This window comes from Salminus brasiliensis, chromosome 7 (genome assembly GCF_030463535.1).
Source record: "Salminus brasiliensis chromosome 7, fSalBra1.hap2, whole genome shotgun sequence".
NCBI classification, from domain to species: Eukaryota; Metazoa; Chordata; class Actinopteri; order Characiformes; family Bryconidae; genus Salminus; species Salminus brasiliensis.
The window spans coordinates 40,133,492-40,205,580 of record NC_132884.1 but is presented as its reverse complement, the minus strand read 5'-3'; the positions used below and the strand labels follow the sequence as shown (position 1 = coordinate 40,205,580).

Sequence of the window (72,089 nt, the reverse complement as noted above, 5' to 3'; positions counted from 1 at the left end):
CCTGCCAGTAGAATAGGACTCTATGGAACAGATAAACCTGATGAACCTACCTACATGCTGCCTAATGCCAGGCCAGGCGTGGGCTAGAGCGGAATAAAACCCCCCAGCATTGAGCTGTGGAGCAGTGGAAGAACTGTGTTCTCTGGAATGATGGATGGTGTCCTTTCCAGTACTTTTGGGATGTGTTGGGGAGTTGGGGATGATGAGGTGAGGTGGAGATCATCCAACATCCTGACCATTCCAACGCTCTTGTGGCTGAATGCAGTCTCCTTCAGAATCTAGTAGAAAGCTTTCAAAAGCAGGATCAGCTCTTTTATCAGCCTTGATTTCAGGAGAAACACTGAATGAGCGGGTGTCCCAATACTTTTGTCCATATAGAATACAAATCTGAGTGTTATACGTTTATATGGGCTGTTTATTTACCCTGGAATTTCACCTGGATGCCGAACGATTGTAGCTGCTGAAGAACCAAGAGTCAGTTCTTCTGTTTGGATCCCCAAGCTTATTCTCTTATTATTATTATTGTCTTTACAAGCTTTGTCATTTCTTTTAATTGAGGTGATTCATTTCTTCTTCGTTGCTGGTTTGACACGCACAATTTGTACTAATACATATTTTAATCTGGAATAAATGAATATTGTAATCTGATTAGTGTGCCGAGTAGCCGGCCCGCTCCTGTGCCGTAGCCCAAATAAAAATGTTTCATCTCCAGATGAATCTGCCTTTGAAATGATCTCTCCAGAAGAATGAGTAGCATGTGGGATGACTGTAGAATGTTAATGAGGGCTCCTTCGGACGTGCATAAATTAAGCCACGAGGTGCCGGCAATCATGTGAGGTTGTGAGGAGCCACTATTAATAGATAGAATTTCAAACAAGGCTTTATTTATGACACATGTCTAGGGCTGCTCTTGTGAAGCACTCTAGGGTTTCCTGCTGTGGATGTGCTGCTTTGGAGGTCTTTGGAGAAAAAGTAGGCCTTTCTGAGAAGAAGATGCTTTTCCTATACAGTATATCATTTTCTATATAGTGGTCATTTTATTCTGGCAAATCTTTCTTAAAATATAGTTGCAATAATATATTTTGAGCAATAAAAGCCTAAACTGCCACATAATCAATTTCTTTATCTGGAATGTGATGATTTTGAGATGTGAGACTACGCAAGCGGTACGTTGGCTACCCACCCATTAAGCGCATTGTTTTGACTATGAACTGCTTCTTTTAGAAGGCTACCTCATTGTGTAGCGCCCTTGTGTACTCCCTAGACCCCTTAGGGATCCCTAACAGCTACCTTGCTCTCTGTTTTGAAGAGACGAAACACTCGTACGCCACGCAAGTCGACTTTTTTAATTCATCATATCGGCACAGCACACATCCCGCTCCCAACAGGATACTCCCCCAAGGAACAAACGTGTCAGAGTTAAAAACAAGTATACCAACAGAGCGTTAGGTAATCAGACTACCTCATTAATCAACATGAGTTATGACTTGTGTAATATCCAAAACTTTTCGGTACAACAAACTAATGCATTTGTGATGAGCGCTGGTTAGAACAGCACTCAGAACACGCAGGGAAATTTTGGCAAGGCTTGCATCGTAATGGACGTCAGCAATTATTAGTAATTCATTAAAACGGCCAGTTTATACAGTTTATTAAAGGATTTATTAAATGGAAAACTGTGTATATCTTGTCTTGGTTGAATAATGAGAGTTTGTTACATGGACGTGACAAACCGTGAACCTCAAACACTGCAGTTCCTCCTTCAAAAGATTCTAAATTCAGTATTACTAAACTGGAAAACGGGCCAATTCTAAAACCCCTCACTGTTACGTAACAGTCATACATGAATCCCACCCAGACTTTGGGAGAATTTGGTGTTGTTGATACTGGAGATCAGATTCGAATCCCGAGCCATGTTGCTTTGCCATCAGCAGCCAGTGACAGAGAGAGCACAATTGGCTGTTTTCTCTCCGGGTGGGTAGATGGCGCTGTCTCCCCTCATTCTTCTTAAAGCAGCAGTGGCTAGCACTGGCGTCTCTTGGCTGGTGTGGTGGAGCTGGGGACCCGGCGCTGTCCTCCAGGCGACGGCTGGCTTTGCAGGTTTTGGAGGAGACGTGTGTTAAGTGCTTAGCCTCCTAGCGGCGGGAGCATTGCTAGTACTAGGGGGCGTAACGAATGGATGGGTTAATTGACAGAACCAAATTAGAAGAAAAAAATATATAAATAAAAATTTTAGACTGGAGAGCAGCTCATTACCTCCAGAATCTGCTAATTATGGGAATATAGGTTGCTATGGGATCCAGGTCTTGTGACGTGGCTTTTCCTGTGTCAGTGTCCGCAGAAGGGAAGCTCAAACTCGGCACAAGGGAAGCAAATGGGGATCTGCACTAGGCTAAAAGCTAACTTTTAGCTTTTACCATCTCTTCTGTCCATCGTCCACTTCCTCGAAATACAAACTGGACTCCTTCGGCTGACCCAAACTGGGGATAAACACACAGCAGAAGGGAAAGAACTGGCTTATTTTAGTAGTGGTAAGACTCAAAAATGGGCCAAACCTGGGGAAACCATGCGAGTGGGAGCCAGGCTAAAAGCTAACCAGCTACAATGTCTTCAGTTTGCTAACAGCGCCGTCACATTGCACATTGAGAAAATTCAACAAGGACAAGGACAGCAGCACTATCCTGTAAATTTTACCATCGTAGGCTCAGATCTTATCATTTTTATCATAATTTTATCAAAAATGTATCAGAAATTTAATCATAATTTAAATAAAAAATAGTGTGTTTTATTCTGCGATACAATAACAGGGTTGTAAAAGGCTAGTTAAACACCATCTGAGCACTTCTCAGTCCAACCAAAGCACATACTTACTATTTATACATCCAAAACAACTCAAATGACTCAATAAATGCATTATTTGGTGCCTTTAATGAAACAAAGCTATTATGAACCCCACCAGTAAGAAACATATAAATATGTATGGCTTTAAATCACTGACCAAAGCATCTGTGACATGATGGTCAGCAGAAAAGAACATTAGGCCCCTGACATATCAGTGATTCACCACTTATAATGAAGTCAAATATCAGTAATTCATGAGGTGTAATGCCAAACTGGCCAAAATAATCATGGAGAAAATGCCTTATAGGTGCGCTACTGAGGAATCCGCATCAATAATGCACACCTAAGCGCCCAGTTTACTGCTGCTTGCTATTTGAATATAATACTGCAACCCAGCGCAAGTTGACAAAATCTCACCCTTTTCATTATTTATGGTAAACGTGCCGCTTCTACATGTGGCGGTGCGGTTTGAAGTGCTGTCTGTCAGCAGGTGAGCCTGATCTGAGCAAACCGCAGGAGACTGCAGTCATCAATAAGCCATGAAACATCACAAACAGGGCATAAACAAAGCGTATGCACCAGAATCGCTCTTGTCTCCGTCCCCGGCACCTGCTGGAAAAAATAATAATAATAATACAATAAAAAATAATAATAATGAAGCCAAAGAGAAAGTTAAGTAAATGGTGGATGGGTGTCGTGAGGCATTCTAGGAAACCTCCCAGAGGCCCTAGGAAATACGCTCTGTGCTGGCGCTCCGTCACTGAATTAAATGCACTTGACTAGGATTTAATAAATGAATTGGAACAGGCTAGACGGTCACTGAGTCCTCCCTCGGGCATAAGCAACTTGGGTTTATCAATAATTGCTCATTTAAACATGCATATAATTAGACCCCGCCGCTACTCCAAGTTCGAATCAAGGTCCCTCAAATGTCAATTGCTTGGTACTTTGTAAAGGTTGCTGTTTGGAGGCCCTTGTGTGCGGGTGAGACATTTGTCCCTCTTCCCTAAAGGCGGCCATGGGAGTGGGCGGCTGCTGGTGTACGACTGTGAGGAGTGTACTGTGTGTTTACTGTCTTTTATGAAGTTCCACAGTCTTCTACACTAAGCCCACACCAGGATAAGGCCTGTGAACATCTAATCTACACAGTCGACAGTAGCGCTGCTGCTGGCTGCAGACGTCTACCTCAACTGTTGATTGTCTGATGTTATAAAGAAATAACAGGTTCAGGAAAACTCAACATAATATACAACATATGTCCAAATGTTTGTGGACACCCCATCTAGTAATTAATGCATTCGACTACTTTAACTTGCACACATTGCTGACACAGATGTGCAAATGCACACACTCAGCTTGTCTACCCTCTGTAGAGAAGTACTGTCAATAGAATAGGACTCTCTAGCGCTGATAAACCAGATGAACCTAATGGCACCATGCTGCCTAATGCCAGGCATTGGCTAGAGGGGTATAAAGCCCTCCAGCATTGAGTTGTGTCCTCTGGAAAGATGGATGGTGCTCCAGTCAATACTTTTGGAGTTGGGTGGTTGGGGATGAGGTGGAGTGGCGATCATCCAACACCCTGAACTTATGCTGAATACAATCAAATCCTCATAGCAATGCTCCTCCAAAATCTATTATAAAGCTGTCTTCATCCCTGGACAGTAGAGACAGTTACTCCAACAAAAGCAGGATCAGCTCTTTTTAACACCCTTGATTTCAGAAGAAACGAGGAATGAGCAGGTGTCCAAATACTTTTGTCCATATAATGTGAATAAAATCTATGTTGAAATTATTGTATGTTAATGATTTTTTAAAGATCAGCATATTTTAACGATACTGGAAACCAATGAATATAAGATTATACAATATAACCAATCAACTTCTACTAGATATTTTAAATGAACATTGCTGTGAGGTTTTGATTGCAATCGGCGATAAGAGTGTTAGTGAGGCCACACCTCACTCCAAAAAAGTACTGGATGGAGCACCACCACCATCATTCAGAGAACACAGTTCTTCCACTGCTTCACAGCTCAATGCTGGGGGGCTTAATACCCCTCCTCTAGCCCACGCCTGGCATTGGGCAGCATGGTGCCGATAGGGTCAACAGGTTTATCTCCTCCAGAGAGTCCTATTCTATTGGCAATACTTCTCTACAGGGACTAGGCAAGCTGTATGTGTGTGTGCTTTTGCATATCTGTGTCAGCAACGGCTGCAACTGAGCAATGGCTAAGTTGCAAAGATGTGCAAATGAGCGCATAGAAGGGATGTCCACAAACATTTGGACATTTAACAGCACCTCATTCGCATCCTACACTCTTCCCAAGCTGTTCCGTCTAACATAGCTGTTCTTTCTATGCACTTCCCCTGGAGCTGTCTAACAGGACGAGGCTCCACATTAATCAAAGTTCATTTGAAGTGTGTGTGTGTGTGTGTGTGTGAGTGAGAGAGTGAGAGAGTGAGGGGAGAGAGAGAGAACACAAGTGCCATTTCCGCTGAAGACCTGTTTAGCACAACATGGCAGCGAGTGCGGCCCACGCTTCTGGCGGTAATTGCAGCACAAGGAGGTCATCAATAATGTATTCAAGATCACTTATAGCTCATGAAGCAAGCCATAGGTTTGAAGAGTGGCGCTTTTCTCCTCGCAGAATTCCCGATTCGGCTCGGCGGGGCTGCACTTTTGAGGGAAAACAAGGCCTTCCAAGAGGGCTCGGAATCAGTTTAGTGCAATAGAGAAAACATAATAACATGAAAACAGCGGAGTTATTCAGTTTGCTGAGTTGCTGGCGTTCGATGCCGGGCTTGCGCTCTGTTAAATGTCACGGTGGTGTTTGTTCACCTTCTTGAACGCCGGGTTTAGCTGGAGATTGTCTAGTCAGAGAGGCAGCGCACTGTTTGTGTTTACTGTGATGGTTTTAGGTTAAACAGTTGCAGGAGTTGTTTGGGCTAAAATTAGGCCCACGAAAGAGCCGGTGAGGCTAATGACTAGACAATGCTATGAACAGTGGTCCATGAACTGGGGGGAAATGGCATTATAAGGAGTGTATGAGACTAGCTTTAGGTTAGTGGAATCACCAGGGTGGAGGATTACGTAGATGTCACCTCGTTATGATTGCTTAAAGCAACCGTATGTAGTTTTTTTTATCTTTAGAAGCATTGTAAGGCTCCACTGACTGTAACTGGGAGAATAGCGGCTCTATTGTTGCTGCTCCAGGCTCGGCACGCTGCTAACTGCAGTATGTAGTTAGTTAGTGGTTAGTGGTTAGTGGTTGGTGTGGCGCAACAGATAACACCACTAGTTGCCACTGAGCTACCACACCATGTGGGAGACTGGGGTTCGATTCCCAGTCTGGGTGACTATGCTGTGCTACACCAATAAGAGTCCTTGGGCAAGACTCCTAACACTACATTGGCCCAACTCTGTAATACGAGTAACCTTGTAAGTTGCTCTGGATAAGAGCGTCAGCTAAATGCCGTAAATGTAAATGTAGCTTGCTTGGAAAAGCAGGAAGGATAACGCTCAGAAGAACTGCGTAGCCCTGCATAGCGCTACATAACACTACATAACTATATAAGTCATATTCAACTCAGTCCACATGCTTCCTTACCTTGCAGTGACTTGTCTGTATCTCTCAGCTCGTCCAGAAAAACGTGTGCTTTAGTGGTGGCTTATAGCGCGAATTACAGTTCCTGACTGTAGGGAGAGCTCAGGAGTAAGATATGCCAAAATGCCAAAATTTTCCATAGTGTTGCTTTAAAGGGGAATTTCACTGCATTTCAGATTTTCTCTGTAATTGAATGGTTGAGATGTAAGCAAGTGTAATTAGGAGTGGGTTCTAGAGGAACTTGGTGGTGTTAAAATGACAGAGTTTCCATGAATTTTGGCCTAAAACTAATTTTAAATGCATGTGTGGCAGAAAGCCTTTTCTCATGGTTCTGAGAGAAGACTTTTGCCATAAGCATTTTTAAAAAAATCTTTAATTAATTAATAATTATTTTTTAAAATAATAAACAGGTACAAGCAGGCCATCGTACATCGTACATACCGAACAGTCCCAAAAAACGCATTTTTCAGATTTGCCTTATTCTGTTTTACCATCATGAACATTACATATAAACTCAAAAGGCATGAGCAGGTTCACTGGTGGGTTTGGATAGTAAATAAAATGGCTATATTTGTGTTGTAGTCATGGAGACGCCTGTGTATAGAAATCCCACAAAGTGTAAAGAAATCTAGGTCAATAAGTTTCTCTGCTATTAACCATTTCACCCCCCCTCCTCCCCTCTCAACCAGTTATAGCTCAGTCACAGAAACCAGTGAAATTCTAAAAAATAAAACAGTGGAAGCAATCAAACTTTACAGTGGTGAAGTGAACCAGACGTCAGTTGCCATGACCACAACACAAATATAGCCATCCTACTCACTATCCAAACCCACCACTGAACCTAGACGTGTCTACCTCACCCTCCCACATGCATCTCGCGAGTAGGTTTTAGGCCAAAGCCTCCTAAACTGGTCTAGACTTTAATACTACGTTCCATTTGCACTGGGATTTTCTCAGATTTTCCGAGTTTTAAGTAGGAAATTTGCCCTGGAACGCCTCCACAAGTCTGATTTCCTTCTTGGAAAGTCGAGAAAGCCTCGCCAACCCCAAGTTCCAAATCCAAGATGGCCACACTGCACATTAACAGCAGTAAAGGCAGTCGTGTTATACAGTTTATTAGCACTGATATCTGTCTGAGGCTAATTTCATCAGTCCTGTACACACAGTGCTGTCCAACCTCTATCTGTGGACGTGTCTCCATGATTCTTGGACGTGCAAAACACGGCATAATGCGCTGTAATCAGCTGGTACTGCTAATACTATGCTAACCTAACCTAGAACAATGCAGGAAAAGTGGAAAATATTTTGGTTAGATTTGCAGTAAAATGTGGGGACTGATTGTAAAATCAGCTGGGGTACTTTCTGAAGTTTTTGGAAATGGTTTGCTGCATTCCCAGCTCCGACACTTCTGAGGAAAATAAAATGCCGGTTTCTCAAGAATGAAACATTTCATAGCAAACCATTTTGAATTACTTATTTTTACATAGAAATGATTTAATTATTCAGAATTAAACATATATACCCTTATAAAGTAGTATTTTACAAAGCATATATATATATATATATATATATATATATATATACACACATACATACTCATAAAGTTAGAATATCATGAAAAAGTTGATTTATTTCAGTAATTCCATTTAAAAAAGTGAAACTTGTATATTATATTCATTCCTTACGCACAGACTGATATTTCAAGTGTTTATTTCTTTTAATGTTGATGGCTATAACTGACAACTAATGAAAACCTCAAATTCAGTATCTCAGAAAATTAGAATATTGTAAAAAGGTTCAATATTGAATTTGAAATATATCAGTCTGTGTGTAATGAGTGAATATAATATACAAGTTTCACTTTCCATAACTGAAATAAATCAACTTTTTCATAATATTCAAATTTTATGACCAGCACCATATGTATATATATGTACAATGGATATCTACAACATCAGCTTAACCCTCCTATTATATTTAGGGTCAATTTGACCGTATTCAATGTTTAACAATGAAATAAATATATTATTATTTAACAACTTTTCCTACTTGAATGGGGATAAACTGGATAAACATAAAATCAACATGTTGCTCAGGTTTCAATATGCTGGACACATTTTCTACACATCAGTGTTGACCCACACAGTTTTAGCCGTAGAAAACAAGAATTTTACATTTTACACTGAGTTGTTTTGGTTGTTATGGATGATTTTGAGGTCCTATTTTGAGTCATATTTCATGGGGTTGAGAAAAGATGGTTCCTGTGAGGAAATTGATGCACAACAAGGGGAAGATCAAACATATGAAGGCTTCTAGGAAAGCAGCCTTCTAAACTATTTATTGCAGCCAAATGTAATATATAGAACATAATGCATGTAGCTATCTTAATTAAAATATATATATTTATTTACAAATGTTATTAATATTTATTTTTTTAAATATTAAATATGTTCAATTGTAGGCCAATCAGTAACAGTTTTTGGTGATTTGTGTATTTTTCCATAGTCCACAGGTTTTTTGAATGTATAAGGTGGTTTGATCTTTTAGATATTCAGTAAGGAAACTACCTAATATATAAACTTGGGTAAAGCATGTAATTATGATCATTTCCTGGAGGTTAAATTGGCCCCAGGATAAAAGATTAATTTGAGGATAAAGTAAATTTGAGGATAACAGGAGGGTTAATAGTAGTTAACCCTCTACAAAAGTAATGTAATCTACATCTGGGCTTAGTGGTCAGTTGTGTAATTTAAATGTTTATTTTTATGCAAACTGTCCCTTTAACATTAGACACTTTAACCTCTATCTTTCTTTGTCCCTCAGACCGAGACACAGCTTATTGTTCCCACAGCAGATCAGGAAAATGATATGATTGATATAACCACACTGATCCAAGCCAAAAACATGGAGAAGTCCAGCACCCTAGCTCCAGACTGCCCCTCGGTGGACACATGCAGCAGCACATGCAAGCTTTTTCAAACCTGACTGCTGCTTTGATCCAGCATTCCTCACAACTTTAACACTTTTAGTCTTCACTGATAAGATCTTCCTCAAGATAACAGGGCCTGGTCATCACTACGATTAAAATCAGATGATTCCGCCTTGGCTTGAAGAACCCTTTTTTTCACATGCATGAGATTTGATGGACAGCTGGCTGCTCATAACTCTGGTTTAGACAGAATGGCATAGAATTGCTAATCGATCTAACATAATAATGGACCTCTTCAGCGCCAGCCTCCTAATTTCCCGTCCTCATTATGTAAATACGCCGCCCTAGTATTGTAGCTGATGGCGTGAAATTGTAGATGCTCGCACACATCAGCGCCATCCTATTGCATTACTAATGGCACTAATTGGCCACTCCTTTGGAATAATTGCAGTGACCGGGGTCAAGTTCTCCACTGGCCTTTCCTTTCAAGTATTGTTTTTGCCGCATATAAACAGAGCAGAGAGCGATGAAGGAGAGCGCGGAGAGAGGCTCTCACAGAGCCGTTCAGGAGAGGTGACGGTGAAAGAGAGATGAGTAGAGGTGTACGGGAGGACACGGAGAGGACATATGAGCGAGAGAGAGAGAGAGAGAGAAAGAGAGAGGAGGAGGGAGGGTTGTGTTTTACTGGATGTTAATTGCAGGCTTTAATATCATAGACGGTTGCATGGACGTAGATAGCAGATCATCACTGTCAGCAAAAACCTTGTATCTCAAAAAGGCCAACTTTACCTTGGAATGGAAGTCAATGTAAAGTCATTTTGGAGCATTTCTATTGGTCCATACATCAGGACATTCCGATATAATGCAAAAATTTCCAGATTCCGATCATATCAAAAAGTGAAAAATGGCAAAAATTGAGATACAAGGTTTTTGTGTGAGTTGTGGTATAACTTCACCCTCAGTTGCACTCCATCACCGCCCTCCACCTCTACATCTTCTCCTCCCTTATTTTACCCTTTCTCGTCTCTAGTGGAGAGGCTTCAAGCTTCTCGCATTCATGTTAGAGCAGCACTGAACTACGGCCCAAAGGCCGCACATATTAGGGGTTCGCCTCCCCATTCCAGTCGTTAGTGGCGTTAACGTCTCCCCAATTTCCTGGACTGGCGGGCATCCAGGAGAACCCTGGAGGAACCGAGCTCTGTTCTTCAGACTAGCTCACCGACAAGATCTCACTACTTTCTTTCTTCAGAATGAGAAGCTCTTGTTTCTCCTTTTTACTGGATTTATTTATGTTCACCTGCTTTATCTGTTCTGATGAGATCTGGAGCTCCTACTGTAAAAGCTCTCTCACTGCTGCTGAGAGAGAGATGGTTTAAATAATGTGATTAAGTGCTTAAAAGCTCTGTACTGTAGTCATGAAATAAGAACACTGCAACATTTCAGGTTCAGGTTAGAGAGGAACATTTATTCTGAAAATGCTTCAATAAAATGTAAAACAGAGGCAAAGTGTTTCAAATAAAGGACAGTACTTATCCAGCAACCAACACACAGTGCTTCGTTGGCCCCTTTACTTATTAAAGCCCTAATCAGGAATTGCTGAAACTGCATCATTGCCACCTCATCAGCTTTCTAACAGAGCGAATGATAAATGTACATAATTCATGTTTTACTGGCTACAGTGTTGTCTGGATTCCTCCATTTTTTCCAACACCAAAAACCTGCCAGCTTCAGCAAGTCCTTATTAGCTCTTTAAAGACAGAATGCCTCGGTGTGCAGGTTCCCCAGTGCAGTATCATCAGTGAGGGGCAGATTATCAATGAGTCATTTAGTTTATTTAAAAAGCTGGATCTCTCATGTAAACGTGTTTCTATTCGTTCAGTTGTCAATTGATTGCCGCTCTATCTTGTCTGTGAAATTGGAACTATATCCATCTGAATCAGCATTACATATAGCATAGGAATACTATGTCCAAATGTTTGCGGACACCCCTTCTAATGAATGCATTCAGCACCTTTAAGTTGCACCCATTGCTTAACACATGTGCACACAGCTTATCTAGTCCCTGTAGAGAAGTACCTGCAATAGAATAGGCCCATGTGGAGCAGATAAACATGAACCTATTGGCACCATGCTGCCTAATAATGCCAGGTGGTGGCCTAGAGGAGGGGTATAAAGCCCCCCAGCTGCATTGAGCTGTGGAGCAGTGTTCTATGGACTGATGGACGGTGGAGTTCCATCCAGTACTTTTGAGTGGGATGAATTGAGGAATGTGGGATGAGGTGGGGTGGTGATCATCCAACGTCCTGACCTCACTAACACTCTTGTCGCTGAATGCAATCAAATCCTCACAGCAATGTTCCTCCAACATCCAGTAGAAAGCCTTTTTTCCTTTTTAATACTCTTATTTCAGAAAAAAACAATGAATGAGCAGGTGTCCCATTACTTTTGTCCATGGGTGAAACCAATGGAGAACTACAGTGTGGAATTATAGACGTACACAGTGGGATATATGGGACGTGAAGAAGCAAGACGCTGGTTTTAATGAAGAAGCCGGTCAGTGTATGTATTAAGAGTGTAGTCCAGCACTGCCCAGCACTGAATGTCATCAAGCTATAAATACAAAGGAAACCTCTCTGAGTTGCTCTGTGGAGAAAGACAAAGCCCTGTTTTTCCTTTCCTGATCTCAGGCAGCGCAAGCCAAAGTTTCTCTACCAAAGACTTTGCCCACCCTCTATGACTAAGTTATGCCCTGTCATGTAGTCGGAGGCTTCAGATGCCAAGTAGACCACCGCCGCTTGCAGGTCTGTCACTTGAGCCAGCCGTCCGGCTGGGATGTCTGACAGCCAGCGCTGAAGCAGGGGCTCCAGACTCTCTGAATGGATGAGAGGGGTGTCAACTATCCCCCTGAAAGAGAGAGAGCAAGAGAGAGAGAGGCAGAGAGAGAGAGAGAGAGAAGAGAGAGAAGAAAAACAACCACACGCATCAGACATCACAGGCAAGGAGTGACAGCGCTGTCTCTGAGTCACTGGCCTCAGTCACCGAGACACAAAACAAGACCAATTACCCTTCAGACGATGCAGTGCTGTGAGGAACAGGGCAGCGGTCATGTTTTAAGTGGGACGTTTTGTCATTTAACGACCAGATACTGTGGTTAAGGCTGCACACGGGAGGCACCGTCGGCCCCCGAGTGCGATTCCACTTCAGGTGTCCTAGTTTTGATTGTAGTCGTCTTTAGTTCCCTAGTTCCCCAAGGGGCTCCGGGTCCTGCACCATTTACAGAATTGAATCAAGCCGAATGGTGGCGTTCAGCAGCAGTGCTGGACAAAAAGGATCTAAGTGATGATAGTAAATGTCGTTTAGGCACGGTGGTCTCTGCGGTTGCTCGGTTTGCTGGAAGAAAATTTCTGTTTGATGGCAATCAAGGTACAAGCCACAAGTGCTCTAATGCCATCTCCTTGCCTGCCACTCTGGGGCCCGCAGGGATTTCCAGTGGGGAATTGCCATTGACAGGCCAGTGTAGTGCAATAATAGGTTCAGTATGTGAACAGGGACTTTCCTACCCAAGTGGTGTGAGAAGTTTTACTGTCAAGTCATAGAGACCAAGGCTGGATTCACCAACCTTTCTTAAGAAGAAATTCCTCAGTAATTCTACTTAAGCAGTTCTCACAAAGATTCTGACATCCACCAGTGTTTTCTCATTTGGGATGTTTTCAGGGGGACAGTGGGATCCATTATTATAAGAGCAGATCTCTTTAAAAACACCTCATGAATCTGACCTAGACTTTCTGTTAGGACTTTCCTCAAGAACACATTTAAGACCATTCTTAGGATGATATTGGTGAATGAGGCCCAGTCAACCTTAATTCAAAACAAACAAAAAACTTTAAATATTCTTTTAAGAAAATCTTTAAAATGAAGAAAAGAGAATTTCCACTTTTAATTAAATTAAATTAGATAATAAATTAACAATCAAATTAGACAAGTAGTGGTTTAATTATTTAAACTCAATCATTTTAGCAAACCCAGTGGACCAAACTTGTCAGACCTAAGCTTTTACAGGCTAAAACCAGGGCGAGGGTGTCCTAAGGTTATATATAAGAATATATATATATATATGTATATAATTTATTTCAAATTGTATAATTTTCTACCCAATTTGTAAGGCCAATTAACCAATCCCCGTTCTTGCAAACCCCAAACACTACGAGGGTCAAGACTAGTACATGTGGTTGGTGTGGTGCAACAGATAACACCACTACCTGAACTCCCACACCATGTGGGAGGCTGGGGTTCGATTCCCAGTCTGGGTGACTATGCTGCGCTACACCAATAGGAGTCCTTGGGCAAGATTCCTAACACTACACTGACCCACCTGTGTAATATGAGTAACCTTGTAAGTCGCTCTGGATAAGAGCGTCAGCTAAATACCGTAAATGTAATGTAAATGTAGTACATGTCTCCTCCGTCACATGTGAAGCCAGCCACCGCCTCTCTTTTCCAACTGTCACTGTAGGGGCAGTTAGAGCTCCGAGCTATTGATGACAGGGTTGTGGGTTCGATACTCGGGCTCGGCAAGCTGCCACTGTTGGGCCCTAGAGCAAGGCCCTCCATGGGGAGGAAGGACCAGCAGCCCACCCCTAAGAGAGCAAGGCCAGTTGTGCTCTTTCTGACTCTGGCTGCTGATGACAAGCAGCATGACCCGGGGTTCAAACCAGGGATCATTGGATCATAGTGGCAGTACCTTAGTCGACTGAACCACCAAAATTTTAATATTTAAATAATTAATTAATTAATTAATTAATTAATATTTAAATAATTAATAATATTTAGAATTCTTTTTCTTAAGGTTCATTCTTGAGAAGATTTTTGCAGAATAGCTATACAGTTATGGTGAACACATACATGCAGGTGTTACGAGGCAAAATAGTCCCCTAAGAAAGACATTTTTCAGGCTTCCCACTATTGTACCATCCTTAACAATACATAGAAAACTCAGAAGAGACCTGAGGTTCACTGGTGGTTTTGGGTAATACATAAAAGGGCTATTTCTGCACTGTAAATATCATACGTTTTGGTTCTACTCACCAACATTGTAAGGCAATTTGAGTCAGTAAGACTCTGGATAATGTACCATTTCTCAACTTCACTCCTTAAAATCAAGGTGCTTCATATGGTTTCTTGGCGATGCCATAGAAGAGCCACGTTTGCTGCCATAAAGAAGCATATTTTTAATAGAGATTGAGTGTGAGGAACCTTTAGATTGTTAAGGAACCTTTTTCATCAAGTGAAAAGTTTTTGGATCCTGGATCCGGATGAAAGACGGCCATAAAAGAACCACATTTGGTTGCATAGTGGAGATGATAATTTCTAAAGGGTCTGAAGGGTCTGAACCTTCATTCAAAGGAAAGTTTTTTTTGTTCGATCGATAGTGGTTCTTTTATGGCATTGCTCAAATAACCCTGTGAAGCATCTTCTGAGTGTGAATTACATTAAAACACTTCAAACTAGGTCTTAAAGAAATGACTTTAATTTTAAGCAGTTTCCGGGATGTTCTACTCTGATATCCGGTATGAACTAAACTGTTAAATTCATGTTTCTTTTTCACATAAATAAAAGCAATTCACTCTAAACTGGGACAAATGGATTTCTACATGATGCCTCTAATGGAAACGATGTTTGTATGATCAACACGGCGGCATATAGAGGCCATCAGTCATCGCTTCCATTTAGAACCAGCCGGAAAATCCGCTCCTTCTTCCCTTGATACCGAACCATAGAGGTAAATGACTGCTTCCGAAGCGGTGTGTGACACTTTGGTTAACACATTTCAACCTCAATTATATTTCTCTTCGGCAGCGCTTTATCTGGGAACCCTTCCTGGCAATCAGAGGGCTTGCTGTTTTCCCTCAGCCAATTTTCTAGATAATGCAGCTTATCACCGTGGCAGCTAAAGTTGCCAATGAAATCAGGCGGCAGTCAACCTCACTCGTGCTAATTGTGTCCCCCCCTCCCAGTCCCTTTTATGCATATTTACCCACTGTCACTTCACAGGAATCAGAGGCCTATTGAGAGACAACCCCCCCCCCCCCTTCCTTTACCACCCCGTGCATGATGGTGGGGGATGGGGGTGGCGGGGGGGATTGCTTCCTTGCAAATTAAAATTAGCAAACAAGCTTGCGATAAATAAAAACCAGGAGATAGTCTGCATGCTTGTGTGTGAGTGTGTGTGTAGCGGATTTGCTGTGGGAGTCACGGGGGCTCAGGGATGCTCTGCTTCAAGCGGCAGGCGCACATTTCCTCTCAGCCTTTTCTTCTCTTTCCTCAGAAGAGCAGCGCTGACAAATAGATACAAACAACACCGCCATTGTTGTGCTGACATTTGTGCTGAGGAGGCTAATTTGAATCCCTAATTGAATATGACAATTAAAGAAACTGTTTGGTTGATTCATCCCTCTAGACGTCATCCAATTAGGCAGGCCTGCGCCGTTTCACGCGTAAATTAGTCTTCCATTCTCAGTCGTACGTCTCTGCGGAAAATAATACATTTATTTTCTTTGGCCTTGTCACAACAAATTAAGTTTTGGCGCCGATTCCGAATCTGCTTGATTTTTTTAGCTTCATTTTAACAATACATAAATACAAAGAGGGCCTTTTTCTTGTTATGTGTGAGAGACAATGGCACAGATCCATGAATTCCTATGCATTTACATATAGTGGAGGACACCGCCAGGAAATATGAGGCTGCTTGAATGTAGGGAAAGTTGAACTAATTATACGGGGGGAGACGTTGACGACATACTCTGGTGGTCCCCGGCGCTTCAGATGATAGCATATTCAGTGTGACATGCATCTTGATTATATGTGGTTCTTTCCGTCACTTACGGCGAGATGCAGTTGACTCGAACCCCGCGGTCAATCCACTCCGTGCCCAACGTCTGGGTGAGCTTCACCACTCCGGCTTTGGAGGTGTTGTAGGCCAGCTGCTTTTGGGGGTGAGGTACTGTTGGGAAGAAAGAAGGTACTGTATGTTGAGATGTGTGATATTACACTACATGTCCAAATGTTTGTGGACACCCCTTCTAATGAAGGCATTCAGATAGTTTAAGTTGCACCAACTGCTGATGCAGACACACACACACACACACAGCCAGTCTAGTCCCTGTAGAGAAGAAGTACTGCCAATAGAATAGGACTCTCTGGGGCAGATAAACATGAACCTATAGGCACCATGCTGCCTAATGCCAGGGGTACACATGCGGTGGGGCGGTGATCACCATTCAACATCCTGACCTTACAAATGGTTTTGTTTGCTGAATGCAATCAAATCCTTACAGAAATGCTCCTCCACAATCTAGTAGAAAGCCTCTTTCTTCATTGGACAGTAGAGACAATTACTCCAACAAAAGCAGGAGACACGTTTTTGAATAGCCTTGACTTGAATGAGCAAGTGTCCCAATACTTTTGTCCAGATAATGTTTGCATGAGGAATCTTTTAAAGGCTCAAATATGTGTTTTTTTTTTAGATGTAAATGTCCAATATTTATTTCCATACAATACTTTTGATTTGGGGAATTGGGTGGTGATGAGATGGAGTGGTGATCATCATCATCCAACATCCTGACCTTACTAATGCTTTTTCTTGCTGAATGCAATCAGATCCTCACAGCAATGCTCCTCCTCCAAAATCTAGTGGAAAGTCTTCTTCTCTGGACAGTAGAGACAGTTACTCCAACAAAAGCAGGATCAGCTCTTTTTAACACCCTTGATTTGAGAACAAAGAATGAATGAGCAGGCGTCCCAATACTTTTGTCCATGCCTAAAAAGTATCTTTTTTTTATTTCCGCTCATGTAAAACCGCACGGTTTCTCCGCTGAACTACTGTCTTTATGAAAGCTATTATTTTCTTAATCGTGAAACACATTAAAATCGATTCAGGGCTTGAACATATGATCCATTTTGGGCCCAATTACTTCATTCCCCCTCATAACTCAGCGCGTGGGCCTGAACTCCGGTGCTACTCGAAAACACTTTCATTAGCTTTCGGGACCCCGCGGATGAGGCGATGTAAAATTAATTACTCTGGACGTTTCGTTGTGCACCGTCTTCAGGAACAAAGGCAACATGCCATTTGTTTGCCTTGACCGTCGCAGATGCTCAACGCCGCATGCAACGGCGAGAAGAGGGGGCTCGCTCTCCGCCGCCCGATTAATCATCATGAGGGAGGCTCCAAGTTACATACAACTTTAGTAGTTAACCCCGTCACCCGGTGATCTCACTGCCAAATTGCTGGGGTTGGGAGCGGGATGATAAATATGGCACAGCTGTGCGCAGGCAGCGGCTAGGCCATGTGGAGACGGACTCAAGCTCTCTGGACCTCGTTTGTTTTATGCTGCCTTCACGTGCTGTCCGAACGATCGCAAATACAAGTTCCAGGCCTAAAAGTTTCACACGAGTCCCTCATGTGCCGTAATTACAAGTGGAAACTTTGTAAACTGAATGTCCCATTTGTACTGAGACCTTTAGCCCTTCATTATAACTGAGGAAAGGAGGACGGGTTAAGTGCTAAATGGGCGGTAATTCTTTATTTCACGTACTAGAAGTCACTGATTAGGCCTTGGCTGATTAGGCCACTGATTAGGACTTGAGTGACCATACGTTCTCTTATTCTGGGACCTACAAAAATGCGTCCAGCTGGGATTTCTAAACTGTGTAAACTGTCTGGTCAATTCTGCATTGATTTCTGCATCTTTAAACAGTCTATTTAAGTCCCGCCCTCTCACTGCCACATCTGGACTGAATCCCGAAACCCTAAAAGTCACTGCTTTTTCCTACCGATCCTCCTCTGATCCTCCTCCTATCCTCAGTGACCTGGACACTGATATTGCCACCTGTCCAAATACCAGAGGAGCCTAAGAAGGAGCTTACAGTACCCACCGAAGAGGCTTCCAGCGGAGGATACATGAAAACATGCAACCCAGCAAGTTGTTTAAAGATAGTCCAGAGACTACCTGCCATCAGAACATCTGCAAGAAGTACAGTCCGATTCCCCGGTTCACTGTGTCTCTGCAATGAGCAGGTGTTTAAACATTCACAATTAACACAGTTCAGACATACGCGACTGTTGTATATGTGCTGGCTCTGTGCGGTAACTCTGATTGGCTCGGGAGTATTAGGGGTGTGCTGAGCGAGAACGTTGTGATAGGCTCAGTTCATCAGTAGTCAACAGGGAAAAGGGGGTTGAAAGGGATCAGCTGTCCCATTTCCTCAGTTACTGCTCACTCTCTCTCCCCATTCCTCCTGCTTCCTTCTTCCTTGGGTAGGAAAGGTGGGGGACGACAGGAGCAGTAGCAGTATTAAATGTTTCTGGTCGCACCCCTGGTCTTTATCTATCTGCATCTACAGCAAAACTGCTTTCCAGAGAACGAGAGGAGACTGTTGAGACAAGAGCAGCACATGGAGAAAACGCCTAAACACCACTGTAAACAAACAAATCAGTTCTAGATAAATAAAAAAAATGAATAAATCTCAATCTCTTTATGGTTTTGTCTAAGTGGAACCAAGTGGACCAAATATTCTGAAAGGTCCAAAAGTAATTAAATAGTCAAATCAAAAGAAGTGATCAATTATCAAATCAATCTCACACACCGGGAGGACTGAAGTGTCCAAATAATTGATTTTTATTGGAATTTACTTAATTATATATTTTTTTAAAAATTTAAAATGTTTGTTAATTTTTTTTTATTTACCACCCTGTTACACAACATTTTTGTTTAAATTTTCATTCTAAAAATGGTGGTAAATTTATTATTTATTATATTTTTATTAGTAAAATTTATTTATTTGACTTTTGAGACTCAGATAGGTTGTACTGAAAGGAGGTTATTTGGTCATATAGGTTAATAAAGTTGTTTATTAATATTTGATAAATTTGCAAATGTCTTAATATCATTATAATGATCATTAACATTAACAAGCTGCATGAATCTTGAGGTATTGCGGTATTGGCACTGTGTGAAGGTCCTCCCACCCTCACACACAGTGCCACGGCCCTACAACTGGAACTGGCAATTCTGGACCTCCAGGACCAGAACTGCCCATCTCTGCCTTAGACCTTTGCCTTCATCTGTAATTTCTATTTTGGAAGACATCAAATGAACTCACTAACTGGCTTCCCATGTTCCTGACGACAAATGACTTGACTTTGCCACAGAGGTGGGCAATTCCGGGCCTGGAGGGCCCGATTCCTGCACAGTTTAGTTTTTTTGCTTTTCCTGCTTGAGCACACTTGATCCAGCTCTCCTGTTAACTGCCCGGTTTAGTTTAGTAGGGCTGTCAGAGCAGAGCAATCAGCAAACTGTGCTGGACTCCTCAGGGCCCCCCGCTACCCGGCCCTGCTTTACAGCAGGACAGAAGGACCATCCGTTCGGCCTATGAAGGCAGCATTAAATGAGGGGCCCGAACAGGGTGCCACCCATCTGCCAGTGGATGCTCTCCTGTGTGTTAACATTAGCTATCCTTAAAAACAGTCGAACAGGCCAAATCCCTCTCCCTCTTATCTGCGCTCAGAAAAGCCAACACGTACTAATCCTTGCCGTGCGGCCTTTAATGCCCAGTGTAAATCCGCCTTGAGGATGCTCTTGAAGAGCAGTAGGCCTAGATCCTTCCAAGGAGGCGAAGAGGGCGCGAGACGAGACACATCGAGACACAGCTTAAGCCCCTTTTTTTTAAACAGCCATCCAGCAATTTAGCCCTGCCTTTTCATCGCAGGAAAACAAGCTCGCTATCAGGCTTCCATCCGCCATCTGCAAATTTCAGCAGGTTCTGGAGGTCAGGATGATTTCTCCGTTGCCTTTTCTTTGTTCGCTTCTGACTGACGGCCATGGAGAACCTTTTTGTTGCAAGTGTGTAACATCTGGCCTTACAGCGGCACACCCTCCTACCACTGCTGCCTGTCCATGATGTCCATAATGACCATGTTCAAACCTAAATGGACTCTATTAATAATATCACTATTAAATCACTATTAAATATCTGCTGTATCTGGTTTGATCATTTTGATCAATATTGTATCAATATTATAAATGTTTAAATAGTTCTGATCAGAGGAGGACGGGTCGGGTCCCCCTTGTGAGTCTTGGTTCCTCCCAAGGTTTCTTCCTCCAGCTCTGAGGGAGGTTCTCCTTGCCACTGTCGCCGTTGGGGCTCACTGGGGGTCTTTGATCCTTCATGTCTTCTAATGTTATTTCTTCTTTTTATTTCTTCTTTTTGTCTCTGTCTTTTATTAATTACTAATTACTAATTATGTAAAGCTGCTTTGTGACGACAACAGTTGTAAAAAGCTATACAAATAAATCTGACTTGACTTGACTTATCGTCCCTTCCCGTCCCTTCTCCTCGAAGGTTAGGACAGATGATATTTGGTCCATAACCTCACCCAGACAGTGCTGCAATGGTATAGCCTATTTGAATTTCTACCGAAAGAGAGCTTCATCTCGCTGTGCAACCAGGTCACATACTTTCATCCTCCAGAGACCGGCAGCAGGAGGGGGAAAACAAAGAGGGGGGAGAAACAAAAGTGTTCAGTTCACCAGATGGACAGAGCCGCTGTCACTGTGCATTTTAATTGGACTTTCATAGCTGTATTTTCTTCCCTAACTTGGCTACAACAGGCCCCATCTGATTACACATTATGACAATATTATAACAGATGTCCAGGCCAATAAAGCAAATTCCTGAAGGACTGCATGTAATGTGAGTAATTGATCACTTTTGTCCTCTCTCTCTCTCTCTCCCTGCGTTGCTCTCCATGTAGCAGCATGCTCCTGTTCTACAGATTGCCCCACAGTTGGGACTAGTGTCCATATGGTACACAAGTTTATTGGCTACTTGACTACACTGTTGATGGAGTGCCGCTGTTGCACCGCATGGGACCTGTTGGAGGAATTGTTACACGGTGTCACAAACTACCCTGCTTTTTTCCCTCCCTTTTTTTTTTTCTTTACAATGCTGCACAAAAAGAATCCATCTTTCCGCCATTAAAGGCCGAGCCTCTGGCACCGGACCAGCGAGATTCGCCAGGAAGTCCCTTTACGCTAGCTAAACCACAGGTTGCAGTTTACAGCCCTGTAACACTCTAACAGCGTCTACATATTTATTATGATGCAAAAATGGTCCTACGAGGGGCAATAAGAAGGATGGGCTCTGTAGCTGTACAAATAATAAAAGGGTCAATGAATTTAGGGTAGTGGTCGTATACGGCCCTGTAAAAGAAAATTAGACAGCTTGATGGGTAAAAATAAAGCAGAATAAACGGTGGTATAAATTTTAGGGGTTTGAGGTTCGCTTGCTGTCCACTTGAGTGCATTTCCACTGCGTATGTCTTCAGCTGGATAAGCACTGCCCATCAAAAGTTTTGCTTTTAGCACAATTGAGCTGGTTTTCCTTGTCAGTTTGCATTTTTTGTGACCATATTAGTGAGATTATTCAGGCTAAAGCAGCTCTTCAGACCAAAAGAACATAAGGTTAAATGCTTCAAAAGTATTTGGACACCTGTTCATTCACTGTTTCTTCCAAAATCAAGAGTATTAACAAGAGCTGATCCTGCTTTTATTGAAGTAACTGTCTCTACTGTCCAGGCAAGAAAGATTTCTACTAGATTTTGAAGGAGCATTGCTATGAGGATTTGATTGCATTCAGCGACAAGAGCATTAGTAAGGTCACCAACCCCACCTCATTGTCAACTCCTCAACTCATCCCAAAAGTACTGGATGGAGCTCCACCACCCATCATTCCAGAGAACACAGTTCTTCTTCCACTGCTCCACAGCTCAATGCTGGGGGGCTTTATACCCCTCTACTAGCCCACGCCTGGCATTAGGAGGCAGCATGGTGCTAATAGGGTCATCAGTGTTTATCTGCTCCAGAGAGTCCTATTCTATTGGCAGTACTTTTCTACAGGGACTAGACGAGCTCTGTGGGTGTGCATTTTCACATCTGTGTCAGCAATGGGTGCACCTTAAAGAAGCTAAATGCATTCATTAGAAGGGGTGTCCATAAACATTTGGACATTTAATGTACCAAATTACTACATATGCACACTTCTGTATGGTTTAATATATATATATATGTATATATTATAGGAAACAATATTAATATGCTGTAAAATTCTATTTGTACTTTATTGGACTTTCAACATATCAACAATTCCAAATATCAAGGATGGGGCTGTAGGACAGGTCGTTATTTTTGCAGGTGTATTAATAGGGAAGTTATTTTTGCTGGTGTTGCTGCACAGTAGAACAGTGCACCAGCACTCCACAAGGTGCTAAATCCTACTGAAGGTCTTTTACAGTGAAATTTGCCCTCTTAGCAGTTAGACATCCTTCCTTGGACAGTTTTCCTGGTCTTCCAGACCTCCCATTCCCCATTCCTGTGAACTGCCATTTCTTAATTACATTACAGTCGGCTAAAAAACTCCTGAAAACACTCTGCTATCTTATCATAGTCTTCTCCTTCTTTGTGGGCATCAGCTATGTTAATGCTCACAGAGCTTGGCAGCTGCTTAGAGGAGCTCATGGCTGCTGATTGTTGGGACGAGGTTTGAGGAGTCAGAGTATTTATACAGCAAGTCAAAGCCCTAATTTAGCCAATTCAGGGCTGAGACCTTGGTAAAAGTATCTGATAGCTCAAATCTCTTGTAGTCCTTAAACATTTGCATGGTTCTCCTTTCCTTTTGAATCCCATTTAATCTTTAAAGTTATGCCTTTTAGAGATCAGTTTATTTTCTACTCAATTAGCTATTCACAGTCTCTATCTACATGTCTAGTCACTGTATACAATAGAATAGGACTCTCTGCCACAGGTAAACATGAACCTATTGGAACCATGCTGCCTAATAATGCCAGGTGTGGGCTAGAGGGGTATAAAGCCCCCCAGCATTCTTCAGTGGAAGAACTGTGTTCTCTGGAATGATAGTTGGTGTTCTCCATCCAATACTTTTGAGATGAGTTGGGATGAGTTGGGAATGATGAGGTGGTGTGGTGATCATCATCCAACATCCTGACTTCACAAACGCTGCTGTCACTTAATGAAATCAAATCCTCACAGCAATGCTCCAAACTCTCCAAAATCTAGTAGAAAGCCTTCTTTCATGGACAGTAGAGACAATTACTCCAACAGATGCAGGAGAAACTCTGTTTAATACCCTTGATTTGGGAAGAAACAATGAGCAGTGAGCAGGTGTCCCAATACTTTTGTCAAAATAGTGTTAAAGGGTAGAGGAGCAGTTAAGAGGGCTACAAACAGACCAGAAGGTGAACCCACCCATTGGGCTTAACAAGACTGATAGCTGAGACACCAAATCAGTTGCCAAATAGATCTAACACACACTCATACCCACACACACACTCACACACACATCCTCTGTGAGGCCTCTTCCTCCACTTTTCTTTCTCTCCCAGTGTTACTTAGCAAAACTCTGTGCCCCCCCCCCTCCAATCCCACCCTTAGACATTCGAAAACAGTATTAAATTCAGAGCGAGTAATATCTGAAGGAACAGCAGCAGAATTTCATCACTCACCTATTAAACTGGCCATGGAGGCGGTGTTGATTATCTTGCCGTAGCCTTGCTTCAGCATGACACGCCCGGCTGCCTGAGGCAGTAATTTAAGGGAGAAAAGAGACAAATGCGCTTTCAGAGGCACGCCACAGTATCGACACCTTTACTAATCAGAGCGCAGCAAACGCTGGCTGGGAAAAGGAAGAACACACCCTCAACAAGAGCGAGAAAGAGGCAGAAAGTGTCAGAAACGTCAGCGTTCATTTAAAAGCCAGTAAGACATCTCCATTGGCTTTGGGTTTTGTGTAAAGCACCTTGCTGTGGATTATCTAATGGCATGGCAAATGATTTTCACACTCCTCTATTCCCTGCTCCAAAACACCTGATCCATTTCCTACACGTCCAAAAGTTCCTGCTGATGTATGGGAGTGATTAGAATTTGTCTTAGTTCTACCAACTAAACTCCTCACTCAACCCCCCTTCTCTGAGATTAGGGCTGAGTGATATGGACAAAACACCATAATGCGTTTCTATTGCTGTGCGTCAGGATGGCAAGAATCCCTGCAAATAGGAGAGGAACAATACACAGCATCGCCTGCTATCCTTCAGTGTACAACACTTAGCTCTGGCCATGCGGTCTGATTGGTTGTGAAGCGATATAGCTAGGCTACTGTATCGTGGACCACAGGTCTGTCTACACAGAACGGTTCGTACTGTGACGAGGCAGCAGGAACCCTAATATGACACCAAGGTCAGGTGCTATTAGAGTCAACCCCATTAATGTGATTAATAATATCACTACTTAATAAAATGAACCCACTACTAAACATAACACCACATAGCTTTCATGTTATTGAAAATAACTCCTCTAAACTTGGATTCTTTTTTGTCCAGCAGATAAGACAAATGTGATGATTTGTGATGGACTGTGATTAACTGAAGACAATGTCATTTATTGTGATTAACTGGAAAATTGTGTGATTAATTGTGATGAACTAGGAAATAGCAGTGTTAGTTAGGATTAACTGTGGAAAATAATGAGATTAATTGTGATTAACTGTGGAAATGTGATGAATTGTGATAAATAAAACAGCAGTGTTAATTGTGATTAACTGTGGAAATGTGATGAATTGTGATAAACAAAACAGCAGTGTTAATTGTGATTAACTGTGGAAATGTGATGAATTGTGATAAACAAAACAGCAGTGTTAATTGTGATTAACTGTGGAAATGGGATTAATTGTGATAATTAGACAATAGCCGTGTTAATTGTGATTAACTGTAGAAAATAATGAGGTTAATTGTGATTAACTGTAAAAATGTGCTTAATTGTCATTAACTGAAGAAAATAATGAGATTAATTGTCATTAACAGTAGAAATGTGATGAATTGTGATAACTAGAAAATAGCCATGTTAATTGTGATTAACTGTGGAAATGTGATTAATTGTGATTAACTGTAGAAAATAATGAGATTAATTGTGATTAACAGTAGAAATGTGATGAATTGTGATAACTAGAAAATAGCCATGTTAATTGTGATTAACTGTGGAAATGTGATTAATTGTGATTAACTGTAGAAAATAATGAGATTAATTGTGATTAACTTTAGAAATGTGATTAATTGTGATAACTAGAAAATAGCAGTGTTAATTGTGATTAGCTGTGGAAATGTGATTAATTGTGATTAACTGTAGAAAATATGGTGATTAATTGTGATTAAATGAAGAAAATGTCATTATTGGGATAAGTAGAACATTGTGTGATTAATTGTAGAACCGTGTGATTAATTGTGATTAACTGTAGAATTTAGATTTATTGTGATTACTGGTAGATAATAATGAGATTACTTTTTGATTGACTGTAGAAAACAATGTGATTAATTGTGATTAGCTGTAAAAATGTGATGAATTGTGCCTAACTGTGCAAAATAGTTATTCGTTGTGATTAACTGTAGAAAATGTGATTGCAGCTAGCTATAACAATGTGATTAATTGTGATTCTATTAAACAATGTGATTAATTGTGATTATATTAAACAATGTGATTAATTATGATTCTATTAAACAATGTGATTAATTGTGATTATATAAAACAATGTGATTAATTGTGACTATATAAAACAATGTGATTAATTGTGATTATATAAACAATGTGATTAGTTATGATTCTATTAAACAATGTGATTAATTGTGATTACATAAAACAATGTGATTAATTGTGATTATATAAAACAATGTGATTAATTGTGATTATATAAAACAATGTGATTAATCATGATTATATAAAACAATGTGATTAATTGTGATTAGCTGATTCTTGTGAATAATTCCACCTCTACTTACAACATATTTAAACACTCTGGTGAACTTTGACCTGGCGTTAAAGATTGGACTGCATTATTTTGGGCTAAATTATTTATGGATGATTGATATGAATGTCTTGAATGACTCACAAAACACTGTTAACACTCACCTGCAGTCTGAGGCTGGTCTGAATGCTCACAAAAACAATATCATAACTCTTCAGAGGACGATATCAGGACAAAATATAATGAACAGTGTATTGTGCAACCGTAAGACGTAGAAATGCACCTGTAAGCTCTTGTTGATGTATGGGAGTGATTAGAAATATATGCCCGTGATTTATCGTTTAGAAAACAACTCATTGTGTTACATAATCTCTACAACTGACTGATGTGTTGCTCAGAAGCAGGTTGGGTCGGTCAGACTGAGGTGTAATGAATGGAGCTGCAGTGAAGGTATGTAGAGAGGAATACCTGGCAACACATGAATGTTCCTCTCAGATTAACATTAAAGGTTTGGTCCCATTCATGGAGGCTGGTGTCTTCACTTGCCGAGTTCATGTTGATGCCTGCATTGTTGCAGGCAATGTGAACCGCACCCCACTTAGAGATAATGCTGTCAATCATATTTTCAACGTCCTCCGGCTTGCTGATGTCGGCAGCCAGCGCCATACTAGAAATCCCTGCATTTGAGAAGAGATGAAATAAATGTAATTTGTAATAACTTAATTATGGTTATAATTACCACTATAGTTCTTATTTTATAATGAGGCAGGAGATTTAACATACTGTTGAATAAAATGGGGAACATGTAATTATATAATAACCATATAATATTACACTTATTACACATCATACACTTAGTCTGAGTGGGAAAAATATGTGCATTAGAGTATATTATATAATGTCATTGCAATCGTAAAATAATACAAACATAAATCATGTAAAAAACAAGAAAAATAAATAAATAATGTTTTAATTGTAGAGAAGTGTAATACATTATTATTATATAAATTTATATTTATCATATCGGAAGAAGGTATACTGCTGTATATATGAATATTTATAATATAATAGATATAATATTACTATGCCTCATTTCTAATACTTTTATTATTCTTTTTATAAAGAATCTGGGAATTTATAACATTTTAATAAACCATTTGAAAATGGATTTTGTGCATTTTCTTATTTTAAAAACCTTAAAACGTACCTTTATGTGTGACCCTTTATGTATATGTTGTGTAAATGAAGAAACAAAGTACATCAAGATCCAAGAAACCAGAGCATGATCTTACTCTCTACTCTGGTCGGAGAGCGCCATCTACTGGACAGTCTTGGAAGTGAACCAGAAAATTACCCTTGATGCTACATTTAAAGTGGAATTCCACCAATTTATCCCATTTCTGGCATAATCCAAGGCTTCAGTCTAGAGAAACCTCCAGATGTATCCAGATGTCTGGAAGTGCTAATGCCTCTAAAACGTACATCACATGATGTTTACATGGGAAGGTTAGGAATGCACTGCATGAGGCCTGAGACACTGTTTCTCAGTAGTTCTTAGAGAAGATTTTGGCCTAGAACATATTGTTGTAATCCATGGTGGTTCATGGTGGAGGGATACATACACAGGGTGTTGTGTCACAAAATAGTCCCCAAATAAAGCTTTTGTTTTTCAGATTTGCTGCTATTTTACCATCATCAACATGTTGTATGTCAAGGCCTGAGGCCTGAAGCACTGTTTTATGATAGTTCTTAGAAAATGTTTTCGCTTAAAACTATAATATATGATCCATACATGGTGGAGGGACACGTTCAGGGCGCTGTGCCACAAAATAGGCCCGAAAAAGGCGAATTTTCAGAACTCACAGACTGCTCTAAAGCAGGGTATTGAGTTCTGGTCCTGTTTGGTACCGTTTTGACTCTTGTCCTACTCCAACACCGCTCTCTATAAGCCTGAAAGCAACACAGACCTTTCAGAGAGAGCTCCTGAGTCACACTCTCTGCTTTGGCTTTGTCCATGTCTACAATGGCCACTTTGGCTCCAGCCTCCCCCAGAGCGTGTGCAAAGGCTCGGCCGATTCCCTGGCCAGCTCCCGTCACATAGGCCACCTTTCCATCCAAACGAAGCCTAGCCAGGATCGACTTCCCCTGCACTCCCCGGAATACGTCATCATAGGTCACCATGGTCTGCCGGTCAAAGATTTGTTAGAGGACAACCATGTTATGAGCTATTCTGGCAATATATATATATATATATTTTTGCATTTTTTCTCAAAAGACCTTATTTTGTATAGAGACAGTTACTCCAACAAAAGCAGGATGAGCTCTTTTTAATACTCTTGCTTTCAGAAGAAACAGTGAACAGACAGGTGTCCTAATACTTTTGTCCATTTAGTGTATTTAAAAGCTAGACATTGCCATTGTCAGATTTCCATATGAGTATTCACAACGGTCATTTAACATCGAATTGTTGAAACTGGATGGAGAAACACAGCTGTGGGTAAACCTTACCTGTGCGTTAGCCTGTGGGCAGTAAGGAACCCTTCGGACAATCGTGATGCCATCCCTCAGTGGAACCATCACCTTTATCAAGATTTAAGCAAAGATCAGTCCGAAAGAGGCCCACACTTCACCTTCACAATATCATTTTTATGTTATGTTATTTTCATGCTGGAATTCATCTGATACACAATAAAGGTCCCAGCTGCTAATCTTCAGACGGCCACTTTCCACCTTTCCGTCATTATTCAGCTCTGTGAGACCTGCAAAACCTCGCTGACATGTGAGCACAGACCTGCTCTACTCGTGGGTCGCTGGCAACAAACTGGTTGAACTCTCTCAGACTCAGTCCGTTCTGGTCTATGGAGTCACTGAGGTAAACTTTCCCTTTAAACAGGGCATTGTCCACACACAGCACTCCGTCCATGCGTAGCAGGTTGTTGTCCAGCAGGAATGTGTAGTAGCTGAGGTAGCTGCTTTTGTCTGCGTCAATGAACACCATATCAAACTGCTCACCTGCGCCGGCAAACTCCTGCAAACAACAGAGGAAGGTTGAAAAGTGAATCTAGGGTCTCACTTCGATTGGATGGTACACTTCAGCCCACTAGAGACACCTGGCATTAACAGCGGTTTTGGTGATCAGATCACACTCGGATTTCACTTTCCTGCTGAAAAGCCAGGAATCCGATCACAGTACGCTTTTCAGCAGGAAAGTGAAATCCACAGTGTGTGATTGAATTCCTGGCTTTTCAGCGGGAAAGTGAAATCCACAGTATGTGATCGGATTTCTGGCTTTTCAGCAGGAAAGTGAAATCCACAGTATGTGATCGGATCCCTGGCTTTTCAGCAGGAAAGTGAAATCCACAGTGTGTGATCAGATTCCTGGCTTTTCAGCGGGAAAGTGAAATCCACAGTATGTGATCGGATCCCTGGCTTTTCAGCGGGAAAGTGAAATCCACAGTGTGTGATCGGATTTCTGGCTTTTCAGCAGGAAAGTGAAATCCACAGTGTGTGATCGGATTCCTGGCTTTTCAGCAGGAAAGTGAAATCCACAGTGTGTGATCGGATTTCTGGCTTTTCAGCAGGAAAGTAAAATCCACAGTATGTGATCGGATCCCTGGCTTTTCAGCAGGAAAGTGAAATCCACAGTGTGTGATCGGATTTTTGGCTTTTCAGCAGGAAAGTGAAATCCACAGTGTGTGATCGGATTTTTGGCTTTTCAGCGGGAAAGTGAAATCCACAGTGTGTGATCGGATTTCTGGCTTTTCAGCAGGAAAGTGAAATCCACAGTATGTGATCGGATCCCTGGCTTTTCAGCAGGAAAGTGAAATCCACAGTATGTGATCGGATTCCTGGCTTTTCAGCAGGAAAGTGAAATCCACAGTATGTGATCGGATTCCTGGCTTTTCACCAGGAAAGTGAAATCCACAGTATGTGATCGGATCCCTGGCTTTTCAGCAGGAAAGTGAAATCCACAGTGTGTGATCGGATTTTTGGCTTTTCAGCGGGAAAGTGAAATCCACAGTGTGTGATCGGATTTCTGGCTTTTCAGCAGGAAAGTGAAATCCACAGTATGTGATCGGATTCCTGGCTTTTCAGCAGGAAAGTGAAATCCACAGTATGTGATCGGATTCCTGGCTTTTCAGCAGGAAAGTGAAATCCACAGTGTGTGATCGGATTTTTGGCTTTTCAGCGGGAACGTGAAATCCACAGTGTGTGATCGGATCCCTGGCTTTTCAGCAGGAAAGTGAAATCCACAGTATGTGATCGGATTCCTGGCTTTTCAGCAGGAAAGTGAAATCCACAGTATGTGATCGGATTCCTGGCTTTTCAGCAGGAAAGTGAAATCCACAGTATGTGATCGGATTCCTGGCTTTTCAGCAGGAAAGTGAAATCCATAGTATGTGATCGGATTCCTGGCTTTTCAGCAGAAAAGTGAAATCCACAGTATGTGATCGGATTCCTGGCTTTTCAGCAGAAAAGTGAAATCCACAGTGTGTGATTGAATTCCTGACTTTTCAGCAGGAAAGTGAAATCCACAGTGTGTGATCAGATTCCTGGCTTTTCAGCAGGAAAGTGAAATCCACAGTGTGTGATCGGATTTCTGGCTTTTCAGCAGGAAAGTAAAATCCACAGTGTGTGATCGGATTCCTGGCTTTTCAGCAGGAAAGTGAAATCCACAGTGTGTGATCAGATTCCTGGCTTTTCAGCAGGAAAGTGAAATCCACAGTGTGTGATCGGATTCCTGGCTTTTCAGCAGGAAAGTGAAATCCGCAGTGTGTGATCAGATTCCTGGCTTTTCAGCAGGAAAGTGAAATCCACAGTGTGTGATCAGATCCCTGGCTTTTCAGCAGGAAAGTGAAATCCACAGTGTGTGATCAGATTCCTGGCTTTTCAGCAGAAAAGTGAAATCAGAGCGTGATCAGATCACTTAAACCACACAACTCAGACAGATGGATCTCGCCTACGTTTAATACAAGTATAAACGGACTGTGCTTTCTGTGATCGGATTCCGCCAGGCAAGTGGAAATTCGCTGATAAATAATAACGTCATAAAACGTTAATACGAGTAATAATTACTGTGGATCTTGGCTCTACCTCTTGCTCCCTCTCTCTCCCTCATTCTCTCTCTGGCCAGTAGGTGAGAGCACTATTACAAAGTCTGTTTCCTTAAGGTTTAAAGAGTCTGATAGAGCCGTTACAGGAATGTGAGAACCATCAATTGTTCCACATTGTAGAAGAACCCCCACTGTTCCTCTAAACTGTTCCCATTCTCTCTGAGTAGGACGGTTTTGATGAGAAACAATTGTTTACAGGAAGTAAAAGGGAAATAAGGGACATGTTGGTTTGGCTTTTTACACAGGAAAGTAAAATCCGATCTCATCAGGTCACACTGTGTCATTCTCTCTAGAGAGGTCACCCAGGTGCTTGATCTCTTGTCACTGGTCTCCCATTGCGCTCCATAACGTTCTCTTCACTGGCTTCCTGTAGCTGCTGCCCGCATCAGACTCAGAACCCTGACTCTGGCCTACAAAGCCAAGACTGGACCAGCCAGCCCCTCTGTACTTGATGGCAATGGTCAAAATCCGATCCGCACCAAGAGCCCTTCCAGCTTCAAGTACGGCTCGACTCGACCCGCCATCCCTCTAAATCCACGGAAGACGAGCGTCCAGACTTTTTTCTCTGTCCTGCACCGAAGTGGAGAAACAAACTTCCCCTGGGAGTCCAACGCTCGCTGTATTCAAACCCAGACTGAAGACCCTCCTCTTCTGAGAGTACTCAGGCAGAGTGTAGAGTATATAGAGTATTGTGTCTCTGTACTGACTTCTGTATTTAGTAGAATCTGAGCTTAGAGGGGTCTTTTGGATCCTAGCTGATGGTATTGTCTGAGTGAACAGTGAAGTAGACCTAGACACCATCCAGAGACAAAACCAGGTGTAATGCCAGGTGTGAACAGATTCTGACTTGGTTAAGGGACCAGGGTTTAGTTTTTGTGTTGAGGTTATAGTGAGGATTAGAGGTAGAGAACATTAACGTGAATTTAATAGACATTTAATTCAATTTAAGTTAGAAGTACAGAAAGTGAAGTATCTACAGTGGTGCAAGTGGAGTCTCATGTAACCCCTCCTAAACCCAACCTGTCCTCACTCACCTTTAACGACTCCATAGCTGATCCAACCTTTACTGTTATTTTCTTTCCATGTGGCGACTTGTCGAATACAGGCTGGACAAAGTCTTTCAGATAGGGCTCTATCTCGCAGGCAATGAGCTGTCCATCCTCTGGTAAAGCCTCAGCCATGGAGAGAGCTCCATAGCCTGTGAACATGCCGATCTCTAGGACCTTTCTGGCCTTACTCATGTGAACCAGCATTTTCAAAAACTGCCCTACAACGATACAAAAAGTGTAAAATACCTGTCGCTGGTGTAATGCAGGTCTGGGCGATATATTCACAGTATCAGTATACCATGATTTTGCTTTATTGCAATTGATATTTAGCAATCTTTGATGGATAATGAGCATTATACACACAATACACTGGACATTAAATACTGGGGTCACTAATAAGGTTGTGTTTAGGTACATTCTAGTCTATTTTGCACTTTTTTATGGTGTACAGTAAATCTATAGTTTGTAGAATATAGGATTTACAGTATACAGTACACAGTATGTAATTTACTAAGAGCCCCCTTTGGAGCTCACTGGTGACATCCCACATAAATAAAACGGCAGGGAAACTAGATAACTAAGTCACGGCCACGACTTAGTAAGTCATGGGATCAAGAACTTGTCCTAATAAGTCACGCCTGTGACTTAGCATCTTGTTCCTAAGACCTAACTATGTCGTGGCCATGACTTAATTATTTCATTATCATGCCTTACTAAGTCATGGCCACGACTTACGAAGTTGTGGTGACGACTTAGGATCTTGTTCCCACAACATAGGATCTCATTTCCACAATTTACTTACTAAGTCATGGCCATGACTTAGGATCTCATTCCTACACATAAGTCATGGCCACATCTTAATTATCTCACTCCCATGGCTTACTAAGTCATGTCCACGACTTAGGATCTCGTTCCCGTGACCTTATGAAGTTATGACCATGCTTTTATTTCATTCCTAGGCCTTACTGCCGTTCCCTCGATTTAGGATCTCATTCCCACATCCAACAAACTTGTGACCATGACTTAATTTTCTCGCTTTAATTTTAAAAGAGTTCAGTCACCATACCCTGTTAGATGTTTAAGACATTATACAGTGCATCCGGAAAGTATTCACAGAGCTTCACTTTTTCCACATTTTGTTAGGTTACAGCCTTATTCCAAATTGTATTAAATTAATCTCTTTCCTCAAAATTCTACACAAAATACCCCATTATGACCATGTGAAAAAAGTTTTCTTGAGAGTTCTGAAAATTTATTAAAAATAAAAAACAAAGAAATCACATTTACGTAAGTATTCACAGCCTTCGCCATGAAGCTCAAAATTGAGCTCAGGTGCATCCTGTTTCCACTGATCATCCTTGAGATGTTTCTACAGCTTAAATGGAGTCCCCCTGTGGTAAATCCAGTTGATTGGACATGATTTGGAAAGGCACACACCTGTCTATATAAGGTCCCACAGTTGACTGCATGTCAGAGCGCAAACACCAAGCATGAAGTCAAAGGAATTGTCTGTAGACCTCCGAGACAAAATAGTCTCGAGGCACAAATCTGGGGAAGGATACAGAAAAATTTCTGCTGCTTTGAAGGTCCCAATGAGCACAGTGGCCTCCATCATCCGTAAATGGAAGAAGTTTGGAACCACCAGGACTCTTCCTAGAGCTGGCCGGCCATCTAAATTGAGCGATCGGGGGAGAAGGGCCTTGGTCAGGGAGGTGACCAAGAACCCAATGGTCACTCTGTCAGAGCTCCAGCGTTCCTCCGTGGAGAGAGGAGAACCTTGCAGAAGGACAACCATCTCTGCAGCAATCCACCAATCAGGCCTGTATGGCAGAGTGGCCAAGCGAAAGCCACTCCTTAGTAAAAGGCACAAGGCAGCCCGTCTGGAATTTGCCAAAAGGCACCTGAAGGACTCTCAGACCATGAGAAACAAAATTCTCTGGTCTGATGAGACAAAGATTGAACTCTTTGGTGTGAATGCCAGGCGTCATGTTTGGAGGAAACCAGGCACTGCTCATCACGAGGCCAATACCATCCCTACAGTCAAGCATGGTGGTGGCAGCATCATGCTATGGGGATGTTTTTCAGCAGCAGGAACTGCCAGACTAGTCAGGATAGAGGGAAAGATGAATGCAGCAATGTACAGAGACATCCTGGATGAAAACCTACTCCATAGCGCTCTTGACCTCAGACTGGGGCGACGGTTCATTTTTCAGCAGGACAACGATCCGAAGCACACAGCCAAGATCTCAAAGGAGTGGCTTCAGGACCACTCTGTGAATGTCCTGGAGTGGCCCAGCCAGAGCCCAGACTTGAATCCGATTGAACATCTCTGGAGAGATCTGAAAATGGCTGTGCACAGACGTCTCCCATCCAACCTGATGGAGCTTCAGAGGTACTGCAAAGAAGAATGGGCAAAACTGCCTAAAGAGAGGTGTGCCAAGCTTGTGGCATCATATTCAAAAAGACTTGAGGCTGTAGTTGCTGCCAAGGGTGGTTCTACAAAGTATTAAGCAAAGGCTGTGAATACTTATGTAAATATGATTTCTTTGTTTTTTAATTTTAATAAATTTTCAGAACTCTCAAGAAAACTTTTTTCACATGGTCATAATGGGGTATTTTGTGTAGAATTTTGAGGAAAGAGATTAATTTAATACAATTTGGAATAAGGCTGTAACCTAACAAAATGTGGAAAAAGTGAAGCACTGTGAATACTTTCCGGATGCACTGTATGATTGGAAAATAATCTGACATTGAACTTGATCAATATCGCCCAGCCTAGCATTGCCCATATGTTTTATATGGGTAATATATGTCTCTGAACTGAACTGATACCTTCAACATGTCCAGTAATGCACTCCTTGGGAAGCCTAAACATGGTTTTTCCATCTTCATGCACCTTATTCCAGTCATGAGAAATAGTTTTCCTATTGGTGATAAAAATATATATATAATTAGAGCCTTAAACCGACTTTGTATACATTTTATAAGATCAATAAATTATATTTTTGTGAACAAGAACTTAATACACCGCGAAAAGCCCAAGTTTCTTACTTTCATTTTGGTTCAATATTAAAATACAGTTATGTAATTATGCCTCTAATGTACGCAATGAATTATCTATTTTCAGTGCTGACAACTTCAGGTCCTTTTTTTACTTTATTTGATACCATTTTAATGAAAAGGTCTAAAAAACAAAAATAAAACTTTTCAGGCAATTTTCACTATATTAAAGTATCTTTAATATGTCCATTTATGAACATGTGGTATTAATTAGAGCTTTAGTATGTACTTTTCAAATAGAATTACCATGCGAATTACCATCCAATGACCTATAAATGAGAACTGAATCTCAAATTAGATACTAAATATATTGATATTCATACTGATATTAAATTATACCATGCATTTGTAATTGCCAGCAATAATAATGACTTAATGACCCAAGAATACACTTTAACATCTTACATGCCAGTCCTTCAATACACCCTTGTTATCTATAATCTCATGTGGGGTTTGTTGTTATGTGGGAAACCAGTGCTGAGAAGTGTACTCACTTGTATAACTCAGCTAAGGGGTCACTCTCTGGGCTGCTCATTTGCTCTATGTATGTGTCCAGTCCCCTCGCAATGTCCAAGGCCTTTTGAAGATTTCCACGGAGCTCCTCAGGAATGCTGCCATTGTTATCTGCTATTTCTTTGGCCTTTAGCAGGTATTCAACAATGTACTCCAGAGGAGTGTCAGATACTTTGAGAAGAGTTGTAGAGGAATCAGATGTTAAAATGTCATCACTGGCAGAACTTAACCTTGTATCTCCATTTGTTTATATATATATATATATATATATATATATATATATATATATATATATATATATAGGAGCTGAGTTGACAGATAGATAGATAGATAGACAAATAGGCAGACAAATAGACAGACGGACAGACAGATAGACAGACGGACAGATAGACAAAGATATATAGATAGATAGATAGATAGATAGATAGATAGATAGATTGACAGACAAATAGACAGACGGACAGACAGATAGACAGACGGACAGATAGACATAAAGATATATAGATAGATAGATAGATAGATAGATAGATAGATAGATAGACAAATAGACAGATAGACAGACGGACAGATAGATAGATAGATAGATAGATAGACAGACAGACAGACAGACAGACAGACAGATAGATAGATAGATAGATAGATAGATAGATAGATAGATAGATAGATAGATAGATAGATAGATAGACAAATAGACAGACAGACGGATGGACGGACGGACGGACGGATAGATAGATAGATAGATAGATAGATAGACAGACAAATAGACAGATAGACAGATAGACAGACGGACAGATAGATAGATAGATAGATAGATAGATAGATAGATAGATAGATAGATAGATAGATTGACAGACAAATAGACAGACGGACAGACAGACAGACAGACAGACAAATAGATAGATAGATAGATAGATAGATAGATAACTTTAGGTATTACAGGTATTACAGCAGTAAAGAAGTACAGGGAAAAGCAAAGTAAAGAGCAAAGTAGCTTCTTATATCTGTTTAAATACATGAACAGAAGGAGGATATAAGAATATAATAAAGCAGTTTAGTGTAAATATGAATTGCAGTTATAATCTGATACTTTACATAATCCAAATATGTCCAAAAGCTTATTCAACAGTTGCCTATAAAGACGCTCAGCAGTTTCTGTATTAGACTCTTAATATAGGTTTACTCTGCACAGACTGGTTTAACGTCCCGCTATCCAACAGGACTATAGGGTCAGTGTTTGCTCAGTGTTTGGACACAGGCACTGTCACAGGCACACCATTCACTTTCCACTACAAGCTGAGTGCTAAATAAAGCACTGGAGGAATGTTGAACGCTGCTCTCTCTACAAATGGCTCATGTACATGAAGCCGAAGTCATGTGGGGGGGTGGGTGGTCAATTCATCAGCATTAAATATTAAACTGAAATTAATCCAAGCCCTACCTTTAGCTGCCTGCATGGAGGTTCCCTTGAGCGCTCTTGCCCACTGGACTGGCCAAAGTTTGCTGAGTTTGCTCCGGTGTTACACAAGTTTCTTGCAGCCTGCTGCTGGTCTGTGTTTTGCAAAACGTGACACACACACATGCACACACGCACACACACACACACACACACACTTACACAAGGCAGCTCAAGGCTGTTGGAGTCTCAAAGAAATTCCTTTTGGAGTCTCGTGTGAATGAGGTGTGGCTTGCCTATTCCACTGAGCTGTGTTATGTGTACTATCTGTGTGGGCTTTTACTAAAATGGTGCTGATATAACTGATCGAATATGTGAAGAAATTATGTATGCATGTATTATATATATTTAAGTTTTTTAAAGCAATATTTGTACTATACTAGATCACATATAGGAAGAAAAAGGCTACCCCTGGCCAAATTATGGATTGTAGGAATTAATGAAGTCAAAATAGATAAACACACTGCAGGAAACTATTTAATTGACTATTTAAATATTAATATTACTGTATAAAATACAATATAATTGTAATAATAATAATTATTATAATAATAGTGTGGACACCACATTCAACGCTTAACAAGCTTTTATGGTTTATGTATAACCACCCAACATTGAGCTGTGGAGCAGTAGAAGAACTGTGTTCTCTGGAATGATGGATGGTGCCCCATACAATACTTTTGGATGGGATGAGTTGGGGATAAAGTGAGGTGAGGTAATCCTCACAGCAATGCTGCTCCAAAATCTAGTAGAAAGCCTTCTTTCCTGGACAGTAGAAACAGTTACTCCAACAAAAGCAGGATCAGCCCTTTATTAATACCCTTGATTTCAGATGAAGCAATGAATAAGAAGGTGTCCCAATACTTTTGTCCATAAAAAGTATGTTTTGGGACATTGTTCTGTTGTAAAAGTCATGTTTCTGTTCCAATTTGCTTTTGCACGTTTTATTGAAATCCATTCCTCCACCTGTCTGTGCAAATCTTCTTGTTGCACTGGCTGCAAAACAACCCCATTCCAACACTTAACGGTTGATGTGGTTATTGTGGCCAAAAGATTAGCATATTTGTGTAATCGGTTCACAGCAGTACAGTTTCTTCCAAACCACCTCTGGTTGGTTCAGATGCCACGCTTTCTGCTTCAAGGTCGCAGTTCAAGTTTTGCTCTAATGACTCTTGGTGATTGACACTTCACAGTAGCAGTACACCGCCGCTCTTATGTCAGCTACGTCAGTTACCTGCTTGGCTTTTCTCGCCAGTATAGAAGCAGTTCTGAGTTGTTTTGGCCTTCCAGAGCTTGCCTTGACTTCCACGGTTCTCCATAACTGCTGTTGGACAACCACAGTCAACTTCATCTTCAGATCTCCAGAAGATGCTTAACGAAGACCATGGTTGTATAACACAGCAAAATGACTGAAGAACCAGACCACCACTGCCCCCTACAGACTCTCTGGAATTCTCATTAACTGACAGCTCCTCCTGACAAATTGTGACCTGTCAAGCCAGTAAACTAAGAAGTGAATTAGGTCCTGAGAAAAAAAACCCTTCAAATATTTATATACTTTAAGGTGCACTCATTGCTGACACCAATGTGCAAATGCACACACACCGCTTATCTAGTCTCTGTAGAGAAGCATTGCCAGTAGAATAGGACTCTCTGGAGCAGATAAACCATGCCCATTCATGCCAGGTGTGGGCTAGAGGGGAATAAAGCCCCCCAGCATTGAGGAGCTGTGGAGCAGTGGAAGAACTGTGTTCTCTGGAATGATGGTCAGTGCTCCATCCAATACTTTTGGGATGAGTTGGAGAGTTTTGGAAGAGTGCAAACTCTCTTGTTGCTGAATGCAATCGAATCCTCACAGCAATGCTCAAAACTCCAAAATCGAGTAAATTAAGTATTTTAAATAACCTTGATTTTGGAGGAAACAGTGAATAAGCAGGTGTCCCAATATTTTTGTCCAAATAGTGTTTATGTTGTTTATATTTTTGTCCATATTTTGTCCATATTCTGCCCCCAGCAGTCAGATATAGAGGCTCACTTCTAGCTGATTTACTAAAATGAAAGACGAAATTGATTAGCTGAAGCAATTATTGGAGCAGTGGAAGAACTGTGTTCTCTGGAATGATGGTGGTGGAGGTCCATCCAGTACTTTTGGGATGGGTTGGAGAGTTGGTGGGATGATGAGGTGGGGTGGTGATCACCCAGATTTCTGACCTCTCTAACGCTCTTGTCACTGAATGCAGTGCAGATCAGTGCATTTTTCACACTCTGGAATTCTCATCATGACAGTGCCTCATGACACATCCTGACCTGTCTAGGCAGTTCTGAGAAGTTTATTAGGTTCTGAGAAACTTCATTACAATATGTCATTTTGCCCGGGGTCCCAAAGCTTCTGGGTGTACACTGTATGTCCAAATGTTTGTGGACACCCCTTCTAATAAATGCATTCAATTACTTTAATTCGCACCTATTGCTGACACCAATGTACAAATGCACACATACACACACAGCTTGTCTCTGTAAAGAAGTACTGAAAATAGATTAAGACTCTCTGGAGCAGATAGTAAACATGGACCTATTGGCACCATGCTGCCTAATGCCTGGCGTGGGCTAGAGGGGTATAAAGCCCCCAGCATTAAGGAGCTGTGGAGCAGTGGAAGAACTGTGTTCTCTGGAATGATGGTCAGTGCTCCATCCAATACTTTTGGGATGAGTTGGAGAGTTTTGGAAGAGGTGGGTTGTGATCATCCAACATTCAGGCCTTGCAAACTCTCTTGTTGCTGAATGCAATTGAATCCTCACAGCAATGCTCCAAACTCTCCAAAATCTAGTAGATTAAGTATTTTAAATAACCTTGATATTAGAGGAAACAGTGAATAAGCAGGTGTCCCAATATTTTTGTCCATATTTTGTCCATATTCTGCCCCCAGCAGTCAGATATAGAGGCTCACATCTGGCTGATTTACTAAAATGAAAGACAAAATTGATTAGCTGAAGCAATTATTGGATGATAACTACAAATAAAACTGAGCTTTCTGAGGGAAGGGTAGAATGATTAAAACTCATGAAATCACAAATGTTTGCATAATCATATCATATCATATCATATCACTGTTTTTCTAAGAAACTACTCAGTGGCCTTTGTGCAGGTTCCTAAAACTTTCTGCACAGAACTATGTGCCTGTATACCTGTTCCATCCATAAAGAAAAGCATGCTCTCTTTAGGCACGTATGACAGCTTGCTCTAAGCCAGTGAACCGTATGAACCGCAGTCAGCCTCTGTGTTGATGTCTCCTCCCACTGAACCCTTTAACACTTACAGTGAGTTTAAGTATTTGAACATTTGAAGAACATTTTAAGTATTTTGAAGTATTTGAAATTTTCATCTTAGGTGCATGTCCACTGTGAGAGACATAATCTAAAAAAAAAATCCAGAAATCACAATGTATGATTCTTTAATAATTGATTTGTGTGTTACTGCTGCAAATAACACCTGCCAATCAGCAAAAATTCTGGCCCTCAAAGACCTGTTAGTCCGCCTCTAAAAAGTCCACCTCTACTCCACTTATTATTCTAAATTAGAAGCACCTGTTTGAGGTCGTTAGCTGCATACAGACACCTGTCCACCCCACACAATCAGTAAGACTCCAACTACTAACATGGCTAAGACCAAAGAGCTGTCCAAAGACACCAGAGACAAAGTTGTAGACCTCCACAAGGCTAGAAAGGGCTACGGGGCAATTGCCAAGCAGCTTGGTGAAAAAAGATCAACTGTTGGAGCAATTATTAGAAAATGGAAGAAGCTAAACATGACTGTCAATCTCCCTCGGACTGGGGCTCCATGCAAGATCTCACCTCGTGGCGTATCAATGATCCTAAGAAAGGTGAGGAATCAGCCCAGAACTACACGGGAGGAGCTGGTCAATGACCTGAAGAGAGCTGGCACCACTGTTTCCAAGGTTACTGTGGGTAATACACTAAGACGTCATAGTTTACAGTCATGCATGGCTCAGAAGGTTCCCCTGCTTAAATCAGCACACGTCCAGGCCTGTCTTAGGTTTGCCCATGACCATTTGGATGATCCAGAGGAGTCATGGGAGAACGTTCTGTGGTCAGATGACACCAAAATAGAACTTTTTGGTCTTAATTCCACTCGCCGTGTTTAGAGGACCAAGAATGATGAGTACCATCCCAAAAACACCATCCCTACTGTGAAGCATGAGGGTGGAAGCATCATGCTTTGGGGGTGTTTTTCTGCACATGGGACAGGACAACTGCACTGTATTAAGGAGAGGATGACCGGGCCATGTATTGCGAGATTTTGGGGAACAACCTCCTTCCCTCAGTCAGAGCACTGAAGATGGGTCGTGGCTGGGTCTTTCAACATGACAATGACCCAAAGCACACAGCCAGGATAACCATGGAGTGGCTCCGTAAGAAGCATATCAAGGTTCTGAAGTGGCCTAGCCAGTCTCCAGACCTAAACCCTATAGAAAATCTTTGGAGGGAGCTCAAACTCTGTGTTTCTCAGCGACAGCCCAGAAACCTGCCTGATCTGGAGAAGATCTGTGTGGAGGAATGGGCCAAAATCCCTGCTGCAGTGTGTGCAAACCTGGTGAAAAATGTGGAAACGTTTGACCTCTGTATTTGCAAACAAAGGCTACTGTACCAAATATTAACATTGATTTTCACAGGGTGTTCAAATACTTATTTTCCTCACTGTATATGCCTGAAAAGGTAAACTTTGCAGTTGACTATACAATTGGTTACAGCTGGTAATTGTATCCTGGGCCAGTCTTCTTATGTCTTACTCGTACTCCTAGTTTACATGCCTTTTTGGGAATTAGCTGCAGGAGTAAGAGTGTTTTATAACAGTAGCTTTAAACACTTACCCACTGCTAGTTAGACTATATAACATAAGTTAAAGATTATACACATAAATAAACTAGAGACATAATTTAATGAAAAAAAAAATACAGGTACAAGCCATGTTCATGAGGTCATGGACCCTTCACATCTAAACACTAGTAAATATGTGGATCACTACCACAGTGTTAGCAACGCTATCATTCCGGCTGCCATACTGGCCCAGCATCACAGCCACAGCGTTAGCTGCAAACCTGAGCCCTTCACAACTAAACACTAGTAAATATGTGGATCACTACCACAATGTTAGTAACGCTAACAAACTGGCTGCCAGCCTGGCCCAGCATCACAGCCATAGCCACAAGCCATGTTGATGAGGTCCTGGGCCCTTCACATATAAACACCAGTAAATATATGGTCTACGTCTTAAGGCTCTGAGGGCCAGGCTTGAGTCCTTTACCTGGCAGGGTCACAGGAAATGCTACAGGAAACAGAATAGAGGTAATTTTAAGGCACAGAAGGTTTTTCAGATATTTTGGACCCAAACTCACCATTGGTCAAATGCCACTGATGATTCTATACAGCCAATGGCAGCCCAGCAAAACAAGGCTTGTTTTTCTTGTTTTCTCTCACCTAGGCTTTGGCATGACCTTCAATATTTTGTCCGAATGTTGCAGCTATGAAAGCACCTCCTCTCACAGCATTTTGTGGACAGTGGTGAGTCCAATCACGTTCACGTACAATGTGACCCAGACACATGATCTCCTGGATCCAAGCAACGACACAAACCCAACCCAGAACCTTTCAAGCAGCTCAAGGCTTTTCACTCCAATACCAAGTACATCGTAGTCTTGGATGGATCTCAGGTCACTGACTAAGTGGTGGCCAGGAATGTCCTGTAGCTAAGAATCCTGCCCTTGCCTACCATGGATGAGAACAAGTCCATGGACATGGTTCTGAAGATCAGACATGAAGAGTATGAAGACCAAGCTTCACTGGGTCCTGCAGTGGGAGCTTGCAGTCCTGCTTGAAAATGTAATCATGCACTGCAGCAATAGTTTTCTAGACTTTATGGCCTTTTTAGGGCTCACTGCACTTTACCGGACTGAGGATGAGGGTTTTCCCATATCTTAAGGCTGTGATTAGGCTGGTAAACCACAGTGGTTTTTACATCAATTGTGTTTTAAGTACCAGTAATTCCAGAAGATACTGTATCAACGTCTTTCTTTTTGACATGCTTTTTTTTTCAGGTTACTGTATTGATATAACATAACGCAGGCTACATAACATCAATGCATAGTTTTATAACATTGCCCTGAGGCACTGCTCGCTTACATGACTACCTCTTAAAGCCACCGTGCTCGTTGTGTAAGGTGACGATTAGTGAAACAAAATCCTGTCGTAAAAGAGAGGGAAAAAAAACAAAACCAGATTTTCAGAAGTTGACTCCTCTTATGTAAGCTCCACCCTCAGCATTGCCATTCGTATATATTGGTGCTGGAAACATGGAAAGAATGGAGGAGGTGCAGCTGAACATGGATGAGGAGCAGAGCGCCACCAAAAGCACGGAGTTCAGCCTGCTCCAATGCAAAGGGACGTGGAAACGGCAAAAGGCCTCACGCCATAGCCTTAAGGGACGAGTCTCAGCTGCAAAAATGTGAGTATGGCAGTTCAGTTCATTTGCCTAAAGAAGTGTAGATCAATCGGAGCTCTGACTGATGTTTCCCAACTCCATTCCTAGAGACCCCACCTGCACATATACATTATTTTAGTGTGCATATCACAGTAACCTTATCCTGTTCTCCCAGAAGTTGTCATTTCTGTCTATTTCAGTCCTAGAAAGGTTCACTGTGAAACTCCCTAATGTGCATGTTGTGACAGGAGTACAGGATAGGGCAGGATAGGAGTATAAATAGGGTAATTAAGGACAGGAACCGGGTGAGGCCAAGGGAATAAGCATAGCTGTCATGCACCTGAAATTCATGAAATTGGACGACCACACGATTGATATGCAAGATATTCACACTAAAATGTGTCCTAACTTTGCATAAGAACACCAGCAGGCATCAGACATCACTGGTTTCCAGAGACCCCCCAAACCAGACATCACTGGTTTCCTAAAACCCCCCAAAACAGACATCATTGCTTTCCTGAGACCCCCAAACCAGATATCACTGGTTTCCTGAGACCCCCCAAATGTCATGTGAGACATGTTTTATGTGTCTTGGCAAGCATGAACCCCGCCCGAGGAGATGGTACAGGGGGGCAAACTCAGTAGTCTTTCTGGGCTGGAGTTTAGGGCCGCTTGTGGAAGGTTTGTGAAGGCTCCCCCTCCAATATCTTGGGTGAGTGCTAAAACAGGAGGGAGGAGACGGGGTGGTGGTGGGTGAGAAGTGTCGTCACAAAGTTGAGGTAGAAACGGAAGGTATGGATTGGGGTTCATATTTTTGGGTTCATTGAGGTGTGGTCCATCACTCAAAGCACCTTTGTTATACGGGTTTGTTAAGTAGCTGATTAGCTGGATCAGGTGTGTTGGGAGTAGGTCAAAGACTACAATGTAAAGGACAAGACAGGTGGTCCTCCTGAATAATATTTGGACAATAGTTCTGGATTGCAACCAATGTTCCAAGTCATCTGAATCCATCAATCCAGAGAACGTAGTTCCTCTACAGTGCTGTACAGTCTTCATATCCCTCTAGCCAACTTTTGACATTGGGCATGGTGGCCTGAGGCCAGGGATGGGCAGTTCCTGCCCTGGAGGGCCAGATTCCTGCACAGTTTTTGGGCTTTTCCTGCTCAAGCACCCCTGATTCAACTCACCTGTTCATTTCCAGGTTTAGTAAGCCAAGCTGTGCTGGACTCTAGCATCCTGTTGCCCACCCCTGCCTTAGGCTCATGTCCAGCTGCTCCAGGGCATCCCAATTTATTGACCATGCTAGATTAGTGTATATCATATATTTGGCATGACCTTCCATGTTTTGTCTGAATGTTGCAGCTATGAAAGCACCTCCTCTCACAGCATTTCGTGGACAGTGGTGAGTCCAATCACCTTCACCTACACTGTGACCCAGACACATGATCTCCTGAATCCAAGCAACGACACTCTCCTGATGGGCCACATCAGGGACCCCAAGCAGCTCGAGGCCTTCCGCTCCAATACCAAGCCTATAAAGCGCTTTGTAGTCATGGATGAGACTGTCTACAACATCTATGGTTCTCAGGTCACTGACTACCTGGAGACCAGAAACGTCCTGTACAGAATCCTGCCCCTGCCTACCACAGAGGAGAACAAGTCCATGGACATGGTGCTGAAGATCTTGGAAGAGCTCCACAGATTTGGCATCGAGAGACGCACCGAACCCGTCATTGCCATTGGGGGAGGAGTGTGTTTGGACATCGTCGGCCTGGCTGCCTCCCTCTACAGAAGGCGTACCCCCTACATTCGTGTCCCCACCACCCTCCTGTCCTACATTGATGCCAGCGTTGGGGCAAAGACTGGTGTGAACTTTGCAGGCTGCAAGAATAAGTTGGGTACCTACATTGCTCCAGTCGCAGCATTCCTGGACAAAGCTTTCATTCAAAGCCTGCCTCGCCGACACATATCCAATGGTCTTGCAGAAATGCTCAAGGTATGTTGGAGTAATATTCAATTCCTCTTACACATCAAGCTCACCATGCTGTTTTAACAGGCCTTGCCTTGTTTGTCCTCTAGATGGCACTCATGAAGCACAGGGGTTTGTTTGAGCTTTTGGAGACCAAGGGGAGGTTTCTGCTGGACTCCAAGTTCCAGTCGACCATTGGACTACATGGCAACCGCGTTGATCCAGCCTTGGTGTCCACACAGCTTGCTATAGAAACTATGCTGGAAGAGTTGGCCCCAAATTTGTGGGAAGATGACCTTGATAGACTGGTCGATTTTGGTCATTTGATCAGTCCTGAGCTGGAAATGGTAAATTTTCTGCACAGGTTCACTTATTACACTTCTCTAATCTAACGTGATCAAGATAAAACCAAACATTGCCAAGTTCCTCTGGCAAGGAACTTGTTTCACATGAGAATGAGAATTATTGTTCCTGTGAAACAAGTATAGTGCCTTGTTGGATTTGCCTCTGGGCTTTGGCTGTGTGTCTGTGAGGAGTCGAACTTGGCTTCAGAACAAAAGAAATACTCAGATTCTGCAGCCTGGTTAGCTTCAACACCATAAACGCAAATTGATACCTTTCCTGAATGAGTGTTTTGCATGTGATGGTAACCCCCTTTTTCTCCTTTTTCTCCTCTCAGAAGGTCCTGCCATGCCTGCTCCATGGTGAGGCAGTGAATATCGACATGGCCTACATGGTGTATGTGGCCTGTGAAAGGGGGCTCCTGACAGAGGTGGAAAAGCTCCGAATCATACGCTGCATGCTCAGGTTGGAGCTGCCAGTGTGGCATCAGGACTTCACCTTTGCTCTAGTGCAGAAAGCTCTGTCTGACAGGTTGCAGCACTCTGGAGGCCTGATGAGGGTGCCTTTACCCACAGGCCTTGGAAGAGCAGGTACATGCTTGACATATTGTGGCTGTCATGCAAAAACTTGTATCTCTAAGATGGCAACAGAGTAGAAACTACATTCCTAACATTCAATGGAAGTTTGTGTGAAAAGATTTCATTCCGAGTCAATTCGGAGCATTTCTATTGGTCCATTCCTCATGAAATTGTAAAATATATATATAAAAAAACAGCTAAGATACCAGTTCTAGCGTGACCTACAGTATAGGTCCAAATATTTGTGGACACCCCTTCTAATGAATGCATTCAGCTACTCTACGATGCACCCATTGTTGACACCAATGTGCAAATGCACACACACACACAGCTTGCCTAGCCCCTGTTGAGAAGTACTGTCAATACAATAGGACTCTCTGGAGCAGATCAACATGAACCTATTGGCACCATGCTGCCTAATAATACCAGGCATGGGCTAGAGGGGTATAAAGCCCCCCAGCATTGAGCTGTGGAGCAGTGGAAGAACTGTGTTCTCCAGAAGGATCAAAGCAAGGTGCTCCATCCAATACTTTTACTTAAATGAGTTGGGGAGTATGGGATGCGGTGGGGTGGTGATCATCCTGACACCACCCTGACCTCACTGACGCTCTTGCCTTCTTCTCGGGACAGTAGAAACAGTTATTTCAACAAAAGCAGGACAAACTACTAAATACTTAAATACTTTAATACCCCCTGATTTTTTGTTTTGTTTTTTAGAAGAAACAGTGAATGAGCAGGTGTCCAAATACTTTTGACCATATTGCGTACCTTCTTACATCTGGTTCTGTAACAATATTTTTCTTTATTTTTCAGAAATCTTTAACAACACCTGTGATGACACCCTCTACAAAGCATACGAGAAGTGGTGTGATGACCTGAGCACTGAGTCAAAGCAGTAGCTGTACAGTAACCCTACAGTATCGGTATCTTATCTGTCTCTCATCAGTAATCTCATCGTTTACAGGTGCTGTAAGATGTTAGAGTTTTCTTTTGATCTTTATAAGATCATAAATCTCTTGGCAACTTAAGAAACACACCAACATGTGTCACGGTAGCTCATGCAAACCAAACGGGCGATGATCACGGCCAGTTATTTGTTGGCAAGGATTTTGACTCATTCCACAAATAACAATGGGTGCCTTTGGAAGCAAAAGCCTAATGCATTGTTATTGTGTGTGTATGTGTGTGTGTGTGTGTGAAATATGTGACATTGAGGCTGCACATGGCTGATTGAAGCTGAAAACACTTCAGTACTGATGACCGATGATCTTACAGTGTTCTGTTCCTACAGTGTTCAGTCAGAAATAGGGCCTCCTGGGCTAATGTTATTTTTTAAGTGTGATGGCGTTTGGGTTAACTGGGGGAAAAACAACAGTGAGCACAGCGTATGGCTTTAAAAGGAGAATGCTTTTATTCTGATATTCAATCTAAAGTAATAACTGCTGTAAACTTTTACAAAAGTGTTTTTGTAATGTAAATACTGCTGGACATGTAAACTACATCGAGATCAACCATGAAACCATGAAACCATAAAAAAGCTAAAAACAAGAGCATTTAAAAAACTGCCAGTCTGTACGTATTGCTGATGTTCATTTTAAGCATGCAGATTTATATTAAACTACATTTTAATGAAAAACTAAGATGTGTTTGTGTGAATTCACTGTCATTTTCAAAAACTGACCATTGCAATCAGTGGACAAAATGCACTGTGAAATATAAACAGGACATACTTCCTAAAGGGGCTTCTTTCAATGTCTTCCGACGGCCCCTAAATCCACTGTATTAAGGGTGCACTCACAGTCCATAACTATTATCTCGCTCCACAAAGTACAGAAACAGTCATGTATGCACTGGAAATTCAGAGGTTACCTCAAACCCACAAAGCGCCTCGCTAAAAAAGTTTGACAAGCAAGCAAGTAGCTTAGTGAGAAACCCCCTTACTAAACAAAGAAGGAAACTCTGCCTAACCTCAGAACCTGCTACATGATTTTGGTTGTAATAATTTAAGTAAAAATATACTTGCATTTGCCTTTAAATTGCTTAAAAAAACATACAGCACATTTGTACATACAGAGAAGTACATAGTCAGAGCATTCAATAAACCTCGTTACTGGGGCACAGTGGGATGTCCATATATTGTTTTTGTGAAATTTTAAGCTGAAAACTGAAACAGACAAAAGACAAAATTCTTATCAAACAGCCTCTAGGAATTTACAAAGTATATAAATATTGTTAGTCTTTTTATCTACATCATTCAGTAATTATATCCTGGGAATATCTGATTCAATTTAGAAGTAAATGCTGACAAATTTAGAAAATTTAGAAAAAAAAAAGTATATATAATCAGAAATAAATTGTTAATCAATATATGTCTATATATATATTATATATAACTATATATATATATATATATATATATATAAGCTCATAAAAGTTTCTGTATTATATTATACATCAAATTGTTTTTTTTTTTGCTTTGTAACTGATTAACAATAACAATTGCTAAATACGTAATAGACGTTTTAATAAATTACTTATTTAATTATTTAATTAAATCTACTTTTTAAATCAGATTTTTTTGTTTTACTACTGTAAATGTAGTAAAACAATTAGTATTCATTTTAATTAATTTTAATACTATTAAATCCCAATTTAAAAATGTAAATGTACAATCTTGCAACTATGATCAATGCAAAGTATAAAGATGGTCAAATTAAATACATCTGATGGTTTGACAGTTGTGACTGACTCTCAGATGTGTGCTCTGGGGTCTTCCTGTGCTCTGTGGTTTATATACTGTAAGTAATGTAAAGTACTGACATATCCAGATCACAAAGACAGTGCAGTCTTTTCAGTGTAATGTAAATGTCAAATGTCTCTAATCTATTCTACAGTAAATTAAGCCGGCTCAGATCACTGAGGCTGAGGGTGAACGTTAATGTTGCAACTACTGCTGGCTAAAAATGCTCAGCTTGCTCTGCTAAGATTGCTGATTGCTCTTCTAATGCTAACCCCACGCTTGGCCCTGTGCTCAGGATCCTCCAAGGCTGTTGTGTTGGAGCAGGTCTTGCGGCTTCTTATCGCTTTGGCAGTGCAGTACTGTAGGCAGTTTAACAGCCAGGACATGTTCTCTTTGACGTGTTACAACAGTGGTTGACGCAGCTACTTCAAGCATGTGTGCTAGCACTGCAGCTTGTGGCTGTTACTGGAGGTGATGTTCTAGTCATGTGAGATGATTTACAGATATGTCATTAAGGTACAGTCTAACATAAGTATAGTATGAACTAGCAGTCGGAAAATAAAGGTGATAAAAAGGCTTGTCAAGGGTTCTTCAGTAAGACTTTTTAGCAGAACCTTTTAGAACTCCAAAACCATCTGAATGCATCTATGGTTGTTGCCTGGTAGAATGATGCTTGCAGTGCAAGGAGAACCTCTTGTATATGGTTCCTTAAATGAGGTTCATGAGGTTTATGAGGCGGCTCAGGAGATGTTTTCTTAACAGGGGAGATATCGAGAACCTTTTAGGAACCTTTATTTTTAGGTGTTTTGAGAGCCATGGTTTGTCTGGTATTCCTTTTGTGTTGTGGACTTGTAGTGTCTCTCTAACTCCCACTAAGAAATAAAATTGGGAAAATTGTATTTATAATAAAAACGATGCAAATCACAGAATGATGTGAAAATGAAACATACAAAATTTCCAAACCTCAAAACCAATGTTCTCGGTTCTATCATATCCTTAGGAGATCCTTCAATACAGTACTGTGCTACATCTGACATGGTGATCTTCAAACAAGGCCATTTTAATCAAGACAACAACAACAACAACAACAACAATTGTAAAGACAATAGCTTTGGTTCGTTTGAGTCCGTTCTCGACGCTAACAGCCCTTGTCGAGCTCCTCTGCGCTGGTGCTGCTGCGCCTGCTGCTACCATTGGAAGGCGTGGGAGACCCCGACGAGAGCAGGGGGTTGCTGGAGCCCATCGGCGATAGAGGGTTATCCATAAACATGTCCTCCAGCTTGCCGGAGGCTTTGTCGTGGCTGGTGTAGAGCACCGTGTCTTGCTCGTCTGTGGGGCTGTCGTTGTAGCTGATGGTGCCGTTGTTGAGGTCCAGGGTGGTGGGCCGAGACAGGTCCGGGCTGGGCAGGTGGGGGTGGGCGTACAGGTCGGACGAGCAGTCGCCCAGGCCGGGCTCTTGCTTGATGGCGCGGGCCACCAGCTCGGAGGAGCAGAGGGCCGAGGAGCCCCCCACGGCCAGGCCGTGAGCTCGGGCCTGCATCTCAAGCTCCTGATAGATTAACACAGAAATGCCGACTCATTAGCTTACATTCCACCAAACGTTACCTCCTTTTCTAACCTGGACTCAACCAGGGATCTTAATCCTAGGCTTAAACCTGGTTCTAATCCTAACTCTAATCCTAATGCGGCTGAATTTTTTGGGCCAAATAGCTTGCAGATCAGAGTAGCCAAGAGCCTTGGAACAAATTTGGTTAGAATTAGCACTAATTTGAGAGTATTTGTGTCTATAAACAGAAGTACAGTATGTGTTAATACTGGGAATAGGAATTTGAAAAATAATATTTTAATGTAATATTTTTATTATATATATTTTAATGTAATATATATGTATATATGCACTATAAATTATATATATATATATATATATATATATAGCAATTAATGGTCCTAAAAAAACAAACAGGGCCCATATCGAGCACCTGCCATTATTTATTTCATTTCATTTTGGTTTATTAATTTTCAATTATTTTATTTTATTTTCCTTTTTCTTTTACTTTTATTTTTTTTTATAATTAATTTTATACTCTCTTAAACTTTCATTGTCTTGATTCTTTTCATGTTTGGCTATTTACCTCTATTTAGTTTATGGTACATAATTGTTTTCTCCTTAATTATTTTTTTTTTGACCATTTTGAATGCACTTCAGAGAGGAAATAGAGGTTGAGGAATTGTATCTCATTGTTCTTTTCTTTCTAAAATAAGAGTTTAACATATAAGAGTTCTGATTGGCTGACCTGCATTATACAAACATAATGTGATGGGATGGGTGGGGCTTAACTGCTGTAGACTGACTTACCAATATAAATATATAACAAGGTTATAAGACAAAAACATGGAGTTCAAATGAGCCTGTTGGGAATACATGGCAGCTGTATGGACTGAATGTGATGAAACATTAACAGTCCTTATGTCCTACAGTAAGCTTTTTTATTAAAACATAAGTGAGAAAATGTTAGTTTTCCATGGGATCTGTCCAATAAATTAAAATGTGCAGCAACTGGACTGATCGGCAAGGAGAAAATGAGAAATATAGATATAGAATATATAAAAATAAATAGAACAAATTTGAAAATATAAATATATATATATCAGTTTGGAATAAAGACATGATATACATCATTGATTTTCTTATTTGACAAGATCTCATTATATCTCAATCTTGTTAAATAAGAAAATCTAAGATGTATATCATGTCTTTATTCCAAACTGCCTTAGTCAATGATGAGTTTGGACATCCGTATATTCGCATAACCACAGCCGTCCCTGGTTAAAATGTGTGAAAATTGGGGAAACTCCCTTTAATCCATGACAGAACTGTAACTTTCACATTTCCTGCTGTCCTACCATTCAGTGACCTTTACAGCACAGCCACTACATTGTGTTTCTACGCTGGAAAGATCTAGTTTTTCTAGAGATACAAGCTAAAATAAAAAACCCGAACTTGGTTCTTCTGGTGTTTGTGTTTTGGTAGTGGTGTACCTGAATGCGGAGCAGGAGGTGTCTGTTGGCATGCTCCAGTCTCTTCTGCCTGTTCTCCAGCTCTTTAGCTCTTTGCTGCTCTCTCTGCAGCTTCCTGATGTAGTCCACTGAGGCCTTGAGGATAGTCCCCTTATTCCACCTCATGTCTCTACAAACAGATAAACAAGCCATTTACACATAAATCAATTTCACACCCAGGAGAAACGGCAGATGGAGGAAAGGCCAATGTTTCAATGAAGAGAATCATTTGAGCATTTCATCACTGTTGTGCAAAAACCTTGTTTCTCAATTTTTTACATTAAGACATAATGTAAATGTCAGTTCTTTTTTACATTGTGTCCAAATTTCATGATGAATGGCCCAATAGAGGTGCTCCAAAAATTACTATCTTTTATTACCATTAAAAGATAAGATTTTTACTTTGAATTAGAATTAGAATATGTGTACTATAGTTGATTACTTATTAACTCAATTTCTTATTAATTAAATAATTTATTAAATTAAATAAATTAAAACTAAATTAAAACCTGTGCTTTTGCTCAATTACATTTCCATGTCAAAAAACATTTAATTGTTTACATTTTCATTTTGGCTTCATTAAGACATGGTCAGTAATTATAAATCTCGAAACCAACTACCCTATTTTTTCATCTGCCGGTAATATTAAAAATAAACAATTCATGTATTTTACATTACTGTAAAATATAACACTTATTTGTCACCACAACACACCGTCAAACAGAAAATCTATCAATAAAAACATTTCATTTTTACATTCATATAATTGAGGTTTCAGTGTGTTTAATTATAGATACTATTTTACTTTAATCAATTATATTTCTGACTCCACACTTCCACTTTAACTGGGTTCTGATTCTGATACAGTACTTTAAAATAAAAGCTGCCAGAAAGTTTGAGTGATGGCATAAATAACACGTTTGGTTCTCTTGAGGACCATGTTTGAAAAAGAGACGTGTGTGGCTCTTTTAACAATGGGCGTTCTCACAAATCAGCTTTAGATTAGGATCTGGATTTGAGTTTAAGTGAGCAAACCAGGGGCAACAGTGGCAAAGAAAAAACATCAAAACCTTCACATAGTGCAACAATTCTATACCAATTTAATGGTTCCTCCAATAATCTTTACATTATATATTTTTACCTCAATTGTGGTTTAAATTATATGTAGAGACTTACGGATCATTGGATTTGGGAATTAACGTCCCAAGTTCTTTAATTCTGTCATTTATGTTGAACCGCCGTCTTCTTTCAACTGCAGACAGAAAAGCCAAGAGAAAGGAGAAGTGTATTAGATACAGTCTGTCAGCAGAGCTTCAGCAGAGCTTCATTCTTTACAGTACAAAATCTCCTTTATCTGTTAAACACATCACCATACACACTGTACAATATCTAAATGCACAGGTAGACACTCTCACTGACCACTGACATTATGCTTATTTGGGTTTATTCTAATGTTATATAGAGTTAATTACAGGTAGATACTCTCACTGACCACTGACATTATGCTTATTTGGGTTTATTCTAATGTTATATAGAGTTAATTACAGGTAGACACTCTCACTGACCACTGACTTTCTGTTTATTTGGGTTTATTCTAATGTTATATAGAGTTAATTACAGGTAGACACTCTCACTGACCACTGACTTTATGTTTATTTGGGTTTATCCTAATGTTATATAGAGTTAATTACAGGTAGACACTCTAACTGACCACTGACTATGTTTATTTGGGTTTAGTCTAATGTTATATAGAGTTAATTACAGGTAGACACTCTGACTGACCACTGACTTTATGTTTACATGTAGACACTCTCACTGACCACTGACTTTATGTTTATTTGGGTTTATTCTAAATTTATATATAGTTAATTACAGGAAGATGCTCACTGACCACCTACTATGTTTATTTGGGTTTACACTTAAATAAGCTTTTTCAACAGGCACTTTACCTCCATTCTAAGCAGATTACACTTTATTAAAGTTTGTTCATATGATAATCATTCTTACTTAAGTTGTGGTTGTCCTTCTTTTGTCTTTCCTTCGCCAAGGCTCTGACCTCTGCTTCTGCAACAGATAACAGTATGTCTATTATTCACAATAATACATTATTAAGCTGTTATGTTTTAATCTGAGAATCTAAACATGAACTCAGGCACACTTCTTTCTATAATTATTTTGTTATCAATCAATGTAATAAAGTATTTAAACATTAAGCATCCATATTGTGTGCAATTTGTCTTATATTCTAATCATTAAATTTATAATAAACACACAACTGAATTTTTAACATTTGGTATACTGTGCAGAAGTCCTATTAAAATGCATGTATCTAACAAAAATGCATAAAACCATACTGTACATCTAATTCTGACCTATATATTCATATTCAAGTTTGCTAGAAGGAACATACCTACTGGAAGGCCTTCGGGCCTCTCATAAGAGTCAAACTTGCCACATGGTCCAGGTTTGTCCACGTGCATCATGCCAGGAGCTGGGGTAAGTATTTAGTACAATGTGTTTTTTATTTCATATTTGCAGTTGTGCAGCTTTAATTGCACACAATATGGATAGGCCTAATATCAAAAGCTGGGTATGTGGGTAACAGGTTATGTCAGTCTTTGCAGGAGTGTTTGACAGCTGTATTTCTGACTAATTAATGGGGGATTGGTGAGGAACCTTGCTTCAGAGCTGTGCTGTACATTTTAATCCAATGTAATCTAATGACTGACCACATTTTAACAATCTGCTAAACATGACAGATTAGGTATGGAAGGTGTGTAGGGGAGTCTAAGCACAATAAATACAGAATGGAAGAATATATACCTGAAAATTCCCTTTTCACGTTGGGTAGGTTAGATGTGCAGGAGTTTCCAATGGTGACTCCAGCAGGAGGAAGCGTATGATTACCGTAGATGTCCAGGAGATTTGCAGAAACAGGGATCTGAAAGGAAACAAACCACAGAAATGAATGCACCTGAACATTCAAATGGATCAATTACTAGAACTTCACTAAATGTTAATTTCTTTATTTAACTTAAATACTAAAATGAAATGCTTAAACTCAGCATGTTTATGGAATTTTCCTTTAATTTCTCCCAAATTTGATACTGCCGATTAACCCACCCAGTTTGTGGCTCCCCTAGCACTAGCAATGCTCCCGACACTAGGACGGTAAGGACCTAACACATATCTCCTCAGACATGATGCAGTATCCCCGGAAGCCAACATGCTCAGAGGAAAGTGCCGGGTCCCCAGCTCCACCACACCAGCTAACAGACGCCTGTGCTGGCCAACATTGTTTTTACGCCATGTACCCACCCGGATAGAGCACGGCCAATTGTGCTCCCTCAGACTCCGGCTGCCGATGGCAAAGCTCCATGGCTTGGGATTCAAACTCACGGTAAGTGATATAGCGCAACTCATTTTTACCCATGTCTGAATTTTTTGATTTTGTGAGTCTGTATCTGCACAAATCTGGATGTTTTTTTTTTAATCAAACCATATGGATCAAAAATAAAATGTTATTACTTATTACTTCATTATCAAATACATCAAGTGTTTGTGATCACATAAGCCACTGATATACAAATGGATAAGGTTCAGTGTTAATGCAGGGTATAACTATACATTTACAGTTTTATATTGTAGTCATATCTTCATATGCCTATTCATATTAACATATGCAGTGGATATGTGGAATCATGACATATGCAGTGCAGTTTTACATATATTTAGATGATAGGATAAATATTTAGAGATGATTTGAGCGTCTTTGAGCTAGATGTTGAAAACAGCTAATCCGAATAGCCCTTTGTGAGGCGGGTCTCACAGATTAACATCTGGTTAATAACATGGTTAATTAACTGGTTAATAAAGTACAATTCTTGACTTGACTTGACTTGATTTTACTATTCAACCAATCCAATAAGTCTTCAGACATTCAGCACCTAATTCAATGTTCCTAATAAAAAAATAAATGACAACGACTTACTGTATTTGCCATCTGAAGTCCTGTATCCATGAGTCCGAGTATGTCGTCATTATAACTCGACTCCAAGCTGATAATATCTTCAATTACGTCGTCCATCTGCACCAGCATTGAGAACATGTTAGCAACAAGATACAAACCACACTTTAATTAGGATTAACTCCATCATTTCAGATGAATACAGCCATAGTGTCACTTTAGAGGGGGTGGGTGGGCGCTAATCCATGTTCTGGACTCTTCACAAAAAATCCATAATGCTACTTAAAACACAGCCAGCCGACATACCTCTTTCTCGCAGTTGGAGGTGAGGGTGAGCAGGGCCATAGGGCTGTTGGGGGCGCTGGCTCCTGGGCCGGGGGGCATGCCGTGCTCTGGGGGCTGGCTAGGGCACGGCCCACTGCTGGCCTGTGGGCTGAGTTTGGCCCCCAGTGTGCTGGACAGGTAATGCTTCACCTGGTGCCTCTGGGTCTGCTGGAGGTGGTACTTAGTGGGGTTCTCCAAGTGAGTCTGTACCTGGAGGAAGGTGAACGTGACAGAGCGAAAGTAACAGTCAACAAAATACATCTCTAAGAACAGTAGATATGTGGAATTATGACATATGCAGTGCAGTTTACATATATTTAGATGATAAGATCAATATTTAGAGATGATTTGATCAATCGATTTGGTCTTCTGGAGAGCTAGATGTTAAAAACTGCTAATCCGAATAGCCCTTTGTGAGACGGGCCTCACAGATTAAGTACAATACTTGAGATACAATGTATTGGAATATTGAAACATTTGGACTAAGCAAACATCCGGCATCTAGCTGGAAACTGCAGCTCTTCAAAGTGCAAGGTCTGGATTACACCTCCCGCTTTAACGTCCATCACATTGCTGTAAGGTCAACCCGCATCTCACCTGGTAATGACTGTACTCAAGCATCTCCAACATCTTGTTAGGTGCAACCAATCAGTTCTCATAAACGGCAATAAATATTCCCTTGGTGAGCTCAGCCGGTCTACGTTGACCACGCAAAAGAGCTTGTTGAGCAGTCGAGCTTCTCGGCCAGCTGCACTCAATCCAATACAGCGATATTTAAGGAAGGGCAGGAGAACTTGTTGCCCTCATACTGAGCTGATGCCCCCAAAATGAAGACTTTAGGCTTTTATAGAGTTCATTTGACGTCACCATCTCCGTTTCACAAAAGCCCCTTTTAACTGATGGGTTACTAGTCTCTAAACTGAAACTGGCTTACGGCTAACTACTGTTTCATCTTTAGTTCCGCTCGGCCTGCATAAAACATTGTTTGTTCTGAGCATCGAAGAGACAATCGCCGCCTCTGTTGCTTCAAAAACAAGGCAGAGTAAATTCTGAAATGCTGGAGAGAGGAGACACAATCACACACACCACAAACACAAACACATACACACAAAAGCTCATACACATCTACAAGCTGTTAGAAGCTTCCCAACTCCTTCAACCTGTCAGGAATTAGACTGTTTATGTCAATGAAGGCCTATAAAAGGGTTTCTAATGGCTAATTGACGACTCAGTAGGATGAGTGTTTTGCGTAGACGTCAGTAATTCACAGGCACTAACTCAGAGGTTATGAAAACAGTGCAAACATCGCCGGCTAGCGTTGTTACGAAATGACTGTGTTGGCTGTGTTCCAGCAGCTGCATTATGTGTGCGTATATGGGAGAGCGTTAAGTAACGGATTACATGTTCTCCAGTTGATGAGCTGGTCTAGTGAGCTGCACAGCCATAGTTTATTGCTGAAAACGTCTGGACATTCAGAAACATTGGACCTTCTTCATGCTTTTAGAGCTAGCATAAATATTCAGAGAATTTAAGTTTGATAAGTTAGGAAAGTTAGGAAACCTTAGAAAGTTAGAAAATCTACTGAATGACTTTAACCCCTTAACTCAGGAAGGCTTATTCCACACTAGGGTGTATTAGTCAGTAACTACAGAGACTACAGGAACAAACTGGTGGGGCTATTATTTGGTAATAGAAGCTTGTAATAACATTTTTAAGGTTAAGTTTAAGTTAACTAAACTGTTCATTCTTAATAATATACAGTACCGTGATACTGGGGCAGTAAGTGTTTATTTCCTCAGTTAAACACTAATACTAGAATAAATGCTTATAAAAAGTGGTGGTTCTCCATCCCTGTGTTCATCATTAGAACATCTCCAAAGTTCTCCTCTCTCATGGAGTCTAGTGTTATTTAGAGTTCTCCTCAGATCAACACCTGGTTTGGTGGTAAATCAGGGCTTAATGATGGTAAATCAGGTGAGCTGCTGCTGCTGCTGCTGATGATGGAGTTGAACACATCCTCCACGCAGAACCGAGCTCTGTTCTTCAGACTAGCTCACCAACAAGATCTCACTACTTTCTTTCTTTAGAATGAGAAGCTCCTTGTTTCTCCTTTTTACTGGATTTATGTTCACTTGCTTTATCTGTTCTGATGAGATCTGGAGCTTCTACTGTAAAAACTCTTGCTGAGAGAAATTACTTTGCATATGAGGCCTAAAACATCTGGGCCGTGCTGTATGTTCTGAAGTTAAGGTTGAACTGTTAGTATTTATTAAGTAATGTTGAAATTAGAATAAAATGTAAACTGAACAGTGCTGGTTCAGTGGTTAGAGAGCTGGGCTATTGCTCACAGGGTTGTGGGTTCAATGCCCAGCTAAACTAAGCTGCCACTGTTGGGCCCACCAGCCCTTTCTGCTCCTGGTGCACCATAATTTGGCTGACCCTGTTCACTGACCCCTTACAACTTTGCAGTATTGTCTACAGTGTACTTGGTTATAGATTTAGGAGCGAGTGAAGAATGCAGAGAACAGGGTCAGCCGAATTCTGGTGCACCAGGAGCAGAAAGGGCTGCAGGGCCCAACTGTATAGAACTCAATTATTGTAAATGAAAGTGTAGGTGTGAGGAAACATTTTTTAGAGAACCTCCACATGAATATAGGTTCTAAGAAGAACCCTTGAACTGGTGTAGAACCTTTACATGATGTGTAAAATTTTCAGAGACACATCAGAGGGAAAAAGTGTGCTTTTCTATGAAGTGTAACCATTACTTTTATATATACAAAGCCAGTCAAAAGTTTGGTCACACCTAGTTAAATGTGTGCTGATCATCACCATCTAAAAAACATATGATCCAAATACTAGGGTGACCATATTTTTGGTCACCCTAGCACACTGGCTGGGGGGTTGTAGGTAGGCCTATGTTGTAGGTTGAACTGCAAGGAGGAGATTTGGTCATATAGGCTATTAAGGCTGACTGTAGCTGCAGGGTTCGAGAGGTACTTCCTAGAGGCCTATATGAAACCCCACCCAGCCACGGCATCCTGACTACAGTGGATACCAGTGGATCAGCACACATTCATGCCGGAGTGTCCAAACTTTTGACTAGTATGGTATATTTAAACGTAAGGGTTACACTACGTACATTTTCTTTTCCTCTCTGCTGTATCTCTGAAAACTCCACACTTTATATAAAGGGTTCTACACCAGTTGAAGGGTTCTTCTTAGAACCTATGTTCATGCGGAGGTTCTCTGAACACCTACACTACACTTTCATTTACAATAAAGGAACCCTCTAAGGAACCCTTCTATTTTTAAGAGTGTACTCTACCAGTCAAAAGTTTGGACACACTTCCTAAATGGGAATGGTGAAATGAAAGTGTAGTGTAGGTGTTCAGAGAACCTCCGCATGAACATAGGTTCTAAGAAGAACCCTTGAACTGGTGTAGAACCCTTTATATAAAGTGTGGAGTTTTCAGAGATACACTCTTAAAAATAGAAGGTGCTTCAAATGGGTCTTTGAGCAATGCCATAGAACATGTGTATGATAGAGATGTGAGTGTGAAGAACCTTTACATTGGTTAAGAAGGTAAATAAACATGGTTCTTCCATGGCTTTTTTTAATATTCGCTAATTTTCACACATTTTTTTCTGCACACTGTTGACATCACTGGAGTGTAAGTGTTGTTATGTGGTCACGTGTATATGAGCATGGTGGTGTGCTGGTGTGCATGAACGTGCATGTGGAGACGTGTCACCAGTGAGCCGTCCCAACATAAATCTCAATGCAGACCTATGACATTTAATTAAGACTGGAATGTGCATCTACTGGAGATTCACTCACACCTTCAAGAAGTGCCTCAGGTCTTTTACTCTCTCGCCCTGTCTCTCTCTCACTCTCTCTCTTTTCTGCATTTCATAACTCAATACCATAACCTTCTCAATCAATTCATGCTTTCAGCTGAATCGCTACGCTAAACGGACCTCTGACCACTCGCCCAAATGCCACATTCTTTTCCGGACACTCTGCCAACCCCCCCTTCCGATACATTGCTGTGATTACTCAGTCGCCTTAACAAAGCTAACCTGTTGTTCCTCCGTCTAACAGAGGAGCAATTCACACATCCTCGCTGTTTGCGCCTCGGGCATAGGGGGCATGTTCGGATCCAACACGTGTGGGACTGAGATCTGCTCTCAAATCCTGCACTGGCAGTCTCAGCGTCCCATAATGCTGCTTAATTACTCTGATTCTGCAGTTTAATTACAAACAAATACTGAATAATAATAAATTCTAAGCTGGTGATGACCTACTTACGGTGGTCTTAGTGATGACCACCAGAAGATCTCATACTGACCCATTTGGAGCCGTTTTTTAACTCACTGGTGAAGCGAACCTTAAATAAAGCTTTATCGTTACAGCAGAGAGGCTTTCATATTTACACGAGAGGGACAAAAGTATTGGGACACCTCTTAATCATTACATGTGGGTGTACATTACATTTGTTTCAGGTGTTGTAATTTAGGCCCATTGCCACAGGTGCATAAAAAAGCCCCTAGCCAAGCCTTTCTACACATCAGTGAAAGAACGGGAGGTTCTGAAGAGTTTAGGAGGAACAGCTCACAGAGAGCAGCTCAGCCACCGAGTGTCTGTCAGACCACGTAAAGCGTGGGGTCAGGGCCGAGTGCTGAGCTCAGAGCAGAGTGCAGAAAAGCCTCCAACTGACTCAGTAACTGCAGCAGAGCTCCAGACCTGCTGCTGCTGGTAGAGCTTAGAGCAAAGGGGGACCAGCTCCATATTAATAAAGCCTATGGGTTTAGAATGGGACGGCATGAAAGCTACTGTTGGAGTAATGTGGAGGTGTCCCAATACTTTTGTCAATCTACTGCATCAACCTGATAATCTGCTGAAACTAATGCTAATTAAGACTAAATGTAGAACAATAGGGTTCCACGAGATTGGTATGGTGTTGCTAAGTGACTGCTATTGAGTTGCTTTCTTGTTGCTAAGTGTTTGCTATAGTATCCCAGGTGGTTTCTATCCCATGGTGTTGCTAAGAGGTTGCTGCAGTGTTGATAAGTGTTTGCTATGGTGTTGCTAGGTGGTTGCTGTGGTATGCCAGGTGATTTCTATGGTGTTGCTAAGAGGTTGCTACAGTGTTGATAAATGTTTGCTATGTTGTTGCTGAATGGCTCCTAGGTTGTTGCTTTGGTGTTGCTAGGTGGTTGATGTGGTATCCCAGGTTGTTTATATGGTTTTGCTAAGAGGTTGCTGGAGTGTTGATAAGTGTTTGCTATGATGTTGCTGAATGGCTCCTAGGTTGTTGCTATGGTGTTGCTAGGTGGTTGCTGTGGTATCCCAGGTTGTTTATATGGTTTTGCTAAGAGGTTGCTGGAGTGTTGATAAGTGTTTGCTATGGTGTTGCTAAGTGGTTGCAATAGTATCCCAGGTGGTTTCTATCCCATGGTGTTGCTAAGAGGTTGCTATGGCGTTAATAAGTGTTTGCTATGGTGTTGCTAGGTGGTTGCTGTGGTATCCCAGGTTGTTTATATGGTTTTGCTAAGAGGTTGCTGCAGTGTTGATAAGTGTTTGCTATGATGTTGCTGAATGGCTCCTAGGTTGTTGCTATGGTGTTGCTAGGTGGTTGCTGTGGTATCCCAGGTTGTTTATATGGTTTTGCTAAGAGGTTGCTGGAGTGTTGATAAGTGTTTGCTATGGTGTTGCTAAGTGGTTGCAATAGTATCCCAGGTGGTTTCTATCCCATGGTGTTGCTAAGAGGTTGCTATGGCGTTAATAAGTGTTTGCTATGGTGTTGCTAGGTGGTTGCTGTGGTATCCCAGGTTGTTTATATGGTTTTGCTAAGAGGTTGCTGCAGTGTTGATAAGTGTTTGCTATGGTGTTGCTAAATGGCTGCTAGGTGGCTGCTATGGTATCTCAGGTGCTTCCAACCATTATTGGTTTCATAAGGAACCATGTCTGTAATAGAGATGTGTGAAAAGTATAAAGAACCTCTTAAAGGTCAAAAGGTCTAAAGATAGGCGCTTGAAGGCTCTTCAAACAAACGCACACATCTCTCATGGTTTATGGTTCTTTATGGAACCAAAAGTGGCTCAAAGAACCCTTTGTAGCACCTTTATTGTTAAAGAGTGTAACTCTCTGGAAACTCATATAAAAACTCTGCAGTAAATAAATACACAGCAGCCTGAAAACAAGTACAGACAACACAACAAATACTAGTTTAGCAGCAAGCGTATAATTCAGCTTGCCCAACACTCTTTATGACAAGCCTGGGGTTAATGTCATCACAAAGTGTGGCTTGTTTTCAGAGTTTTCTATGACATTATAAAAATTCCCTTCATCACTGTGATCACTGTGGATCTCCAGCTATGTAGATTTAAATAAATATCCACCCGATTTGACAATGCCGTTACTGAACCTGCACGGAGTGAGATGTGATTTCACTGAATTTCACAGCAGATGAGTTGTAGGAGGAGCCGATCAGCTGAAGCTGCCCCTAGCTCTAACCTTCACCATTTGAGCTCATTTAGATTTGTGGGATAATGGTGGCTTCAGAGAAATGCTGGTGGGCACTGTAGCTTCCACAGATGCTCCAGTGTGAATGCATATGTTTGAAACATGGCGGTCAGGGACTTTGGTTTGAGTTTGACCTTTTAATGGGCAGTACTAATGATGTTCTGTGGAAAAGCCAGAGACCTCCCTTCATTTATTTAAGCTCCAGTCAAAACAGCTATTACGCAGAAGTTCAGGTGATCAGATGTACGATTAGAAAAGTGCATTTCCTGAAAGACACCAGGCAGCTGGCAGGTGATTCATTTACTGTTGCTAGCTGGTTACTCTGGTGTTGATAAGTGGCTGAGATGTGGTTGCTATGGTGTTGCCATGGTATCACAGGTGGTTTCACATGTGGTTGCTATGGTATCCCATTAGATTACTATGGCGGTACTAAGTGATTGCTATTGTATTCTATTGGATTACTATGATGTTGCCAAGAGGTTGCTATGCTGTTGGTAAGTGGCTGCTATGGTATCCCAGGAGATTGGTATGGTGTTGCTAAGTGGCTGCTAAGGCGTTGCTTTAATGTTGCTAAGCAGTTAATATGGTGTCCCAGGTGGTTACTATGGTGTTGCTAAGAGGTTGCTACAGTGTTGATAAATGTTTGCTATGGTGTTGCTAAACGGCTGCTAGGTGGCTGCTATGGTATCCCAGGTGGTTTCTATGCTGTTGCTAAGAGATTGCTATGATATTGATAAATGCTTGCTACAGTGTTGCTAAGTGGTTGCTATGGTGTTGCTAAGTGGTTGCTATGGTGTTGCTTAATGGCTGCTAGGTGGCTGCTATGTTATCCCAGGTCGTTATTAATGTTTGCTATAGTTTTGCTAAATGGCTGCTACGTGGTTACTTTGATGTTGCTAAGTGATTGCCATGGTATCCCAGGTGGTTGCCAGTGTGTTGCAAAGTGGTTGCTCTGGTCTTGCTAGGTGATCTTTATGGCATTCCATGTGGAATGGAAGGTGGTTTGTTTAGTGTTGCAAGCTGGTTGTTATGGTGTTAGTAAGTGGTTGCTTTCTTGTTGCTAAGTGGTTGTTATGGTATCCAGGTGGTTCCTATGATGTTGCTAAGAGGTTGCTATGGTGTTGATAAATGTTTGCTATTATGTTGCTAAATGGCTCCTAGGTGGTTGCATTTGTGTTGCTAGGTGGTTGCTGTGGTATCCCATGAGATTGGTATGGTGTTGCTAAGTGACTGCTATTGGATTGCTTTTCTGTTGCTAAGTTTTTGCTATGGTATCCCAGGTGGTTTCTATCCCATGGTGTTGCTAAGAGGTTGCTATGGTGTTGATAGGTGATTGCTGTGGTATGCCAGGTGGTTTATATGGTGTTGCTAAGAGATTGCTATGGTGTTGATAAATGTTTGCTATGATGTTGCTGAATGGCCCCTAGGTTGTTGCTTTGGTGTTGCTAGGTGGTTGCCATGGTATCCCAGGTGGTTGCCAGTGTGTTGCAAAGTGGTTGCTCTGGTTTTGCTAGGTGGATTTTTTTTCTGACACTAAAAAAATGAACTTGTACTGAACTTAAAGGCTGTTGAGTAAGTGAAAGCTGCTGTTACTGCAGATTAATGTGCTTCAGTTCATTCCAACCCAACCATACCATTAAGGACTGTACATTTGGAATGTACAGCATGATCGATTTTCCAAGCATTCAGAAGAAGCGACCAAGCCAAGCCAGGCCTAGCGTACAGAATGATTTGTACTCAGCCGGCAGGATAGCGTGACATGAGAGGAGTGCGCTAGTGGACTTAACAAACGCAAACCGAGAGGTGATGCATGCTGCAGACAGTCCCCTCCAGCCCAGAAGGACCTCGGCTGAAAAAAAGCCAAGAATGCTCTCCTTGTTCCTACGACGTAAGTGAACGTCTTTGTTATCGTTATGCTCCTCCTCTGCTCAGTTTGCGGCATCTTCCTCTGGCCTGAAGCTTGTAGGATAAGGACCATGTGTGCAGAAGAGAAGCTATGTTCTTTAGAGGCCTGCAGCTACCGCGACCGTTGCGTTGCTCATTCAGTCACAGCCGTGCCAGACCTTTACCACCTAGCCATTGGAACCCAGTGGTCAGGAAAGATAGGCCCTCGTTAATGTACTGGAGACATTACTGGGAGGTTTGGTGTGACTGTGTGGGTTTTAATGGTTCACATGACAAATTAATAAAATGTCAGTATTACTGTGTTGTCTGACATTATTATTCAGAGTGACCTACATGTGAATCATGTTACACAGGAAGGGGTCTTGACCAAGGACTCTTATTGGTGTAGCCAGAATTGCCACTGGGAAGACAGTGCTGCTACTCACTATAGCCCTGTTTGGGTGGGATTAAATTTGCATGAGGTTCTGGGTTAATTCTCTCGTCCACAGAAGCTCCTCAGCAATTTTATGTCCGTCCTGATCAGCCATGTTTTTTATTGTCTCCTCCTCTGAGACAATTACTGCTTTTTAGCCAAACTGAGAGGTGGTCTGATGGTCAGTTGTGGGCAGTTAAAGCAGCACTATAACCCTATTCAGACTGGATTCTGTAAAAAATAGTACATATCTCCTCAGTGATGAAACACTCGCATCCGGATGGCAATAGAATCACCAAAGGTTGAGCAAGTTTAGTATTCACACTGGTCACTGGTTACAACAACCCTTCCATTTCCATTTTTGTTTAGAGATTTGGAAAGACTGGGGGAGTTCTCATACATGTGCTCTGAGACTAAATATGACATGCAGCAGCAGCCAAAAAGCACTTTTTTCTGACGTGAGGCCTCACTCGCCTGGAAAAATACAAGGATGTGAATCTGGACGCGACTAAAATGATAAGACATCCTGTTCATCCTGTAATTTTCAATTATCAAAGGACCCTATAGAAATGTACTGTAGTCTCGTCCGGATAGAGCTTTTAACATTTCTATAAAATAACAGCCTTAAATCATTGTGACGACCTGTTATTGGGAGAATAGCGTCGCTAGCATTGCTACTCTGGCTCAGAACGGTTGCTAACATCACTATAACTGTAACCTTAGTGAAGCGGGCATGACGACACTCGCAAGAGCTACGTTACGCTGCGTAACCCGAGTCATATCAGTGTAGAATCCTGTAGTTTTACTCTACCGCCTCAGCCCATATGCTTCTCTACCTTCAGTTAAGGATCTGTCTCTTTAAAATATTTCTTTTTAACTCACACATACACTCACATACAGATAAATATGTACATATGTATACATATATATATATACATATATATATATATATATATATATGTATACACACAGACACGCACTATTTCATCTGTGTATATATATTTGTATTTTTATTTTTTTTGCTTATATTTCTATATTTCTATATTTTCATTTTTTATATTTTATTTTTTAACTTAAATGTAACTTATTCTATTTTTATTTTTTTTATTTTATTTTTCTTTTACACTTTTGCACTTTACTTCATTAAGTTAAGGTTTAGTTAAGTTTAAATGTAGATCTTTATTGTATAGCTTTGATGTGGGCAGACTGTCATAAAAGCATTTCACTGCAAGTTATACTGTGTATGACTATGTATGTGACAAATAAAATTTGATTTGATTTGATTTGATTTGATTTTGATTTGATTTAGATCTGGTGTCTCAAAGCTTTGGAGCAGTGGAAAAACTAGTGAAGCGGGCAGGACGACACTCACAATAGCTTTGTTATATAGATAAAGCTATTGGCACCATGCTGCCTAATGTCAGGCGTGGGCTAGAGGGGTATGAAGCCCCCCAGCATTGAGCTTTGGAGCAGTGGAAGAACTTGTGAAGCTGGCTGGACGATACTCGCAAGAGCTTTATAATGTTGCGTAACCCGAGTCATAGTGTAGAATCCTGTAGTTTTACTCTACCGCCTCTACATGCTTCTCTACCTTCAGTTAAGGTTCTGTATCTGTAAAATTCTAAAGAAATGCAGACCTTAGGGGTGGCTCAAAGCACAAGCAACACTGCCTGACTGTATCGGGGGTCCTCAGTCCTGCCCAGACAGACATCTCTGTATGTTTTTACAGGGCAGATGTTACCTCTTATTGGAAAAAAGGTCTTGGGCTGCTGCTACCCGCCGTATGTAGTCTCCGAACACATATCCAAGATCCGCCGCTAGAATTTTAACAGAAGGGCTGGAACTTTGCTAACCCTGAAATGAAAAAAGGGCTATTGTCTCTTTGACGGTTTGGATGTAACTGTAGTGAATGTGATCATGTGACAACAAGATACAGACCCCCAGGCTAGAGACTCACTCCTCTTTTGGTGACTGTGTTGCCGTCTGAAGGACTGATGGAGATGGGTAAGATCTTTATTACAGACGTCCCAAAGCTAAACCAATCCAGTCCAAATAGGGCCTTTGCTACACCAACCCCAATACCAGCGTTAGCCCTGAGAATACTCTGCACAATTACTGTTACACTGTATGTCCAAATGTTTGTGGACAGCCCTTCTAATGATTGCATTGGGCTACTTTAAGTTGCACCCGTGTGCAAACAGACTTTCTGGAGCAGATAAGCATGAACCTATTGGCACCAAGCTGCCTAATGCCAGGCGTGGGCTAGAGGGGTATGAAGCCCTCCAGCATTGAGCTTTGGAGCAGTGGACTAACTGTGTTCTCTGGAATGATAAAATAATGGGGCTCCATCCAATACTTTTGGGATGAGATGGTGAGTTGGTGATGATGAGGTGAGGTGGTGATCACCCAACATCCGCTCTTAACATACGCTCTTGTCGCTGAATGCAATCAATCCTTAAAACAATGCCCCTTTATAATCTAGTAGAACACCTTTTCCCTGGACAGTAGAGACAGTTACTCCAACAAAAGCACAATCAACTTTTTTTTAATACCCTTCAGACCTCAGACAAAACAATGAATGAGCAGGTGTCCCAATACTTTTGTCTACATAGTGTATTTTAATAATAAGAGTCATTATTAATGATAAGAGTCATTATTGGGATGCTTTTAGTAATCTTCAGGCTTTGTGTCATTCACACCGGCAGCCCTTAGATAGGCCGGCAGATCCTTCAACAGGATGCTGGTCTTCAGAAATGAGATGAAAGTCCAGTTAAATGGGACGTGACATCCTCAGCAAGGGCCAACATGTCTTATACTTCTGAATCATGTACAAAACCACTCTCCTGCACTCTCCTGTCTTTTCTCCACTGGAAAAGCAAAAGCACCACACCAACATATTCCTCATATGCTCGTGATGCTGCACTGCTTTCGAACAGAAGTGGCTTTCGGCCACAAGCGGGTTGATTTTTGCCTCAAAACGTAAATAACTAAAAAAGCAGTAAAGAGGAGATCAACTCTGCCGGCTATTAACAAGACGTCGCTGCGTTTCTCAGTAATGCACGGGCCTCTATTCACACATGAGCCTCCCAGCAGTTTCCTGGGAATTGTACTGGGTCTCGTGCAAGTAAATAGCACATGAACTTTCCAGGGATTTTACTCAGGATGGCTGTCCACACCGACGCCCTAACTGGTTGCTCACTAATAAAAACCCAGGCAGCAGTGTTTGTACCTTTGGGCACTGGTGCAATTGGAACAAGACCCTACTGACTTATTATTAGGTTATCATCACATTCTTTGCAATTGAGGCATTTGGCTAAAATATTAACAGCAGTATGTTGATGAGATTAAGACGTTCAATGATAGATGATGGTAAATATGCTATTGGGCAATAAAGAGCACTCCACAGGGATCTGCAGACCACAAACGTATGGAGCACATTGGCATGCAAGGGGCCTTCGCTCACTTCTGCTCAAGAATCAGGAGAATCTCCTGTAGGCTGGGATTCCTGCCACTGCTGGTAGACCTGTATGACAGTATGCTTCTGTACACCTGCAGATTCAGCTACTTCCTTTACACTGTGGTCTTTGGCCACGCCCAAATGCAGTCACTCCTCTTAGCCAATCATTAACTATATCTGCTTTGCGACCCATTTTCTCTTCTCGATTTATGAATCCCGTCGCACAGCCTGCAGGTATTTACAGTAGCTTGATCGTCCTTGTGCAATGCCATCTGCAGGAGACTGAAGTTACTACACCCGTAAACATTTATATTTACCTTTAGGGCATTTGGGAGACGCACTTCTCCAGAGCGACTTACAAAAGTGCTTTACTATTTAATCAAGAGTAACCTTGTTTGAAGTTTGAATAGACTAAAAGTTCAAAGCTCCTCTAATCTTAGACTCTACTAAACACAAGTCAATATGGAGACCATAATACTCTACTATTCACCCAAGTACTCTCAGAAAAGGAGGGTCTTCAGTCTGGGTTTGAAGACAGCGAGCGTTGGACTCTGCTGTTCGGACACCCAGGGGAAGTTCGTTCCACCACTTCAGTGCAGGACAGAAAAAGGTCTGGACGCTCGTCTTCCGTGGATCTTAAAGGATGGCGGGTCGAGCCGAGCCGTACTTGAAGCTGGAAGGGCTCTTGGTGCAGATCGGCTTTTGACCATCGCCATCAAGTACAGTCCAGTCCAGTCCAGCTGGTCCAGTCTTGGCTTTGTAGGCCAGCGTCAGGGGGTTGAATCTGATGACCTGGGCAGCAGCTACAGGAAGCCAGCAGCAGAGGAGCTGAACATGGCTGAACTTAGAAACGTTGAAGACGACCCGACCCGTGCCGCTGCATTCTGGATAAGTTGCAGGGGTCTGATGGAGCATAAAAGGAGACCAGCCAGAAGAGAGCTGCAGTAATCAAGTCTGGAAGTGACGAGAGACTGAACAGGCACCTGGGTGACTCTCTAGAAAGGAAGGGTCGAATTCTCTGGATGTTGTACAGGAGAACATGCAATACCTGCAGGGTGTGTGACGTATGATGTGGTGTGTCATGCATGTATTGCTGTATGTAGGCTGTTGTTTACCAATGCTACCCCCTAAAAACCACACGTTATAAGCCAAATCTGCACCCCTGCTTTGGCAACAAAACCATACAGTACCTGAGAGCACCTTCGCCCCGCTGAACAATCCTATACCCCTATAAAACCTTTACTGAGAGTATTAGAGATTTTATGAATATTATAATTCCATGGTTCTGATTGGAGCTGCAACAGAACTGTAGGAGAATTAGCAGGAGTCAAACATATAACCCATTATAACCCATTATAACCCATGCACTGTGTCTGCAGATTACTGTTCAGTACAGAACTACTCAGCCAGTGGGGAGCAGTGCTATTTACAAATATAGGGTTTAGGGCCACAGTGCTCAGAACACAGGCTTATCGTTAGCAGATCGTACACACCAATTAGAAAGGCAGACAGTGCATATTACATAAGTCTTTTCTAACTCGTTCTTTTAATGGACCATGTTGTATTGCATGGGGCGTGCTTTAGGCTACAGGCTATTAAAATCAATGAAAAGGTGACTCCGGCACTCAAATACACCTATCAGCCATAACATTAAAACCACAGACAGGTCAAACATCATTGATTATCTTATTGTAGTGGCTCCTGCCAAGAGGTAGATACATTAGGCAGCGAGTGAACAGTCAGTTCTTGAAGAATCTATGACACTTTGCCTAGAACACAACCAGTTCTAGACGACTGGATCTGAACATCTCCAAAACATCAGGCAGGTCTTGTGTTGTGGGGTGTTCCTGGGATGCAGTGATCAGTCAGTCAGTCAGTACCTACCAAAAGTGCTACAAGAAAGGACAAACGGTGAACTGGCGACAGGAGCGTGGGCACCCAAGGCTCACTGATGCTCATGGAGGCCTCACCTAAGAGGTCTTGAAGAGTTAAGGGTGGATCTAGAGGCCGAGTTTGGAGTGGAGTGGAGGTTAAAGCCTACTAAGCAGCAACCAACATTTCTTCATTCGATATTAAAGTTCAAACCTCTAATTTGACTTTGCTTAAAATTGATAAACAGCTAAACAGCAGGACTGACACACACAAGCTGGAAACACACATCCCAGACCCCCAGCCCCCCTCAAACAAAAGGGCACTTTGTGTCGGCCATATTTGGAAATGAAGTGTGTACTTGTATGAAGGGCTACCGTCTGCCTGTGTTTGTCTGCGCACACACACACACACACACACACACACCAGTTTATGCTGCTTGCTGTGTGTTTGCATGCATTAAGTGACTGGTTTTGATTGTGAGCCCCCAGGCTGTGAACTTCCCCTCCGTCTCTGGTGAAAAGGCGCTGACTCTGTGCATAGAGAGGCCATGTTGATGACACAGGCGGCCCGGCGAGGGGACGGGAGGGGTTTCTGAGACAGAACAGCGACTCTTTCTCCGCTCTCGTTCGTGCAATGTGCTTTTCGGCCCGTGGCAAGAGACATTAACAAGAATGCACCAGTGCCTCGCCAGAAAGGCTAACATTGTCTGACTCACAGGAGATTAACAAAACGCACTTGCTTAAGTGACGAACAATAGCGCTTATGTGTGCAGCTGGGGCTGGCCTGAGCAGCGCTGAGCTATCTACAGTACAGGCCCCCATCTGAGAGGCTGCTGTGACAGCTGTCTTTGACCAGAAGATGGTTGCATGCCCCGTGTGTCTAAACAGGGGTTGCAGAGAGTACAAGCATTTTTTCACAGTGTCAGATGTCAGGGAAACCACAAAACACCAAAAACAGAATCACTAATTGCTACAGAGGAGCAGGAGAGGCAGGCCGGGCAATTAGTCACTC

General features: G+C 41.5%; 3 protein-coding genes across 8 annotated transcripts; 1 reads left to right on the top strand and 2 right to left on the bottom strand.

Moving 5' to 3' along the window:
• Positions 1 to 11,857: 11,857 nt before the first annotated feature.
• On the bottom strand, positions 11,858 to 37,507 carry LOC140559656 (uncharacterized). The gene is made up of 11 exons (XM_072683211.1): positions 37,419 to 37,507; positions 35,962 to 36,151; positions 35,240 to 35,331; positions 32,393 to 32,625; positions 29,036 to 29,272; positions 28,753 to 28,824; positions 28,212 to 28,428; positions 26,713 to 26,921; positions 23,957 to 24,029; positions 16,261 to 16,378; positions 11,858 to 12,282 (listed from the first exon to the last, which is right to left on the bottom strand). Exons 1-11 carry the CDS (start codon positions 37,432 to 37,434, stop codon positions 12,087 to 12,089), a joined length of 1,653 nt encoding a protein of 550 aa, XP_072539312.1. The 5' UTR covers positions 37,435 to 37,507; the 3' UTR covers positions 11,858 to 12,086.
• A 6,303-nt stretch (positions 37,508 to 43,810) lies between these two features.
• On the top strand, positions 43,811 to 47,717 carry eevs (2-epi-5-epi-valiolone synthase). Its single transcript, XM_072683209.1, has 5 exons — positions 43,811 to 43,953; positions 45,292 to 45,925; positions 46,009 to 46,245; positions 46,578 to 46,830; positions 47,632 to 47,717. Exons 1-5 carry the CDS (start codon positions 43,811 to 43,813, stop codon positions 47,715 to 47,717), a joined length of 1,353 nt encoding a protein of 450 aa, XP_072539310.1.
• Positions 47,718 to 50,561: 2,844 nt separating this feature from the next.
• mitfa (melanocyte inducing transcription factor a) lies at positions 50,562 to 57,536 on the bottom strand. 6 transcript variants are annotated; one of them, XM_072683205.1, is made up of 9 exons: positions 57,504 to 57,536; positions 56,889 to 57,116; positions 56,607 to 56,702; positions 55,435 to 55,556; positions 55,026 to 55,111; positions 54,623 to 54,679; positions 53,792 to 53,867; positions 52,598 to 52,745; positions 50,562 to 51,107 (listed from the first exon to the last, which is right to left on the bottom strand). In XM_072683205.1, the coding sequence occupies exons 1-9, from the start codon at positions 57,534 to 57,536 to the stop codon at positions 50,697 to 50,699; spliced, it is 1,257 nt and encodes a 418-aa protein (XP_072539306.1). In that variant the 3' UTR covers positions 50,562 to 50,696. The 6 variants fall into 6 exon arrangements, with proteins under 6 accessions (XP_072539306.1, XP_072539305.1, XP_072539304.1 ...); XM_072683204.1 differs by having other exon boundaries at positions 55,026 to 55,115; positions 55,439 to 55,556; XM_072683203.1 differs by having other exon boundaries at positions 55,026 to 55,106; positions 55,439 to 55,556.
• Positions 57,537 to 72,089: the final 14,553 nt, after the last annotated feature.

What these genes read in the sequence shown, in the direction of transcription:
- LOC140559656 (XM_072683211.1), bottom strand. An exon ending in CAGCTATGGAGTCGTTAAAG is followed by an intron (nt 29,273 to 32,392) that starts GTGAGTGAGGAC and finishes TGTTGTTTGCAG; the next exon opens with GAGTTTGCCGGCGCAGGTGA. An exon ending in CGAGTCAACTGCATCTCGCC is followed by an intron (nt 12,283 to 16,260) that starts GTAAGTGACGGA and finishes TCTCTCTTTCAG; the next exon opens with GGGGATAGTTGACACCCCTC.
- eevs (XM_072683209.1), top strand. Translation starts at nt 43,811, where the DNA reads ATGGAGGAGGTGCAGCTGAACATGGATGAGGAGCAGAGCGCCACCAAA. An exon ending in TCAGTCCTGAGCTGGAAATG is followed by an intron (nt 46,246 to 46,577) that starts GTAAATTTTCTG and finishes TTCTCCTCTCAG; the next exon opens with AAGGTCCTGCCATGCCTGCT. An exon ending in CACAGGCCTTGGAAGAGCAG is followed by an intron (nt 46,831 to 47,631) that starts GTACATGCTTGA and finishes TTTATTTTTCAG; the next exon opens with AAATCTTTAACAACACCTGT.
- mitfa (XM_072683205.1), bottom strand. Translation starts at nt 57,536, where the DNA reads ATGTTGGAGATGCTTGAGTACAGTCATTACCAG. An exon ending in GACTTCAGATGGCAAATACA is followed by an intron (nt 55,557 to 56,606) that starts GTAAGTCGTTGT and finishes GTTTCCTTTCAG; the next exon opens with ATCCCTGTTTCTGCAAATCT. An exon ending in ACCTCCTGCTCCGCATTCAG is followed by an intron (nt 51,108 to 52,597) that starts GTACACCACTAC and finishes TTAATCTATCAG; the next exon opens with GAGCTTGAGATGCAGGCCCG.